The sequence below is a fragment of the Eleutherodactylus coqui genome, chromosome 2 (genome assembly GCF_035609145.1).
Source record: "Eleutherodactylus coqui strain aEleCoq1 chromosome 2, aEleCoq1.hap1, whole genome shotgun sequence".
NCBI lineage: Eukaryota > Metazoa > Chordata > Amphibia > Anura > Eleutherodactylidae > Eleutherodactylus > Eleutherodactylus coqui.
In genome coordinates, this window is record NC_089838.1 from 312458006 (window position 1) to 312530094 (window position 72089).

The window sequence follows — 72089 nt, forward strand, 5'->3', positions numbered from 1 at the left end:
CTCATGTTCAGTCTATGATCTATTAGTATACCCAAGTCTTTTTCACATTTGCTGCTGATTAGCCCAATTTCTCCCATTCTGTATGTTCTTTTTTTTCCCATTTTTCTTGCCCAGATGTAGGACATTCACCTACCAAAAGTATTACCCTAAATATCTAATCCTTCCAGTTGAGCCCTGCACCCTTGTAAATTGGGGTCGATTATGAAAGCATAAGTAAATGGCCAATTCCAGGAAAGACCTCTGCTTCTGTTCTTAGGATTTAGCTATCAGAGAAGTGAGAGTCTTTGAAATGAGACTTAAGTTATTTTTACACAGAACAACCGGTCAGGTGCAGATGCCCAACACGTCACCCCAGCGCTAATCGTTCCTGTACTTTTACACAGGACTGACCATTGCTCAGTAAACAGGCAGTTGTTCATAAATGAGCGACTGCCTGTTTACACGGCCGATCTGACGTTCAGTTTTATGCAGGCAGAAAATGAACAAAACGAAAAGCAAACAAATTGCTGTTCAGTCGGGGGAAGGAATTAACTCTAAACCATTGTTCAGAGTCCCATTGGCTGCGGGAATCTTATGATTTAGCGTCCCGAGTAAAATAGCACAATAGATCTGTTCCATTGATTCAAGAGTTCCTGCTTTAAGAGGATGGGCAGGAATCCGCACCCATCAGAAAGGCTGCAGTCAACAGAGGCAATATGAATGCTGTGGATTGACATTACCAGCTGGTTAAGCAGAGGGTACTGACTGGACTCGCTTCTTCCTCTAAGTGACTTTTGCTCCTTGGAATCCAGAAAGATGCCTAAAAATATCTGAACTTGAGAAGGGATCAGAGAAGATTTCTCAAGATTTATGATCCATCCTCAACCTCATGGAATTTTTAACATAAGGGATACCTGAAGAGAGAACATATCCACATAGGCCCCGGGCAGGAGCAAATCAGGACAAGGGATGAAGAGTCTCTGCTTTGGTCGGACATTTCTGCTACGACCCTTATGAAAAGATAGGGGGGGGGGGGGGGGCTGGGATAATGGCTTTCCCAAATAGCAGGTACAAAACTGCAGGCGAGTTAACGGATATAAAGATATCCTGGAAAACGTTTAACCCTTTGCAATCCAATTTTGGATTCAGGGTTTCCTAGAGGGCTTTCTCTTTCTGCCATTATACAATGGTGCCATCTGCTGGCTAGAACCAGTACTACGGTATAGGACATGCTGGAAACGCCACCAACAACAAAGCGGACAGTAATATACAGTAAGAATACCCTGTCGGACGTCTTCTGACAACGGAGCTTTACACCCTTCAATAAGAATGTCTTTAGACGTCAGACAGTGCATTGGAAAGGGTTAAGAAATACAGACCATGGTTAGTGGCTTCCAGTTAAGAATGGTCCCGTAGGACCGGTTTTGTCCCGTCAAGATTTTGCCGTGACAAAATCACGTCTTTGTTCCTGCGATTCTTGAGCGGCAGCGTTTATTTTATTGTTTTAGAATAATCTCACATCGCTGCTGGCGATAAAAGCGCACAATTTTTTATTGCGAAAGTTAATAGGACTTTCTAATGTTAAAAATCGCATCACAACGCAAGTTTGTGCATTGCAATAAAAAGGAGGTTCTATAGGGCAACATAGTAACAGAATAGGTTTGCCTTCTTTCAGCCTATGTCCATCTAGTTCAGCCTGTTTCTACCTCCGTTGTTGATCCAGAGGAAGGATGGGAGATTTAAAAAAAAAAAAAAAAAAAAAAAAACACACACACACACACGCACACGCACACGCACACACACACACGCACGCACACGCACGCACACACACGCACATCGCAGAAAGATAGAGCCCGCCGTGATTTTTTGTTCTCGGAACATCGCATCAGTGAAAACCTCGCTAATGGGAAGGAAACCGTTGACATTCATTGGTTTCATACATCTTTTTTTACTAATTTCGCACAATTTTATCGCCCGTGCAATACCACCCCTAGGATTTACGCACATGAGCAGTTTTTATATCTGCGGGCTGCCCATATTTACAGCTGGCTGCACACCGCCCCACAGGGCTCAACGGACAGGAGTTTGTGTAAAAAAATTAAAAAATATACAGTGCATCTAAACCCTTAGATGATAGAGTGACTGCGATCACCACTAGGGGGAGCTTCTTGCATACAGTTTTACTGTATATCGTTAGTATTGACTTCAAATCGGCACTGTATATACCCATGTACAATAAGTGGAGATTGTAGCACAGCTTAAAACAATCACCAAGATCGGTGGTAATCAACTACTGGCCCCGGCAGCCAGAGGCGGAGGGGTGTTCCGTTCCTAGTTTTCCCATCTCAACTCTGAAAACCAAGAAGTTCTGTTCCGACCAGAATGGGGTGAGCAATTAGCGCAGCTGTCATTGAGGGGAATTTGAGATATGAAAACCGCATAGCACAGCGCCCTACGCCGGTTCCATAACTCCCAGTCACCTCAATGAGGGCTATGGCACCGGTGGCCCGCAGCCTTAGCAGCAGTTTCCCATCTCCGCTATGACAGGCCATGATGGTAATACCGCCCTTTACAACTGTTCTATATGACAGACTACCCTTACAACACATTCTGGGTACCCCTTCTCCCAACAAAGTCAGTCTGGCAGGCTCCACTTTAGCAGTTTAATCGTTTACATCTGAATAGGGGCGTTAAACCCCCTAATAAGCAAATCTTGAGAATGTAAGTTCACTTGCTATACAGTATAGGGGCCCAACATCGGGACATACCCCCCCAGCCCCCTGCATCGAGCAGGCACAGATTAAACACTAGACACGTATTTCACATATTTTAAGGCTTCTTATGGAAAGGATAGGCAAGATTAGCCAACCTGAGGTGCTCCGGCTACTGCAGAACTACAAGTCCAAGCATGCCCTGACAGCAGGCTAGGAGCTGCACATTACCCGGGGTGAGGGGACTACACAGATATCCAGGAAATACGGCAATATTGCACCAGCTTTTTGCATACATTTTGCATCTCACATGTAACATGCAACACGGGAATATCCCTCCCTCACAAGTCATGAAAGCACTTCATGAGATTCCAAGGACTTCACAGCTAAAACACGGGGACTGTAGTCCAGTCAGTCCGTTCCCCGATGGGACCGAGCCCACCATCATGTCCATCATTACATCTCAAGTGGTTAACACTGCTCCAGTGACTCAAAGACCATCCACTTCCAAGACATGAGCCTGCACGATCATCATCATCATCCCGCGTGGGGGTAAGTGGCGCTGCCAGAATCCGTCCGTGGTATAAGTAGCAGGTCATGTAGCGGCTGGTGGCTCAGTAATTCCATGCTCCTCAGCGTCAAAGCTTTGGCCTAAAAGAAAAATACATGCATTTCATAGCACTGCCAGCATAACAGACTAAAACATACTTGTCTCTCGGCAGCCCAGCCCAGAAATAGAGCATGCCGCGTGAGTTTTCATGTTATCTAATGCAATCCTATGCAGGCGGGCACAAGCGGAAATTCTGCGGGAAGCGAGGTATGCGACACTTATAGGCCACAAGAAAAATAAAGTCTACAAACGTAAGGGATGTGAAATGTAATCACTTTTGAAGGACATCTGACCAATTATAGTCTATGGGTATGTCAAGCAGTGTACAGTGCTGCCCCCAACTGGAGCTCTGCAGGTATTACAATTGCGATTCACTTTAATAAGGCAGAGTTGCATTTGTCTGTATAACTCCTGGTAGGGGCAAGTTTTAGTAGGGAAAATGGAATGCACAGTAGTTTGCATAATTCTCTTTTACGCTCACTAGGGGGTGCTGTTATGTTAAAGACGATGATGAATGACCCCTTACTCTTAAAGGGACAGTACCACCTCCCATTTTCAGATACGTGAAAGTGTGGTTCATGTCAACCTGTAACTCCTGGAGAAAAGTCTCAGAACTTCTCACCATTATATTAGCACACACTGAACACGGACGGTGCCTGCGTGCTGTAGGTATTGTAGAAGGCTTTCAGGATAGGGATGAGGGTTGGAAATGATGGCCGGAAACTCGCCTCCGTCTCCCAGCAGTTCTTCATCAGTTTGTAGATCTGGTAACAGAAGACACCAAGTCAGGACTTGGAAAACGTACAAATGAGAGTCGGAATCACTACGCTTAACCTCATAGAAAGGGTTAGGTGAAATGTTAGGTGAAAGGTTGTAAAATGATGACTGAATCACAACTTACCTGTTTTCCCTGCAGATCCAGAGCAAATGACTAAGCATGTGACTGCTGCAGCCAATCAGTGGCCACACTGATCAAATGCCGTACTCCTGGCATCACCACGCAGATGTTAGGCACCATGATGGGAAGAGTACGGCACGTGACAGCGGTTGCCACCGATTGGCTGCAGCAGTTAGACGGTAGCCCTTTGTAACAGATTGGCAGCATCGTGGGATCTGCTGTGCTGGATCACCAGGGACAAGAACAGCTAGATAGCGAGTATGTGGTTTCTTGGGCATTTTATTAGGCACTATTTGGGTACATATGGTGTATTGCATCACTTATTTGTTGGGGGAGAAGGGGTGGGGCATAGGGGTGAAAAAATGAGCAATTTCACTATAGTCTTTCTGGTTGTGCCTGTACGGTGAAACAGGAGATTCTGTACTCGCCGTAAATTCGTCCTCGGCATGTTCATTGGGGGACACAGTAAAGACTGTGGCAGTAGCTATACCCAAGGTCTTTGCTGTGTTCCCCCCATGACACGAATGGGAAAAGATAGTCTAGAGTTGTTTTAGGGGTTTTTTTGCATTCTTTGGCCGCCTGCAGATGGGCGGGTCGGATCCGGCGCCGCGGGACCCGACCCGAGCGCCTGCAGGGACCAGCGCGTACTCACCCACGCCCGCCGGCTCCTTGATGTGCCGGAGCTGGCGGCGGATGAGTGACATTTCTGTGCGGGGGGTCGCAGAGGCCCGCACAGAAATAGCGCATGCTGCGATGTTTGCCGCGCGATATTTCGCGCAGCCAAATTGCGTCCGTCTGCATAGGATTGCGTTTGTTAACGCAATCCTATGCAGGCTTCCAGTGGCGAAAATTCCGCAGGAAATCCCGCCGCGGAATTTCTGCTCGTGTGCTGGCCTTTAACAGCAAAAATCTTGAAAGCTTTATACCCTGTATCTGTGCCGCTTACCTCCATAGGACATTCACTTGGACAAGGAAGCCTCTGTCCCCGATCCAGCAGATCAATCAGCCGCACCACCGTCATCTGTCCTTGGGTAACTCCAATCATCTCTATGAATTTCTAGTAAGAAAGACAGCGTTCTACTAAGTATTTCCAATGTCGGAGTTTAGAAGACTTTTGTAATCGAAAACACCTCTGCATACACAGACATCCCCGTACAGAGGCCAATCTACACCGCAGCTCTGCATACACAGACATCCCCGTACAGAGGCCAATCTACACCGCAGCTCTGCATACACAGACATCCCCATACAGAGGCCAATCTACACCGCAGCTCTGCATACACAGACATCCCCATACAGAGGCCAATCTACATAGCAGCTCTGCATACAGACATCCCCGTACAGAGGCCAATCTACACCGCAGCTCTGCATACAGACATCCCCGTACAGAGGCCAATCTACACCGCAGCTCTGCATACAGACATCCCCGTACAGAGGCCAATCTACACCGCAGCTCTGCATACACAGACATCCCCATACAGAGGCCAATCTACACCGCAGCTCTGCATACACAGACATCCCCATACAGAGGCCAATCTACACCGCAGCTCTGCATACACAGACATCCCCATACAGAGGCCAATCTACACCGCAGCTCTGCATACACAGACATCCCCATACAGAGGCCAATCTACACCGCAGCTCTGCATACACAGACATCCCCATACAGAGGCCAATCTACATAGCAGCTCTGCTGGTTAAGGGGCAGAGCAGTAGCCTCTCATGAGTCAGGAGGTGTTTAAAACTCCTGACTTTTTTCTCCCCTCCCCCGTATTATTGTAAATATGCCAAAAGGGTTAGTTTTGGTTTATTTATTTTTTTTACATTTATTTATTTATTTTAAACAATTAGTAAAACTTTATTGTTTTTATTTTTACAATTTCTTTTAGTCCCCAGGGGGGACCACAACTAGCAATGCTTTGATCGCTCCTTCAGTATAATGTAATGCTATACATTACATCATCCTGCATTCTGACAGGCAGTCTATCAAGCCACCCAACAAGGATGGCTTGATAGGAATACTGCCAAGACAGCTCTGTACGTTGTGCAGTGGCCCTGCCTGGTATTGCAAGCTGAGTCTCATTCACTTAGCATGTAATACCAGCTGGAACCACTGCACAATATTTGGAGCTGTCTGCTTCTGACACAAATCCAGCTCCATACACACATGTACCCCCCTAGCCATCTTCTTAGCACTAAGGGACCAGGATCTCAACTGGAAAATCCTATATACTGAATATAAAGTAATGGAAGGACCACACAACAATATAGTCAAAGAAATAAGGACTTACAGTTGGGGGGCTAAGATAGGAGTCACATCGAGTCAAAAGTTCATACAGGGTTACCCCAAATGACCACACATCAGAGGCATAGAAGAACTTGCATTCCTTCAGACACTCGGTGGCGTACCTAGAAGGAAGAAAATTTAAATTCTATAAGATAAAAACCTCACAAAAATTAAAATAGTCTTTTTTCGGTGGCTCCAGCTTCAAGCCTGTCTACCATAGTCTTTATAGAGCATGTACACTTATGTCCGTAGTGGGTGCTCTCGCCCTGCAGACTGACGCTCCCCTGTTCTGATGAGTCCTCCACTCAGCAGGCTTCAATAACTAGTTTTCCTATTTTAGAGAATTCATGAAATTGGGGCAAGTAAGTGGGCGGACAGCAGTGAAGATGGATCCCGCTTCTGTTGTGCCTCAGCTATTTTCATGACCCTCATAGAAGTGAATGGAGAGAGCTGCACTCGTGCACCGCTACCTCTGCTACCGTCTGGATGTAGAGCCGATGGCTACCTCTCCAGGCACGACAGGGGTTGAGGACGCGCCTGTTCTGGGGACAGATGTGAGTGCCAGAAAGGGACCCACATCTGACATATCCTTCAAGGACGATGCCTATTGTATGCAGATTTGAGTGATCTTATTTGCTGCACATTGGGTTATTTGCTGCACAAGCAATAACCCAAGACCTTCCTGATGAGATACCGGCCCCATATGCCCAAAATGGTCATCTCCTCTTCATACACACAGTTCCAGGCTCTTACCAGAACACCGGGCTGTCACCATCCTCTCTTACTCGGTAGTACTCGTGCCCTTCTGGCACAGCTTTAGCAAGTCCAAAGTCGCCGATCTTCACCACGTTCTCGTTCTCCACCAGGACGTTCCGAGCAGCGAGGTCCCGGTGAATGTAATGCTGCGAGTGCAGGTACGCCATTCCCTGTGTCAACAGAAGGATCAGTGTAAGCTAACCATCCTACCATCTTCATCACAAGACACAGAGGTCAGAGAGCGCACCTCACAGATCTGCTGTGCAAAGAGTAATATCCGAGCCAGGCTCACGCTGTGTTTGGGAAGGTAATCCCGCAGGCTCCCCAGAGGCACGTACTCCATGATGAGCTGCACAATCTTATCTCCTGTGGATACAGATGACAAAAAGGGTGAATACGGGAGACGCAGCAAGTAAAGACGACTCCGGGGAAGTGGGGCTGACCTTGCTCGCTGCAGCAGCCTTTATACTTCACAATGTTCTCATGGTAGAGGGTCTTCAATATCCTGATCTCTCCTTTCCAGCTGGTCTCCAGCTGCTGACTGCAGCCCGACTTCAGGGACTTCACGGCCACCATCTCCCCGGTCCCATCGTTATTTGGGTCATAGCAATACAGACTCACTTTCCCAAAGTGACCCTGAGAAGGAGACAAGAAAATCAGTGACCATCAAAATGCAGTCTGCGTTGGCAATTTATATATTTTTTGTGGCATAGATGTAGAAATAAGCTGTTTTCATACAGTTATATACCATTCACCTCTTGAATCAATTCTTCAGATTATTAAGAATTAGAGATGAGCGAGCGTACTCGGCCACGCCCCTTTTTCGCCCAAGCACCGCGATTTTCGAGTACTTCCGTACTCGGGCAAAAAAATTCGGGGGGCGCCGTGGGTGAGTGGGGGGTTGCAGCGGGGGGGGGGGGGGGGGGGGGGGAGAGAAAGAGCTTCCCCCGTTCCCCGCTGCTACCCCCCCGCTCCGCCACGCCTCCCCCGGCGCCCCCCGAATCTTTTCACCCGAGTACGGAAGTACTTGAAAATCGCGGTGCTCGTTCGAGTAATTACTCGAAATGAGTAGGTTCGCTCATCTCTATTAAGAATGCATGGATAGTTGTAAGTCGTTTTTTCTTACTTTAATATAAATGCAAGAATTTTTTTTTCCCATAAAATTGTTTTGGGAAATTCTATATTTTTTGCAAACTTATAAAACTTTTTATTGCATGTTCTTAATTATCTTACATCTTTATTTAAAAGCTTATAATGTATAAGTATAGTCCTGCATTAAAGTTTAATGGTCATTTAACTTTTTTTTTAAATAAATATACGGAATGGGAGAGTCTAAGCATTTTGCAATATGTTTTATTAGTCTATTCTGCACATTTTTCCTTCAAAACCCCTCTTCTGCTATGCAGCTACGTTCGGCAAATATGTATTTCCCTAGCAGCAACTTAACTGCATAGCAGAAGAGGGCGCCCTAGCTGTGCCTGCACTGTTCTCTCCAGTGCAGGCACAACTGTTCCCATATGCTATAGTATTAATAAAAGGTCTCCAGTCTCCATTTTATTTCATTTTCAGTGTTCCTGTGTCCACAATCTGCAATGTTCCACAGGCTACTTTTATTGATGCGCTTCCTCACTCCTGTCTAGAATGCTCCATCCCTCAGTGCTGCATAAGAAGCAGCCGTTCTGTGCACTAGACAGCTTCTCCCATTCACAGTACTACCCCCCCCCCCCCCCCCCCATCAGACCCGATGATGCATTGTTAGGGCCTCGGTGCATCGGGTGGTGACATACAGCACTGTACAACCAATGTACAAACCCTGACAGTGCATTGGAGAGCGGACGCTGTGAAGGGGAGAAGAGAAAGTCCTCTCCTTATACAGCGAGCTAACAAGAGAAGAAGAGTGAAGACAGAAGAGAAATAACAGCAGGACAGATAAGAGCACAGAAGAAAATGGTGTGCATGTAAGACTGAAAATGTATAACGTAGGCTTTACTAATAAAATATTCAAATGGGTACAGCTGTGTCTGCAGCTGCACTACAGCTAATAGTGCAGGCACAGCTGGAGCTCCCCGTTCTGCTATGGAGTTAGGGGAATATGGATTTCTCTAGCAATGTCTTCACCTAGCTGCATAACATAAGAGGGTTTAAGGAAAAAAAATAGTTTTGACATTTACATTCTGGGTTAATCGAATTTTTTTTTTTTTACTATAGGATTGTGACTAAAAGTTGAAAAAAAAGTTTCTGTTCTAACAAATAATTAGGAGCCATTATTCCCAGTTGTGTTTAAAAGAAAACTAATTGGGCTTCTAAATAGAACTTTTATAGGGTTCTGGAGCGGTTCACAGTGATGCCATGAAGTTAGAGCACTGGAACACACCAGGGTAGGGCAGACTTTCCAGTGTCTCCTATATTAGGCTACATACCAGCCAGTTTGTGGTGAACACAAGTTAATCCCAATAAACAGAGAATCTGGACTTAACAAGAATGAATCAAATAGGACATACCTCTCCCAACTCCCGGATCTTCTTCAAGTATCGCTTCTGGAAAACTGTTGGGTCCGTGATGGAGAAATCAGGACTAATAGAGCCAATGTCCGAAAGATCTGTGGTTGAGAAGAACACATTAGTAATACAACATAGAAGGAAGGCTTTGCAGAAAGAACAATGGCAATATCATCAATCATCGGATATATATATATATATATATATATATATATATATATATATATATATATATATATATATCTATCAAAAGGACAATTTAAGCTGGATTTCCCCTTTAACACGTCATTCTTCCCATGGCATGTAGTGTTGGATGAGGCTTCTGGGAAGCATCACTGCAGAAAAGCAGGTACCACATGAGGTCCTGACCATTGCTCACCATGGGGCTGCAGCTGGGTCAGGTCTCGGAGGATGGTCCGGAAAGAGGGTCTCCCTGAGGGGTTGTAATTATGGCACAGACCAATGAGGTCAGCAAGCTCCTTGCAGGACGGCTCAGGGAGGCCCAGCTCCTTCTCGTAAAACCTCTCTTTCTGTACAGAAGAGGAGAAGACGACACAAGATTAACACAAGACAAAAAAAAAAAAAGTTAAAACTATACATATTGGACATAAGACAGTTTCCTGGTATACAAGAATCTCAAACTATGGCGCATGCCAAAATCTGCAACTTTTTACACCGGCTTCTGCCACTTTTCTCAGAGTGGGCAGGGTGAAAGGAGGCAACATGTAACACGTCAGATTTACTGTAATGCACGCCAGATTCTGGCATACGTTCTAGCAGAAACCCATTGAAGTTCGTAGCTGACATAAGCTTCCTTATGGCACAAGTAGGCGCTGCCAGGTGTATTAAGAGGCTCTTAGACCGGCGATAAAACCCCACAGACCAAATCCAGTCCCGTCTCCTCACCTCCGACGCTGTTCTCTCCTTTAAAGGCACTTCCCCATTAAAGCATATTTCCAGCAAGGTCGTCCCAAAGCTCCACTTGTCAGCAGCTGTGCTTAGAGAAGAGACATTGCGGACACACTCGGGGGCAATCCAGGGGATCCTGTCCACCCGTTCTGCAGGAACAACATTATATTGATACGTGGGACTTTTATAAGGAGGATAATAAACGGTTTGAGGTCACTATATGAGCCAGTACCTTCTCGAGACAGCACTGAGAAAGTCACTCCTGGGTCACTCAGCTTGATGAAAGGAGAAGATCCGTCATCCAGACCTTTCCTGGCCAGAAGAATATTCTTTGCACAGACATTTCCATGGACCAAACGTTTATCTTCCTGCAGAAATACAAAGAACCCACTTAGGTTTTTAGCACCCCAAAACTGTATTTATCTTTTAGGGAACTGCATTGTCTGTATATACCCAATGTGGTTTAAGAAGCAACAGATTAAAGGGCGTTTTTGTACCTCTGCTGCATTGATACTCTACAGATGGCCACAAGTAGCAAGTCTATTAGTTTGCTGGTTCCAAAGAAGAAGAGCAATAAGCTAAAAGATTAATTCATTGTATATAACATTAAAGGGGTTGTCTTACAACAGAAGCTTCTGTGATGTGCCAAGTGGCACATATCCATTGAGATGCATCTAGATGATCTTGCGATACATCCTGTATAATACCCCAGAGCTGCACTCACTATTCTGCTGGTGGAGTCACTGTGTACATACATTACTTATCCTATACTCATCCTGGGTTATCCTGTATTATACTCCAGAGCTGCACTCACTATTCTGCTGGTGGAGTCACTGTGTACATACATTACTTATCCTGTACTGATCCGGAGTTACATCCTGTATTATACTCCAGAGCTGCACTCACTATTCTGCTGGCAGAGTCACTGTGTACATACATTACTTATCCTGTACTGATCCTGAGTTACATCCTGTATTATACTCCAGAGCTGCACTCACTATTCTGCTGCTGGAGTCACTGTGTACATACATTACTTATCCTCTACTGATCCTGAGTTACATCCTGTATTATACTCCAGAGCTGCACTCACTATTCTGCTGGTGGAGTCAGTGTGTACATTACATTACTTATCCTGTACTGATCCTGAGTTACATCCTGTATTATACTCCAGAGCTGCACTCACTATTCTGCTGGTGGAGTCACTGCGTACATATATTACTTATCCTGTACTGATCCTGAGTTACATCCTGTATTATACTCCAGAGCTGCACTCACTATTCTGTAAGCTTCAGAGGCAACATATCTCATCACTCCTGGCTGGCTTAATGTCTGTACATAGAGTGCATTGTAGACAATATGTCTAATTAGTTAAACATCTCGTAACTAGACAGGTTGTCAATAACAGACAACTACTTTCGTCGTCCTCTTCCGCCACACAAGCGCCTTCTACTGGACATCGGGTGAACCAACACCATCACATACCAGATAACTGAGGGCGCTCGCCAGCTGCCTGGCCACAGTGAATTTCCACCCAGCGGAGATCAGAGCTTTATCCTTGCGCAAGCAAACGTCCAACGGGCCGTGCTCTACAAACTCCTCCACCATAATATCTGTAACGAGAGACAAAACAGAGACATCAGTACAAGTAATCATGCGGCGGTGTAGCGTAACCTAATTGCACTGCGGGTTTCCCACCAATACTCACTCTCTGATTCTCGCACACATACTCCATGGACAAACACTAGGTGGATGTGAGAGACCTGACTCATCAGACTTGCAGTCTCGAAAAAAGCCTGGGACGCAAGAACAAAAAAAGAAAAAAAAAAGCCAGTTAGCAGCAATAAAGCTGGAGATAAAGGTCATGGTTGTGGGCGTCATTAAATGTAAGAACATTTGTTACCTGTTTGAGGACCGAGGGATAGATTTGTTTCATAGTTTTAAAATGCAATTGGACAGATATGTCCCTTGGTCCTCAAAGGGTTAAGGGTTACAGACAGAGAAGGACATGGTGGTGGTGGCACAGAGCAGATACATGGCTGTGGCTGAAATGCAACATGCCCAATCCTCTGACCACCAACAATCTGCCGTCAGGGAAGGCAGGACACCCGGTACACATTGTGTGTCCGGTCCTGCTGAAACTGCTATTTGAGTTCACATCGAATGTGTATGAGAGGCTTAAAGGGATTGCCTGGGACTAAGATATAGCGTTCCAGATAGCAGGAGAAACAGTAGCCCATGTTCCTTTTGGAAATGGCAATAGGATTCTTCAATATTGTCGCCATTTGCAACTTGCCCTGCTGCCTGAATATAAAAGTGGTTTCTTCAGAAACTAGCACACATGTTTGCTGGACAGCTGGATGGCTCGCTCCCTAACCTTAACGCTGCCGGTCAGGAGCTGAAATGGCAACATAAGCGCCGCTTCCAGGTCCTGGGACATTTCTTTGGTACCGGCTGCCCAGCTGCATGACGCTACCACTGCCCGCCAGGAGCTGATGGGGTAACATTCACAGCACTTCTTCCTAGTGCCAGCTGCCAACATAACACAAGCATCATACTCGTGGACGGGACCAGGGGAAGAGACTAGCAGTTCGTATATACACATGGGGGGGGGGGGGGGGGGGGGGGGACAGCTTGTCATTGTACCGCTTCTATATGGATGCGGAAAGGGGGCATGACCGTACGCAATTATATTGTGTGGGAATTTCTGCAATAATATAGTGGGGGGACAGCTGTACGCAAGTATATTATCGGGTATGCAATCATACTTTGGGTGATGCGGGGCACTTCACACAGTAAAGGCTCATCTACACTAAAGATATGGCAAACTATGCCCGACATTCTTCCCCGCATGTACTCGCTGCCATGCTGATACACAGGAGCGACTATTGCTGGCTCGCTCACAGAGCGTCCAGCAGTGGGTAGGGGCGGCTGGAGGAGATTTCTCTCCCCGCTCTACCCTGTCCCTCTATTCATTTTAAGCAGCTTCAAATCCTGAATGATGATCCTTCAGTATAAACAGCTGTTCAGTATTGAACGGCCGCTGCTTAAAGGGAATAGAGAAGGGTGGGGGGAGAGCGAGGAGTGAAATCTCCTCCAGCCGTTCTGTCAGAGAGCCTGCGATACGCACTGCTGTGTAACAGCACGGGGGCGAGGTGATGCGGGGACGAGTGTCGGGCATCGTTTGCCCGACCTTCGTCCAGTGTAAATGGGCCTTTAGTCTTAGTAAATATAAATTATATAATAAATAACATATATATGATTTTAATTAATTTTTTTGAAGCTTTGCAACTAAAACTTTTATTTGGCTCCTAGATTTTTTAGCCGAGGAGCCAATTCTTCCTAAGTAATTTTTTTTAGTCTTGAGCCCCAAGATATTTATAACATACCGTATTTTTCGCTCTATAAGACGCACTTTTTTCCCTCCAAAGTTGGGTGAAAAAGTCAGTGCATCTTATAGAGCGAACGTGCCGAGATCAGACCCGGCCGGAGCTGAAGAGGATTGCAAATCCTTCTCACTGTGCGGCCGGCCGTTTGCATACAAAGCCGGCACAGCAGTAGAGCAGAGCGGCCGCACAACAGCTGATTGCTGGGGGCAGGTGAGGAGCAGGGAGCAGAGCGCCCGCACAACAGCTGATTGCTGGGGGCGGGTGAGGAGCAGGGAGCAGAGCGCCCGCACAACAGCTGTTTGCTGGGGGCGGGGGAGGAGCAGGGAGCAGAGCGGCCGCACAACAGCTGATTGCTGGGGGTGGGGGAGGAGCAGGGAGCAGAGCAGCCCGGCCCGTACAACAGCTGATTGCTGGGGGCGGGGGAGGAGCAGGGAGCAGAGCAGCCCGGCCCCGTACAACAGCTGATTGCTGGGGGCGGGGGAGGAGCAGGGAGCAGAGCGGCTGGTAGGGCGGGGGAGGAGCAGGGAGCAGAGCGGCAGCGCAACAGCTGATTGCTGGGGGCGGGGGAGGAGCAGAGCAGCCCGGCCCGTACAACAGCTGATTGCTGGGGGCGGGGGAGGAGCAGGGAGCAGAGCAGCCCGGCCAGTACAACAGCTGATTGCTGGGGGCGGGGGTGGAGCAAGAAGCAGAGCAGCCCGTACAACAGCTGATTGCTGAGGGCTGGAGGAGCAGGAAGCTATTGTACAGACAGGCGGCTCCTGCTATATTGCTGACAGTGTGATAAAGATAGCAGGTCCGCTCCACACCAGCACCCATACAACAGCTGATTAGTGAGAGGGAACTGCTGCTCCCCCCTGCCTCAGCAGTCAGCTGTATGTACAGACACTCTCACACCTGCCAGCTACATAGGAGAGGGAGGGGCAGAGGGAGAGCTGCCTGCATTGTGTATATATTTGTGCCTAGTTATGCATAACCATAATGATACATGCCATGCAGGGTTCCTGGAAACTTGGGTGACAACTAATGGAATCATTACCTTGTCACTCAGCTCTTCCAGGATCCTGAATGCCAACTGCAGAGTTATGCAAGCATGCATACCACATGCATTGCCACAACTATTCAACGTGGGATTTAGGGCTCCTGGAAAGCTGGATGACAAGTGTAATGAGATCACCATTACATTTATACTCAGCTTTCCTGGATCCTGAATGACAGGTTGACCTAGTGGTATATACTTCATTCCGAGGCGGTACTACTGCTGTTTATTTCTCCTGTAATACCTCCCTCACTGCCTGGTCTGGGGGAGTTCAAAATATTTTTCCCCTATTTTTCTCCTCTAAAACCCAAGTGCGTCTTATCATCCAATGCGTCTTATAAAGCGAAAAATACGGTATCTTCAGGATAGGTCGCCTGTATCAGATCTGTGAGGGTCCGCCGCTCAGTTATCCTGCCAATGAGCTAACTGAAGATATCACAGCGCTCACCTCTCCAGTGATGACAGGCTCATCAGTCACCTTGCCCAAAAAGCAGCTCAGTCTCATTCATGCAAATGCAATTAAACTGCTTTCCCAGGTACAGCCACTGTGAAATTTACGGCGCTGTGCCTGGTAGGCAGTGAAAAGGTCGTGGCACTCAAACTAGGACCCCAGCCACTTCAGACAGCAGATTGGCGGAGGTCCCAAGTGGCAGACCCAAACAATCAGATACAGATGATCCATCCTGTGGATAGATCATCTATCAATGTCTTAGGGTCTGTTTACAAAAAAAATACATCGTTTGAACGAGCGAACGGTGTCAGAGTTAGCTCATTCGCTCAGGCAGCCTGTTTGTACAGATACATCGTTGGCTTATTCAGTCGTTCCCATTCACTGTATAAAAGTGAATGAGAACGACTGAACGATCGGTATTTAAACCAAATGATTAGTAAAAGAGCCAATGATTTTTATGGCCGCATAAAATGGATGAAAAGTGACCGATTTATCGTTTAGTGTTGTCTGTGTTTAGACTGAGTGATAGTTGTTCACTTTCACTCGTTTAAACGATAATCATCTGTAGGACAAAGCACAAGATATAACCTGGTCAGACGGTTGGAGATGGGAGATAAACGACAGACGCACAGATACTCACCAGCGCTATATCTTGGTGACTGGGATCCAGCACCTTCATGACAACACGTAGATCGCGGGAGTTATTGTTCAGTTCACGGTAATCATAATCCAAGTCGTGCTCACCGCCGCCACTCACTTGGAGAACGCCTTCGTAGATATTTGTGCGGGTCCCCTGACCCAAGTGCGATTTCTGCAGAAAGACGTAAAATATACACATAAGTGTGTCAGGAAGTCATGTGATGTCAGGGTCGCTGGAACATAAAGCAGCCTATACAGAATGGAAGGCCCTGGATGGGAATCACAGGTAGGACAGACTTTTAAAAAAAACACAAGTATTTTACAAACTTGCAGTAACTGGACACTTAAGATGAAACTCTGGGACATGAAATCCCCCCGGGCTGTACTTACAGGTCTACGGTCCCAGGCACTAAGACTGGTCATGATTAGCTCCTTTTCAGGGTGACCAAAATAATATAATTGGTCAGTATTAATGAAGATCATCAATGCTAAACAAAATATTTACCATTGATCTTAAATCGACTGTCGTACCATCAAATCATCAGTACTGGAGATCTAATCAGTAAGTGTAAATATCTCAGACAGTAACGGAATACTTTGACATCAGCCAACTATCTGCTGAGAAATCACCCAAACAAGCAATTTTGACTGATAGTAGTCCCATGTAAATGAGGGACCCAACAGCGTACCGAGCGGGAAATCACTCATTAGTCCCTTTGTTTCAGCTCAATTAAACAAAACGGTTACTGAGCTAATTCTCAATCAGTGTAAACAGGCAGTGGTTCATCTGTGAGCGACTGCCTGTTCAGTGAATGGAGGAAGGTGGCTGGAAGAGATCTCTGCAACATACATGCCCCTCACATACCCATCACCAAATAGCGCCATGCAAAGGGTAATCAGCAGTAAATAAGCATCATATGCATAGTGCCCCACAGCAGATCACCCCATAAACATGTTCCCCAAGTGCCGCATATAAAAGTCCTTATAAATTTGCACATATACAGTGCCTGTTAAAGGAAACCTGTCACCAGGTTCAAGGGTAGAGGTGTAGGTTCTATTCTAAAACAGTGAGCTGTTCCAGAAAAAAAAAAGGACTTTTAAAATCTGCCATTAACGAGTTGTCGAGTCTTGGGTGGGAACTTGCTGACCTCTTCCCGCTCAGATTGCCTAAGCGGACAGGTCTCTCCCAGTCTAAGTATGTGGGTGGAAAGAGGCTGGTCGAACCCTGCCTCCACTTTCATTACTCTGAGCCCTGCTCCCAACAGATCAGACTACATTTTTTCCTAAAACTGGTACCTTAACCTGTGTACAGACCAGGGCGGGTGGCGAGGGTGACTTGGCAGCACTTCTAACTTCCTCATTGGCGCCACTCTCTCCCCCCATCGAAAGGAGCCGCCCTAGGCACCGAATCTCCCTTACCTAGCCCATATAACAATAGTTCCATTTCCCCCGTGTCACTTGCTTTTTATAGGATACTCTAGCTTATCTCTCTTCCATTTAGATAGAATTCACTGGAGGCTATAGCTATATATTTAGTCATGGGAAAGAATCAGCAGGCCTGGCTACATGGCTCTACAGTTGCAGCCCCACCAACAATTCCCAATATTTTTCCTTCTTACTACTTAACCCTCTTCCTTCGTCCAGAAAGGTTCTTCTTAGGTCCGGGTCCTAGGACTCACAGTGCGTCAAGTGCGCAGAATCCATCACTCAATGTCAATCCAGTTTGACATCACCCATTAAGAGTGAGTGATGGGGACCACCTACATGATACACCGACAGTGCAAGGAGCTGGACCCGGGAAGGAGATAGTATGGCCACAGCTACAAAACCATGCAGCCAGCGCCCGCTGATCCATGACCGGTCCTCCTGTAAAGGAACCCATCATGAAGTCCACCCACCATAAACTAAGTTAGCGTGCTTATAGTTTAGGTGAAGTCCAGGGGGGCCTCTTTTTATACACTCCCGGTCAGATCCTGCGGCGTCCCCAGAGTGACTTTTCAGGAGGCTGTACACACTCCCATTCATCTCCATGAGAACACGTGTGCAGTCTTCAGAAGAGTCACGCTTGGTGCGTGTACTCGGACTTCTAGAACACTTCAGAAACGGGGAACCAGTCGAATAGGAGACAGCTAGAACTTAGTTTAGTAGAGGACAGGTTCCTTTTAAATCGCTACAAGTGATGGCAGCGCCATCAGATCTGATCAGAGGTGACAATTCACAAGGGAGACTGTGGTTTTCACAAGAGTTTCACTTTAGGTGATGAACCCTTTAATTACGGACTTCCCCTTTCGCACAGACCTGTGTGATCTCATTTTTGCGGATCTGGTGGAAGCTGAGCTGACTCAAGTTAAGATTCCGAGACAACGCGTTCTCCTTGCTGTTCTTCCCTTTCCGACAGATGGTTAAGTTTGAAACTTCTGAAAGGAGAAGAAAAACAAATTATGTAAATGAAGCGTTAATATGGGAAACTCATTATAGATTGTGTACAAGAGCAGTGCTTAACCAGCACCGGTGATTATAAGGGGAGCTACACATTATAATGAATGCTAGGCAGTCACATTCTATTATTCTCCCACCCTGGAAACCAGCGCTGAATTAAGACTTTCTGGATCAGTAGATGCCATATTAACGGAATACGCTTTTACAATCGTTTTTTCACATAGCTGTGCTACCACCAACCACCACTAGAGGGCACATGTAGTAATTTTGTTAACCCCTTCTCGCTTTCTCATTTTCCTTTTTTCCTCTCCACTTTCACCATAGTATTGCATTATATGGACCGGCAATCTACCAAGGCGTGCCTGACACTGCTTTCCCGTCTGTGCGCAGGCACTGCAAGCAACGCATCGGACAAGGAGCCAAGTACGGTGTATACAATAAACCACCACCCCGGACTCTGACGCTCCTCCTATGAGCCCATAAACTTAGGTTATGTTCACAGTAACAGATTTGGACATGGAGCCGCACCCAAATTAACCCTTTCAACTGAAGTAGGTGAAGTCTGGAGCAAATTTGCATCAAAATAAGGAAGCAGGAACAATACCTCTGCAGCGCCACCTATTGGATGGCAGCATTCCTGCAAATTCATGTCAGACCCTTTATACAGGTCTTCAGAACAATGATTGGGTATAGGAAACCAAGCCAGAAAACCGCACACAGACCGCTTTCCGAGGCGCTTGCCCTTCAGTGTGCAGTAGGCGAAATCCGTGCGCAATTCCACTACTTGTGAACATACCCGTTTGGTGATCATAGGACATGACGGGCTCCCTTTAACGCTTTCCTGACATGCACCATATATGTACGGCGCATGTCGAGCATCTGTGTATGCATGAGGCTATGGAACCATACAGGGAGGGCGGCCGTCATCTATGACAGCTGACTTCCATCCGCCACAGCCATGAGCGGAGAAGACTTGTAGCTGTTACCCCTTTCAACGCTCCGATTGTGGTGCTGAATGTGACCCCTCCAAAATGTTATCGTGTCCAGTCGTCCTGATGGCCTGCCCATCGATGCTTAATATTGCACAGTGTGCATCATATAGTCAGCAAAGCAGCGCATCCACCTATGTTTATCCAGGACCAGAAGGTTACTATAGTAAAATCGATCCACCACCTAGGAACCTAGCCAATCAGCTGTTTGCTGGCCGCCTGTCATCCTGCACAGAGCAGGAAGCAGGTAGCTCCGCACATTGTACAGAGGTCCAGAGCGGTACTGCAGGCTGAATGCCACTGAAATCAATGGGAGTGGTGCCTGTAATACACTGCAAGCTGTCCGGAGCCACCCGCTCCCTGCTCTGTACAGGGTGACAGAGGTCCGGTGCAGATGATCCGCAGACCCACAATTAGCTGTTGATGTTCTATCCTATGGAAACCTTTCTATGCTTCGAAATGGAAAAACTGAAGTAAATAGGCAGGATACTATGAGTCCTCTAATTCTAGTTACCCCCATCTGCTCCTGATATTTCTAGTTCATACAATAGCGGCTAGTACAGCACCTAATCGTGACCCTTGTAGGCGGGGCATCTTGAAGCAATGGGCGGGCTCTCACCGCCATTATTGGCGTTCTTTAATTAAACAAATACCATGACGGCGCTTGTACCTCCAGATTTTGGCAAGACGCAGTGCTTCACATGGAAGACCTCCAGGCCAGACTTCAGCGTGCAGCCCCGCAGGCTGTCTGTTAACTCCTTAACGCTGGAGAAGCCGCGGTCCCACTGCTCCAGTGTGTATATATCATCCACCTTATCTATCCGGAACTGTCTGTAGGTGAGCCCTTTATTCTGAGGACGAAAACAATGAAATAGAATAAAATGTTAGCAGGTAAAAAAGGTAATGGGGTTGACGACAGATAAAGTCTACCAAGAGCGCCATTCTTATCCATAGGCTGTGTTTGGTACTGCAACTTTAGTAAATAGGAGAGAGATTTAATATCAGACAAAACCCACAGACGAGAATGGTTTTGTTTTTAATCTCAGACAACCCTAAGGTCTCACAGCTCACAATGTAGAGAGACCCCCTATTTTATTACTTGCTGAGCCATTTAAAAAGGTTTTTGATTCATTACGTTTTTTTAATTTTTCGCAAACAGCTGCAAGTTTGTAAATTTGGCAAATAAACTTAATTTGCAACGAGGGTTGAATGATTTTGATTGCAGCTGTTTGCTTGCTACCGGATATCCATTGGACAGCAAGCAGTGATCTCAAAACTCATGAAAGACTAAAGCAGTATTACAGCATGCAGAACTAGTCGTTATACAGGTAATCAACTTATTAGCATAAACTTGCAGATTAGTGTGCCACCTTTGCCAGTCCCGTGCCCAGCCTTGTATGGTTCATACCACTCATGCGCCCCTTTACTGACCTGGTTGGCACCTTTCACAGTCATAATGAGCCGGTTATAGTTGAAGGCGCTCCAGCGGACGATGTAGAGGCCGTCCTCCTGCTCCTCGCGTCTCAGCTTCTGACAGACATACTGCTCTCTGCGACACCAACAAACAACAGTGGGTGGTAGCACAAGGTGGCATAACACGCTATGGTGGCATCTGTCTACATCCATATTGGTGCAGCCAAATTTGTTTAATCCGGAATTTGTTCTATCCCTCTACCCTTACAAATCAGCTTATAATCTAAACACCGTATACAATGAATGATCACTGCATTAAGAACACCTACTCAATGGGTTGATCCACCTTTTTTGGGTGATCACAGCTTTCATGTCAGAAAACAGATCCCACAAGCTGGAGAACATCCTCCATACTGAGATCGCCTCATGCCCGCTGCAGCGGCTCCGTCAGTCGGTGTACATTTCGCAGATTAGTAGGAGCAAATCTCACCTCCCTCTCCAGTATATCCCAAACATGTACAATGGGGGTCACAGTCCGGGGAGGTTAGGGACCGAGGCCGTGTGGAGGATTCATTGTGGTGTTCCTCCAACCACTCCCTAGTGATCCGAGCTCAATGACCTGGCGGGTTGTCCTGCGGAAAGATGGCACTGTGGTCGGGGGAAGACTTCCTGAAGATATGGGGGCAGTCAGCCAGCTAACAGGACCCTGTAGTGTTCACCATTCAAGGATTGTGGTGTGGCAAGTAATATCCTAGGCCATACAAACCCCCCCCTAAAAACTCTCCAGCAACGCCGCCACCAGCTTGTTGACCCCCAATGGTGCACCCTTAGGATACGGCTTCATGCCGTTTACTCCAGATGTGGACATCCGTACGCCCTTCTACCATAAGGTTCATGGACGTTTGCCTTGGGCCCACGTGAGGAGTTGTCTGTAACGATGTGGAGTCATTAGGGTAACCCTTGTCGTTCTTTGGCTATTAAACCCCAGTCAGAAGCAATTGTGGCAATGCAGTCAGCATGGCGATTGTGGAAATTTGTCCAATGTCCCTGCTGTTGTACTACTGGGTCAGATGGTCCACTGTGGCATTTCATAATCCTCGTGTGGCTTAAGAGTGTTGAGGCAGCAATATGCAGTCGTAAGCTCTCGCTCACGACCTGAAGGTTGTGGGTTCAATCCCTGCTTGGTTAAGGTAGCCAGCTCAAGGTTGACTCAGCCTTCCATCCTTCCGAGGTCGGTAAAATGAGAACCCAGCTCAATTACCTGAAAGTGCTGCAGAATAAGTTGGCGCTATACAAATAAGATTTATTTTTATTGCTGTGATACTAGACTCGCCACCCAACGTTCACTCTAGGATCAAGCACACGTGGCCTGCCGCCATGTGATCTTCTGTCAGTTATCGGTCCGTGGTTCAGACAGACAGACTGTGCAACTGTTCAGAAATACTGGCACGGCACCTCCAGGCCAATAACAATCTGCCCAGGGTCAAAGTCACTTCAGTCCCCACATTAACCCATGACTTTTGCTGTGCAGAGAGGTCAGCAAGTTAGCTAAGAGCCGATCGTGACGTGCCCATCACGTGGTACCGCATTACTGGACCCAAGATGCCACATGCCAGCTGTTCCTAATGCAGTGATCATTCACTGTATATTAGTGACAAGAGCCCCGCATACAGAATATAAAGAGCACCTGTCATTCAGGAGGACTTTTGACATATCCGTGACACCAGAAGCTTTGACAGGCAGGAGTCTAGGTGCAGACAACCCGCTAATTGCTCAAACAAGGGACAGACGAGCTTGGCCGAATGCTGCGCCACCTCGCTGCGATCCACCAATCCTTGTGCCAAATTAGTGGTGTACGGGCTCAAAGGGTGCCGGTCACAGCTGAAGGGTCAAAGTGCCCAACAGGTACCCTTTAAAAAGGGATATTGCAGCCATGCACATCACAGAAAGCAACGCAGATAAGACTGAAGGACGTCTGAAAGCTTGGATCTCAGAAGTCCAAAAACGAGTGTTGTAAAGCCGCCACACAACTTAGCTGAAGTCAACTGAACCCGCTAGTTTCAGTGGGATCGGCCGGCCAGCTACCGTTTATGGGGGTTCTCCGACTCTCCCCAACGGCAGATGTCAGGGTCAAACTTGTTGGATTTCAATATGACAGTCTTGGGTCTCCCAGGAAATCAGCCACTCTTAAAGGAGTTTTGTGGAAAGTTGAGCGTGTATGAGGGATAGGACTAAGGATTTTGTACGAAACATGTACGTCACTATGGACTATAGCATGTGTACTGGTTATACCCGAATCACATGAAGAATGTAATATAAAGAAACATGTATGCAGAGAAATGGCAGACATAGCTAGAGATAGAGGAAAGCTGAGCTCAACCGCCCCTCTGTATGTCATGACACCACTGCCCCTTTATATAGGCACGTACTGTAGGGGGCCGTGAATCCCATTGACGATACTCATCGCCAAGCGCGGAGGGGCCACTTCATGACACAAGTAGTGGTTGGAGTCCGTGGTGAGTCTGAAGTATCCGTCCACCAGCGAGACAAAAGACAGCGCTTCTTCATACGAAGGCAAAACTATTTCCTGGAGAGAAAAAGATAGGAGGAAGAATACATTACTTACTACAAGACCAGATGGAGGGGCGAGATAAGGAAGGCAATGAGATACGGTAAAGGTGGGCTGCATGGGGAAGTGAAATCGCAGAGGGGAGTGGGGATGACAAGATTGGAAGAGGAAGGAGATTACGAGAAGGATGTTAGGAGGATCGGACATCTGGAGTGCAAGCTAAGAGTCAAGAAGAAGGAAGCAGGGGAAGGAATACAGCAAGGGAATATAAGTCTACAGTGTTCATATTTGGGGGCATGATCATTGATAGAAGTAAGTCTGGGTGTGCCAGTGTATTCTCCAGCGGAGTACAATTCCAATAAAAGCACACCACCTCATTATCGCCCATAAGGTTATACAGAGACATTTCCCACAGACTTGTGGTCCCTGTGAAAAAACTCACAATATGTCCTATTTATCCGCATCTACCAGACAAGAAACATGACATACCAAAGCATGCGAGTGTGGCGTGTCTGTGTATATCAGAGCGCACACGGACAATCGGTCCGTCTGCTGTGTGATGCACACTGTGCCCAAGTCTCTCAGGCACAACTCGCAGTTATAGCTAGCTTAGTGCGCACCTAGCCCAGGGGCTCATTCACACAGGTGTCACCGTTTTAAGGTTTTGCGTGTGTTATGTCCATGTTGCATGCATTTTTGCTGCGTATGCACATTTTTTTTTTTGACTGTTTAGCATACACATCGTGTGTTTTTCACGAACACAAAAGACGTAAACGTCCAACTGATGTCTGTTTTGTCACAACCCACTGAAAACTGCTCAAAAAAAAAAAAAAAGCTGTTCACTACATTTTTTGGGTGACTTTAGTAGGAAAATAAAAAAATTAAATTAAATTAAAAAAAAAAATAAATAAATAAATAAAAAAACCACGCCACTTAAATCCAATTGGGTTGTGTGCAGCTCGTATTCAGTCAGTAAAATATATGGACCGAATACGGACAGAAAATATGCCTGCTTGAATGGGTCCATAGGGTGTTCACCCACTGGGGATTTATTGTGGATTTCTCGCAGCTCACAACCCACCCCAAGTGCTGTGGATTTTGGCGCAGATTTCACCCCCCTCATTTGAACAGGTGAAATCCAAACTTAAAATCTGCTTCTATAATTGGCGTGCTGCACACTTCAAATCTGCACCAAAGGTCACTTTCCACACCAATTCAGGCCTCATGTCCACGGGCAGGTCAGATTCCGCTTGCATGATCCTGCCCGTGGCCATGGGCATTTTCTTAGGTGTCCGGTTCTTCTTCGTCCCAGCCAGATCTTCTTTGTTCTGCAAGGAGGATGCGTGTCGGTGCGCCATACTTTTTTTTTTGTTTGTTTTAAACCTCTTGCTTTCTCACGGATCCGCGGCACGATCCACAGACACGAGGAGACGCTGCTGTATGGCTTCCGTTGAATTCAATGGAAGCAGTCAGTGCGGGATCCACAGAAAAATGGACCATGCTGCGATTTGTCCGTAAAACAAATCTGCATGCTTTAATTAATTTGCGGATGCCAGTGTATCCCTATGGGCGGCTTGATTTGCTAATCAAAGCCGCCCGTGGACACGAGGCCTCAGTGTGGGTTATTTCTACAGCGTGTGGATGAAATTTTGTAAGTTTCGCCCACATTACTGCTACTGTAAATGCTGTGGATTTTCCATACAAAAACTCTGCAGCAATTCCACCCCGTGTGAACATATCCATAAGCTGATGGATCCCATTTCATCTCCTTCTATTCCCAGAGAATAGCCAGCAGGTTTGGACGGACGATAGTCTCCCTCACATGTCTATGGTGCGATGTGACACTGGCAATACAGCCACTAGCCACGTGGTCATTTGTCTACCAACAGCTTGGCTAGAGGAGCGCAGGACGTGGGGCTGGGAGTCCTCACCAGGCAGCGGTTGTCCTGGCAGTTGATGCTGACTCTACTCTTGCTGATGACGATGTGCGTGATATCCTGGAAGTCACAGAACTGCTCCCACTTGGGTTCACTTGACTCCGTCACTGGTTTTCCCACCTTCTGTCCTTTGTTGCGGCTTCTCTTGCTGAAGTAATTTCTATGATGGCCGCTTTCTGTCGGCTCCTGCACAATAAAGAGCATAAATATATTAAAACATGCACAAATAACTCCTCATCCGCTACTGGCGGGTCACAACAGATATGAACAGGCTATGTGACTAGTTTCCATTGTACAGTGAAAAGCTCTACAAGTGTCCCTTGGCCTCAATCTTCAGATCTGGTCTTGTTACACAAAGCAACCAATCAGAGCTCAGCTTGTATTTCTTAACCTGCTCTGGAAAAATGAAAGCAGCAATATGATTGGCTGCAATGGGTGACAAGGTCTATTTTTCTGTAAAGAGTTTTGATAAACAAGTAGCCCTTTGCGCTGCGGAATAGGTTGGCGCTATACAAATAAAGATTATTATTATATTATTACTATTTTGTTTCAATTCCTCTCCATTTACAAGATCATAAAGCTTTGGGTGCATTACAAGAAAGGGTGTAATTAGGGTGGGTTTACATGTGACAACTGTTTGAAATAGTTGCTACAGCGAGTTGTCAGTATAAGGGCTCCCACCCACTGGCGATATTTTTTCCACTGCGATGCGAGACTAAAGTTAAAGTCTCACATTGCAGTGCGAGGGAGAAAAAAAAAAAAAAAACAAAAAAAAAAAAAAACGCATGACGACGGGATATCACCAGTCTTTTCAATGGGGCCAGCGGCAGCAGCGCTAGCCCCATTGAAAAGAGATGGAGAATGCCGGGGACTTCTGCCACAGCTGTAACAGGAGTTTCCTTCATCCACGCGGGGACCGCAGGGATGAAGGAATCCTCTGCCACAGCTGTCACAGAAGTCCCCGGCATTCTAGCCCATTTCTTTCAATGGGATCGGCAGCAGCGCTAGCCCCATTAAAAAGAGAAGATGAATGCCGGGGACTTCTGCCACAGCTGTGGCCGGAGTTTCCTTCATCCCCGCGGAGACCGATCCCATTGAAAGCACTGCTTTCTGCCAAGCCCCGCGGAATGATTATCGGGAAAGGGCTTGAACTATAAGCCCTTCCCCGACAATCTGCCAAAAGTGTGTAAGAAAAAAAAATTTATTAAAAAAAAAAAAAAAAAAAAAAATTATATATATATATATATATATATATATATATATATATATATATATATATATATATATATATATATATATATATATATATATATATATATATATATATATATATATATATATATATATATATATATATACACACATACACACACCTCTCCTGCGCTCAGCCGCGTCCTCTTGCTGGCAAGCTCTTTCAGCAGTCGGGGATTTAAAAATCCTCGCCTCCTGCAAGGGCTGTGCAGATTGGCTGAGGGCTCAGCCAATAGCAGCTACTGCTTAGCTATTGGCTGAGCGCTCAGCCAATCACACATAGCCCTTAGCTATTCATTCATGCCGCGGACTTCTGCCACAGCTGTGACAGAGGATTCCTTCATCCCCGCTGTGGCAGAAGTCCGCGGCATTCTCCCTATGCTTTCAATGGGGCTAGCACTGCTGTCGCTTGCCCCATTGAAACCACTTGCGATATGCCGGTTCTATACCGGCCTCTTTCTTGCGCTGCGAGAGTTTTCTCGTGCTCTTGCAGTGCAAGAAAGAAAATATCGCCAGTGGGTGGGAGCCCTAAGAGCGATTGCATGCTTTTACACATAGTAATTGTTCACGTGATACTGTAGAATGTCAGCTCCTCCACAGACACGAGGAGACGCTGCTGTAGCTATACCGTATAATGTCTGCTCCTCCACAGACACGAGGAGACGCTGCTGTAGCTATATCATATAATGTCTGCTCCTCCACAGACACGAGGAGACGCTGCTGTAGCGGTCCCTTATAATGTCTGCTCCTCCAGACAAAAGGAGACGCTGCTGTAGCTATACCGTATAATGTCTGCTCCTCCACAGACACGAGGAGACGCTGATGTAGCTATACCGTATAATGTCTGCTCCTTCATAGACACGAGGAGACTCTGCTGTAGCGATACCGTATAATGTCAGCTCCTCCATAGACACGAGGAGACGCTGCTGTAGCGACACTGTATAATGTCTGCTCCTCCACAGACGAGGAGACGCTGCTGTAGTGATACTGTACAATTTCTGCTCCTCCACAGACACGAGGAGACGCTGATGTAGCTATACCGTAGAATGTCTGCTCCTTCATAGACACGAGGAGACTCTGCTGTAGCTATACCGTATAATGTCGGCTCCTCCACAGACACGAGGAGACGCTGCTGTAGTGACACTGTATAATATCTGCTCCTTCATAGACACGAGGAGACGCTGCTGTAGTGAAACTGTATTATGTCGGCTCCCCCACAGACACAAGGAGACACTGCTGTAGTGACACTGTATAATGTCAGCTCCTCCACCGACACGAGGAGACGCTTCTGTAGTGATGCTATCTGATGTCTGCTCCTCTATAAACACTGACCGACATGGGGAGACGCTGCTGTAGCAATACTTTGCAAGTTCTGCTCTTAAATCTACTATTCACCTTTTAGATGCCTGATAAGTGTCATTTAAATACTAGGGGGAAGGAGGAGGGGGGGGGGGGGGGTCACATGAGTGCTAGACATTACTACAGACTACATGGTACCCCATGAGGAAGCTTGGGGCAAACGGTGTGTCGGGGTGCAGGTGGTAAGGTGGGCTTTACACATTATGTACTGCTGCTTATATGCATAGATGCAATGCTTTGTATGCTTGATGTGTCGTTTTATAGGATTAAATGTTTGTTGACGTATACATTTTGCATACATGCACTTTTTGAGCATATATTTAATTCTAAGAACTGGATATTTTGTATGCCTTCCTTCTGCCTATCTGCTGCACATTGGAGACTCCTCTCTATTGTACTGTAACATCTTTTTAATTGTAATGAATAAAATATAGAAACTTTTTTTATGGAAGCTTTGCGTGCTGACCTATTATTTTTGGATTACTACAGACCAGTGCCATTTTATTGTGAAAATAGACGCCACTAACGTGCTATAAGAAAGTTATGCTAGTAGAAATTTAAATCTATGCATATCAGAAATGGTTTCTTAAGGCCCATTTACACCAGCCGATGATCAAAAAAAAACCCCAAAAAAACACACACGCTAACTGGCGATTGTTTTAGGGATAATCAGTGATTGTAAATGTGTGCCCATCGTGCGCTTTTCTGACACTGCTAGCTGATCTTTAAATTCAATGTAACCTAAAAATCGAGGTTCACTCTTATCAGCAGTTCTCCAGGGGGGGGGGGGGGGGGGGGGGGGGGGAGTGCTGATAGCATTGTTTCCCACTGGAGAACAAAGAATCTGAGCACAGATAACAGCCCTCGGGCGATTAGTGGTGTTCAGTGAAGGCTTCGTTTGCACACCTAATTGGTACTTAAAGGGGTTGTCCCGCGCCGAAACTGTTTTTTTTTTTTTTTTTTCAATAGCCCCCCCCCGTTCAGCGCGAGACAAACCCGATGCAGGGGTAAAAAAGATAGTACTTACCCGAATCCCCGCGCTGCGGCGACTTCTTACTTACCTTGCTAAGATGGCCGCCGGGATCTTCACCCACGGTGGACCGCAGGTCTTCTCCCATGGTGCACCGTGGGCTCTGTGCGTTCCATTGCCGATTCCAGCCTCCTGACTGGCATCGGCACACGTGACGGGGCGGAGCTACGAGGAGCAGCTCTCCGGCACGAGCGGCCCCATTCAGAAGGGAGAAGACCGGACTGCGCAAGCGCGTCTAATCGGGAGATTAGACGCTGAAATTAGACGGCACCATGGAGACGGGGACGCTAGCAACGGAGCAGGTAAGTGAATAACTTCTGTATGGCTCATAATTAATGCACGATGTATATTACAAAGTGCATTAATATGGCCATACAGAAGTGTATACCCCCACTTGCTTTCGCGGGACAACCCCTTCAAGTAGCTACTTAGTGCTTTATGCAAAATGATCGCTCAAAGCTGTCACTTAAACTGTCATTTGAGCGATCTTTGAGTGATCATCTGCTGGTGTAAATGGGCCTTTATTCTATACTTAAATTAAAAAGAAAAAAAAAAAACACGCAGAGGGTGGACAACCCCTCTACGCTGCTGGGTGTACATTTACGTCCTTCAGCATCGGGGCATGTATGAAGAGAGATCGCATGGCGATCTCCCTCCATACATCACGGCTGCCAGCTATTTCTTACAAGAAAAAAAATGTAATAAAAAAGCAATCAAAAGGTCGTATGTATTAAAAAAATTGTACTAACGTAAACTACAGGACATCCCGCAAAAATGAGCCCCCGCACATCTAAATAAAGTTATTGCGCTCAGGAGATGGCAGTAGAAAATGAATGAAAATGGGCTATCTAAACTGAACCCCCCCCCCCCCCCCCCCCCTCGTTAAGGTTCAGGGGTTCTTGTTCTATGTTTTACACATATTCACTTTGTGAGTCACATATCTACTCCATTTACATCTAAACAGTAAAAACCCTGCTGCGTGGCACAAGGCTGTGAAGCAGTCCGTGTAAACAGCTCCACATTGCCTTCTCCTACAAACCCAGAACTTGCCCATACATGAAGAGTATCTGCAGTCATACAACACCCTCACCTCTTTTTTCTTCTGCCTCCACTGGATTCCCTCCATCCCGCTGACCAGGACTTCCTGTGTGGGCGTGGCCTCCCTGCTGACGGACTCGCCGTGATCCACGTAGCCCCCATTGATATAGAAGGGAAGCTTCTCTCCCTCTGTCGGTAGCTCCAGGCTCAGAGTCCTAAATACCTCACAGCCAAATCTAGCGGCCAGGTTTTCCAGGGTGGACAGGTACTTGTACATGACGTCCTCCTCGCTCAGCTTCCCGGCACTCACTGTGTGCAGGTGGAAGTGACGGACGAACTTCTTAAAGACACTCCTCATGCGAAACTTTGTCAGGTAGTTGTTCTGCTGGATCTGCCGGCAGAAGGACTTGGGGATGCATTCCTTAAAACTGGAAAATAGTGAGAAGATGGTTTCATTGGGGTCCATGTACACAAAACCAGTAGACCCCAAATTCAGAATCACAAAGGTTCAGAAGGGGCCACAATTAAGCTTGTTCTAAGACAGGTTTCCCAAAAAGGCAGAGAGCACACAATTCCCCCATCCATCTCCCTTCACAAGATTAGAAAAACACGTTTTTTCCCCCCAAAAAAAACAGCGCAATATTTCTCTACAGGTTGTGTGTGGTATTGCAACTCAGCCCCATTCATTTTAATAGTCGAGCTGCAATACAAGAGGCAACCTCTGAACAGGAGTGGAGTTGTTTCTGAAAGAAAGTTGCCATGTTTTTCTAATCCTGGACAACTCCTTTAATTAAAATCTATGTTGTATGCCCACAGAATCCTCTGGTCTATTGCGGCACACATAGCTGGAGTATACGCTAACCTAGCGTGTACAAGGCTCATACAGCCACTGGGAGGGGCTCAGGCTGCAGTTCTTACTGTGTCCCAAAGCTTTACACTGCAGCTCCGCTTCAGACTGAATGCGGTGTATGCGCAAAAGTGCAGTGAGATTTTGACAAATCTCGGCTACATGGCTGGCTAACTCAGGGCTCAGTGGCCGCAGGCGGATTTGCCGCAGCGAAATTCCAGACGAAATTTCCGCGCAAATCGGCCCTGTGTGAACCCAGCCTTAGGTCTCCCAAAATTGAACCAATAGTGACTACAGGTTGTCCCACAAAAAAAAAAATAAGTTATTGGGGGTCAAAAGATTGCAACAATTAAAAAAAATACACAAAACAAAAATCTATAAATTTGATATCACCATAATCGTACTGACCCACAGAATAAGGGTGGATTCAGACGACCGTATATCGGCTCGGTTTTCACGCCGAGCCGATATACGGTGTCCTCATCTGCAGGGGGGGGGGGCAGGAGCAGGAACTGAGCTTCCGCCCCCTCTCTGCCTCCTCTCCACCCCTCTGCACTATTTGCAATGAAAGGAGAGGAATTAGCCCCGCCCCCATCCTGCCTCTCACCATTGCAAATAGTGCAGAGGGGCAGAGAGGGGGCGGGAGCTTAGAGCACTGCTCCTGGCTCTTCCGGGCTCCCCCCCCTGCAGAGAGAGAGAGACGCCGTATATCGGCCGGCGTGAAAACCCAGCTGATATACGTTCATCTGAATCCAGCCTAAAGATGACATGTTTACAGCAATATGAACACTGTAAAAGCAAACACACCCTAAAAATGGCAATATGTCCCTGCCTCATTTAGTATTTTTTTGTTAAGATTCCCAAGCATTATGGGGTATATAAAATGCTACCATTAGAAAGAAAACCAGCCCCGTAAAAAAGCAAGACCCCGTGTGGCCGGCCGGCCATGTCACCGGAACAAAAGTTAGGATTTTCTGAATGTAGCAAGCGAAAAAGTAAAAACACAGACATGTGAAAAAAAAAAAGGTTACAGCGCGAAGGAGTTAAAGTGATTGTACAGGATAAGGAAAACATGGCTTCCGTTTACCAAAAACAGCGCCACACCCGTCCACGGGTTATGTGTTATGCCAGCTCAGCCCCATTCACTTCAATAGAGCTGAGCTGTAATACCCGACAGCCTGCGGACAGACGAGGCTCTGTTATCTGCCAACAGCAGTTTGTTTTTCCAAATTTGGACCTTTAAAAAGAAATAGGACGAGATCTCTTTAAATAGTTTGGAGCTGTAGCTTCTCATTTTCATACAAATTACTGAGACGTTATTTCCACTTCTACAAAGCAAGTGATTGGCAAGATAAGAAAACGGCTTCCTTAGAATAAAGACAATGCCAATTTACATAAAATCTAGAGAGTGAGCCCGATGGCACCAATTACGACAATACTGAAACACACAGCGTGTGTAGCCTGGTCTAAAGGCCCATTTAGACACGATTATTCATCTTTTGAGCGATAATCACTGCGTGTAAATGTGCCCATCTTTCACTTTTCTGCCGAACAATGAATTTCAGTTTGGTATGAAATCCATCGTTCATCAGAACAGCTGATAAGACGGACCGTGCTGTGCTCTGCCCAGGGAGAGCTGATAACAGCTGATTACATTGTCTCAGCTGTCAGCCCTATGGCAGAACAAAGGCAATTCATTCAGGAAACAGTGGGTGGTCTCTTCTCTAAATACAACTCCCGGCGGCTCACATGCTACTAGTAAGCATTAGTACCAAGTAGTAATTTATGCAAAATGATCGCTCAAAAGCCATCTTTTGAGCGATCATCTTTGTGTCTAAATGCGCCTTAAGAGACCAGAACTGCAGGCAACATACACCGCCATTAGCCCCGTAACACACAATTTCACCCAGCTAGGATGGTGCAGTCCAGGGAACACTGGGCACTGGTCTGGAGAGCAGCACTGTCCCTGGCAGGAAACCCACCTAATTTGTTTAGCCACTTCTTCCAATGATACTTTCTTCTTGATGGCAATGTGTGAGAGGTGCAGGACCGCCATGCCCAAGCTCTCGTTCTTAAACTTGTGGACGTCCTGCTCAGTGTGGAAGTCCTTCAGTGATACCACATCATTCACAAAGTCAAATTTGCCCTGCAAGAAATACAATAAAGTTAGCCGCCGAGATAGCAAAGTGCTGTACTACTTCATAGAAGTGAATGGAGTGATGAACGCACAAGCTCACTACAGCTCCATTCATGGAGTGGAATTGCTGACTCCCACCGCCGCTCTAGCGAATACCCTGTGGTTATGAGTGATCATACAGTTATTACCAATCCCATGTATAGGCAATAGAGGTTTCTATGGTGAAAGCCCTTTAATTAAATATTTCTTACCGTTTTGTTATTGCAGCTCCTATCCAGAGCGATGCATCACTATGGTAACAGACAGCAAACGTGTAGTCTGATGCTACAGTCATACTTCCTTCAATCTGGCTTTCACTTCTTAAATAGGTTTGGCAGGAAAATACTATTGATGTATCCTCAGGATAGGTCAATCAATCGTTGATCGTCTGGGGTCTACTGCTCAGGACGCCAGCTGGCAGTGCCGCAATACACAGGGGTTGGAGCAGAAGCTGCCGCTCTAACCCTTGTGTAGTGGCCAGCGCAGGGCTCATTAAAATCAATGGAAGGTGCGTCTGTAGTTGCAAGCGCCAGCCACTAAACCAGGGTCAGAGCAGCAGCTTCTGCTCTGACCACTGTATATAGCGGCGCTGATAGTAGGCGCCCAATCAGCTGATCTGCCGGGGCCCTGAGTGGTGGACCCCAGCCTGATGACAAACTCAGAATGTGTCAGTGTTTTTTTTTTTCTCTCTGAAAACCCCCTTTAAAGGGGTTGTACCAAAATGACGAGTTATTCCCCATCCACAGGATAGAGAATAACTTGCTGATCAGTGGAGGTCTCACTGCTGAGACCCCCGCTGATCTCAAGAATAGGAGTCTCGTGCCCAGTTCTGCCTGTCACTGCAGGGCTCATCAATTCAACATGAAGGAAGCACTGGTTGAGCATTTCAATGGGGCTGATCAACGACAAACTAAAGGCCTATTTAGACGTAAAGACAATCTTTCAAAGGATTGAAAGATTAACTGCTTAAGTGATCGTTTTGCATAAAGTGTCAATGGAGACTAATATCTATAAACACTTTATCAGCTTCATTTGCATGTAAAAGGGGCTCCGGCAGCTGTTTGCGGTGCACCGCATGCGGTCTGAGCTCTGCACACAACTCCATTGTTCTCGCATGGGCTGTCAGCGGAATACAATGTAATCTCTGACTCCCATGCAGAACACAGCATGCGTTCCCAGTTACCCCTCTCTGTCTGAATGATGGATTTTAAGCTCACCTTAAAATCATCGTTCAGCCAAAGAGTGAACGATTGGAGCGTTTACACGCAACGATTAGCACTCATATGCCATCGTTTAAACGAATTTTGAGCGATGATCGTTGCGTACAAACGGACAGCTGTAAAAGTTCTGTATGAGACTGCAGTTTGCTTGTTTCTGTGGAGACACACCGGCCCGCATACAAATTGTAGGTACAAAACAAAAGGAGGTTTATAATTACTGTTTATTGCAAAGTTTAAGACAACCCAACACTTGGGCATCTTATGGGTGTATGGGCATCAGACTCTAGTAGGTGCGCTGCAATAGTGTTATGTTCCCATTATGCAGGCAGTAGACACTAAACTGTACTTATATGATGGCTGCAATGTCAATATATCATCACTACCTACAAATCCTGTGTCACCATATCACTGCAGTCTACTGGTAGGAGGCCCACTGTGTATAAAGTTGACAGACAGTATCACATCCACTGTGGCAGGATGCCAGCATTTACACAGACGTCAGCGGGTAGACCGCCTCCGTGTACACAAGACCCATGGAGAAACCAGTCCCAGCCCTCTGACTGATGTTACCTGCTCAAACAGATACTCAAAAGATGCCAAGTCCAGGATGGCACTAGACTGCTCCGCCCGACTCTTGTCATCGCTGTCGCTGATCTTGGGGACATTGCGACAAACGACTGGTTCCTTCTCATTCATCCCATGCCAGTTCCTGAAATAGTACCTGAAACAGACAGAAGGAAGTCATATATAGCAGGGGTCCCCAACTCCAGTCCTCGGGGACCACCAACAGGTCATGTTTTCAGGATATCTTATGGTAAGAACACCTGTGGCAATGTCTGAGGGACCAACCATAATTACATCACCTGTGCTATACTGAGGACATCCTGAAAACATGACCTGTTTGGGGGCCCTGAGGACTGGAGTTGGGGGAACACTGATATATAGGATACAGGAGTCACAGGCAGAGATACGGGGGGGGGGGGGGCGGTATATGGAGTCACAGGCAGAGATACGGGGGGGCGGTATATGGAGTCACGGGCAGAGATACAGGAGGAAGGCATATATGGAGTCACGGGCAGAGATACAGGAGGAAGGCATATATGGAGTCACGGGCAGAGATACAGGGGGAAGGCATATATGGAGTCACGGGCAGAGATACAGGAGGAAGGCATATATGGAGTCACGGGCAGAGATACAGGAGGAAGGCATATATGGAGTCACGGGCAGAGATACAGGAGGAAGGCATATATGGAGTCACGGGCAGAGATACAGGGGGAAGGCATATATGGAGTCATAGGAGTAGAAACAGAGGATATATGGCGTTATAGGAGGTGTGACGAAATGATAGTCACCCATCTTTCCATGTCAATATGCCATCTTTCTTGTCTTGGGAAAGTTAAGTTGACCTAGACCAGTGGTGGCGAACCTGCGGCACGCAGAGCCCTCCCAACTGGCAGGGGCCGCGACCCCCCTGCCGGCATTAACTCAGCTGCGCTGCTAGCAGTGCTGATCTAGGCGCACGCTGTGACGTCAGTGTGCAGCCGGGATCCCCCTCCCCAGACATCTCATCTTAGGTTCGGTGAAAGCAGGGCAGGTGGTGTCGTCCAGCAGCACACTGACGTTACGGTGCGCACACGGGATCAGCGCCGAGCAGAGGAAGAGCGGCGCTTCCACGAGGAGGAGGGGGTAAGTATGTGGGTCTGGGGGGGTGGGGATGGGGGAGCCGCTGCGGGGTGTCACTATTACTACGGGGTTGGGGAGGGGAGGGGGAGAGTCACTATTACACTGGGGGCCACCCCTCACCATTGACTTAACATAGCGGCCGTTCAGTACTCAATGGCTGCTATTTACACTGAACGATCAGCTCATCGTCCATTGTTTATGCTGCACATCGTTGATCGCTCAATGTAAATAGCAGTTGTTCAGTAATGAACGCCTGCTATGTTAAGTCAATTGAGGGGGTGGGGGAGAGTGGGGAGAGAAATCTCCTGCAGCCGCCCCATCCCCCTGCTGCTCGCTCTGTGAGGAAGCCAACGATACTAGCCCCCGTGCAACAGCATGGCAGCGAGTATATGCGGTGACGAGTATTGGGCATATTTTGCCGGACATTCGTCACATCTAAATGGGCCTTTACGCCTGTCATGCTAGTGTGTTAGCGCATGCTAGGCCGGTCAGGGTGTGATTTGGGCTCCATCTTGCACGAGTGCAGAATCCGGGAAGCTGGAAGTAAGTTGACCATGTGGTCTACCCTGGATGACTATCAGACTCGTAAACCCCATTGCCCGCGACAGGAGGAGGAGACATAGGAAGAATGTATGGAGAGGTTATATGGAACAGGAGGAGATATAGGAGAGGTTCTAGAGAGTAACAGAAGCTATAAGTTACATGTGAAGAATTACACCGCTCACCTCATACGAAAGTGGAGAAGAAGTTTCATATCCTTGGTGATGATGAACTCATGGTTTGGGGGGTACCAGTATTTGGCTTGCACGTCATACAGAGCAAACAAGGTGTAGCAAAGAGGAGTAATGCCTGCAGTGTGGAGAGCAATATGGTAGATATTAGCACATGTTCTATACAACACAAGACCGTATACATGACACACGGCAATGGAGGTCACACCACTGCCACCACATGATTTACAGTCAGCACATACGCATTTCCAACAAGTGCGATCCATCTCTTACCGAGCCTCTGTGCCACGTGAATGCAGATCTCCTCGGCCGTGGCGACGTTCTGCGTGAAGCTGACATAGTGTTCCTTTCCATTGCTCCAATAGAGAAACACCCTGAGGCCAGCTCCGGTGAAGGTGCAGCCCTCCATGTCCGAGTCACTGTTTCTAACCGTGCACTGACACAAAGCCATCACTAGAGGGCGGAGCAGAGAACATGAAGTCAATGGGACAGATGAGGTGCGTAATTTTGTAGATAGGATACCTTTTAATGGCTAACAAAAAATACATGATGTTATAGCGAGCCTGCGAACCTCTTCGTCAGGCTAAATGGAATAGATCCGAAGAGGCATGCGTATATACACACACATATGACACGGCACAGACATGGATGGGATTGGTTTGCACTTAAAGAAATAAACAAACATTTTTAAGTAGACACTGATAAGGAAGTAAAAGTTTAAGGCTAGAGATGAGCGAGTATTGCCCTTAGCGAGTACTTGCCCACTCGGAAGAAAAGATTCGGCTGCCGGCAGGGGGTGGGGAGCGGCGGGGAGGAACGGAGGGGAGATCTCTCTCTCTCCCCCCTGCTCACTCCCGCAACTCACTGCTCCCTCGCGCCGAGCAGGCAGCTACTCGCTAAGGGCAATACTCGCTCGAGTAATTGTCCTTAGCGAGTATGCTCGCTCATCTCTATTTAAGGCCTCATGTTCACGGGGACAGATCCGGAGTGGGTCACCCGCACGCGTGATCCGCGCCCCATAGGGATGCATTGGACACCCGCAGGTAATTAAATGCCTGCGGATGTCATTTTCCCCTGAGGCGTGGATTGCGTGTGCGGGAATACACCCGCAGAGCATGCTCCATTTTAGTGCGGGTCTCCCACGGGGATGGCTCCCGCAGGCTTCTATTGAAGCCTATGGAAGCCGTCCGGATCTGCGGAACACCCGCAGCTGAATTCCTGCTCTCTGTCGCGGGAGAGCAGGAGTTAAAAAAAAAATAAAAAAAAGAGTGCACGGTGCACGCGCGCAGCACACTGCCAGTGTGCCGAGCACATCCGCCGAGCCGAAGAAAGAAGATCCAGACGCGACAGAGGGCAGATCTGCAGCGTCCGGACAGGTAAGTAATTCTTTTTAGGCCTTACGTCCGCGGGAAAAGAAGGACCCGCTGCAGGATTCTGCATGAAGAATCCGCGGGCGGGCCCGATTTTCCCCGTGGACATGAGGCCTAATGGTCCCTGAATTACTGTTGGTGGGGAAGGGGTCATCAGGCCAGGAATACTGCAACAGGTACGCAAACAAAAAAAGACAAACACGGCGTGTGCACAGCGGGGCCAGACAGACGCGGCGCGTACACAAGGGGACAGGATCCGCCTTCTGTACCACATTACATAACATTCAGCATCAGGAAATCCCCATACCCCATACATTGCAGAATGCGTGCCTCCAGGATGTCACAATAGCTTCTTTATAAGCTGCAGCCGGGACAATAATAACTTATCGCACATCATTACCCCCTTCACCAGGATGATTAGTAATTCCCAATAACACTCAAAAGAGCTGCAGGAAGTGGTGTTAACAAAACAATTGTTGTATGTGCCCCCTTGTCCCATTCATCCCTCCCAGACTGACGGCAAAAGAAGGGGGGGGGGCAGCAGCGACCGAGTGTCACATCGACTTCTTACATGACCATTTATTAAAATGCGCGCGGTGTACAGTCTGTATGGACAGCGTATTGTCCGCACGGAAGAACGCCTGCAAGCAGGGAGTGACGTCGTAGCATCACACAGTCAACCGCCCAGGCAATAATTCCTTCTGTCGCTTTCTCCATACGAAAGCCCCAAAATTCTAGCTTTTCTATCTGGTCTCCTAGCAAATTGCAAGCGAATCTTCACTAACTGCATCTTCACTGCAGAGCCATACAGATCAATGAAGCCCATACACGCAAAATCAGCACAATTATTTACTTCTGTGGTGGCGCTCACATGGACGTCTAATGCCAACACCACATACCGCATCAATGCCCGCTAGTCTGGAAAAGTGGGCCCTGGCATGGAGTTAGGGTGAAGTCACCCCGACATTAGAGCTATGATCAGGATTTATGTCCCTCTGCTCCGTTTATGGAGCAGAAACATGGAAAGGCTCCTTCATGTATTCGCAGCTGTGCGCACTTCAGCACAACTGCACCGCGAGAGATGCTTTTGCGCGCACACCAGCACAATTTACCGCACTTTTTTTGCACACGCAGGGTATGTTCACGCGGGTGATATAAAATGCCATGCAGCTTAACGAGGTCCAGATGTATTTTTTTTGTCCATTGAATTGCGCAGCGTTCCGTACATTCGCACGCACACTGAACGCCCATTTGCGCACCTTCTATAGATTTCTATGAATATGGGCCCCTGGTGCACAAAAATAGAGCAGGTCCTACTTGTTATCCACACAAGAAAGGTAAATGAGAAGGATCCCATCGAAATCAGCGGGTTGTATTCTGTGTATTGCAAACACAAATAGGTCAGTCTAAAAGGGGACCCTAAAGCACTAAGTTGGGGAGGGGGGGGGGGGGGGGAAATCAATTCCCCCTCCATGGATTTCAGCTTGCTGCCATTCTATTTTTTGCCCTTTCACAGTATAGACAACTTTTAAAACACAAATTTTATTCAATTATGTACCGTATATACTCGAGTATTAGTCGAGTCAATAAGTTTTACCACAAAAAACTGGGAAAACTTATTGACGAGTATAAGCCGAGCTATACACGACTATATACTAGGTAAAAAAAAACCTCCATACTCACCTCCCAGCCGGCGTCTGTGTGGCAAGCTGCGTGAATTCTCCCCACTGTCATCCCCGTCGTCCTCTGTGCTCAGCTCTGTCAGTGCTGTGTAAGTAAGCACTGTGATTGGATTGAGCGCCAGCCAATCACAACCGGCACTCGATCCAATCACAGCGCTTACTTACACAGGGCTGACAGTGGGGGAATTTGAAAGCCGAGCAGGGAGATGACAGCGGGGAAAATTCTATAGCAGCTTGCGATTGGCTGTGAATGATCGAGCTCTGGCTGTGATTGGCTGGCACTCGTTCCAATCACAGCGTTAACGGTGGGGGATGACAGAGCCGAGCAGAGAGGACGGCGGGGGATGACAGCGGGGAGATTTCCAGCAGCTTGCCGCATTGCCGCCGGGAACACAGGAATTCCAAGCAGTTTGCTGCACCACCGCTGGGGACACAGACACCGGCTGGGAGGCGAGTATGGAGGAGGTTTTTTCTTTAACCCTTCCCTGACTCGAGTATAAGCCGAGGGGGGCTTTTTCAGCACAAAAAAAAATGTGCTGAAAACTAGGCTTATACTCGAGTATATATGGTAATTCAAAAAAATATATAGGGCTTTTAAAACGTTTTGAAAGTTGCTTATACTGTGAAAGGGCTATACTGATAATAGACTCCTCTGCCCCAGTGACATTTTTGGACAGAAAAACAGCACAGGCTGCAGTCTTATTTTTCCATTAAAAGAAATATTTTTCTGCTCCAGAACCAGATACGTGAGGTGGAAACCGTGAACTGAGCCCCAAAGTAAGTGTGAATTCCTTCCTACAGCAACGTCAGGGACTCTAAGATTTAAGAGGTTGTGCCAAGTTCTGCTGTCAATGTGGCCGCTGCATGACAAGCGGCAGAAGTGCCTGCGTCACGCTGCTCTATTCATTTCTATGGGGGTGTCGGAAATTGTCGAATTCATGCACTCCAATTTTAGGATTTTTGGGATCAGTTGGGATTGAAGCACTCAGACCCCCACCAATCAGAAGGTTGTCCCGGCCCTGTGGATACAGGAGGACGTCCCCTCTCAGGACAATTCTTTTAACCCCTTAAACAGTCCAGTTTGGTACTTTTCATCTCCATTATTCGAAAGCCATAACGGTTTAATTTTGCCATCCATGGAGCTGTATGAGAGCTTGTTCGTTACGTGGCGAGCTGGAGGTTTTATTGGTACCATATTGGGGTACATATAATGAATTATATAACTTGGGGGGCTGCAGGAAAGCATACCTCAAGCCTGTACTTTTCCCTTTTTTTAAATCTTATACTGTGCGGCATCAGTGACACCATGAGTTTTTCTACAGGTCAGTACAATTACAACCATATCAAAATTATACATTTTCATTTAGGTTTTTACAAAATAAAAACCCTTTTTAAAAAAAATAAATAAATAATTTGTTTTTGGCATTGCTGTACTGCAAGACTAAGGCTGGCTGAACACGAACGGATTTGCATTACACAATCCGTGGTCGGCGTTCACACAGAGGATCTGCAGCAAAAAAAGAAAAAGGAAAAAAAACAAAAAACTTGTTACATGCTATGAAAAAAAAAAAAAAAAAAAAAAAAAAAAGAAAAAGCTTCATCCTGCACACTCATGGAACAGAATTGCAATATCCCCAAGCGGATGCGCAGTATTGGATTTGCACCAGATATACCTTTTGGAATTATGGCTAACAAGTGTCCCCTTGGTCTCAGACATAACACGTTCTCCACAGACTTGATGGAGGTTTTGGCAAGGTTCTTCCTTGCTAGAAGAGGCTTCCATCTTGCCCCCTCCCCCACAGCCCAGATACATGAAGAATACAGGAGATGGTTGTCACATGACTACACAACCCGTACTTGTCAGAAGCTCCTGCAGCTCCTTTAATGTTACTGTAGGCCTCTCGGGCCGATGTTCTTCTGGTCGTTTCATCCATTTTTGAAGGACATCCAGTTCTTGATGATGTCAAAATGTAATCCCCTTCTTGCTGCCCGTCTGCACTGTGTCCCACGGTATATGTAATGTCTTAGGAGATGTTTTGGCCCCCTTCTCCTGACTGATCCCTTCCAACAATCAGATCCCCTTGATGTTCTGTAAGATCTTTATGGACCAACTAAGAAAATGTCAGAAAAATCCTCCTAGAAGAGCCGAACTTTATATGGGGTAAACAAGAATCCCTGTACATAATGGCAGCGGAGTGCGGACTACTGCTTATCAGGGGATTAAATGTGATTGGCTGATTCTAAACACAACCATAACCCCAAATATAAGAGGGTGTGAACACTTATGCAACCACATTGTGATTTTTATTTTTCCACCCTAGATTTCAGTTTGTTTCCAATGGAATTGTACAGATCGGGGCACGCTGAAGATGGAAATAAATCTGAAAGGATTCTTCTGTGTCACATTTTTATAACCTGACATTTTACCAGGGGTGTGCAGACTTTGTATATCCACCGTACACCATGTGATGGAAAGGGGTCACAAAGGCACAGTACTTCCCCACAGCGAGGAGGGGATGGTGGGCTTCCCCTTCTTGGTCCTCGCTATTCTGCCAGCCTCCTGCGATTATTTGTTGCACCATGACAACTGTCTCATACATTGTTCTTTGTGCTTATAAATCAAGAAAAAAAAACCAAAATATATATATAGTACTTCTAGCACTATTCCTGTGAACTAGGAAGCTCAGGATGAACAAACAGGGCTATTCAGGACTAGACACGTGTGCACGCTCTCTTCCAGAAATGGTGACACTCTGGTACACGGGTTGTCTGGTAAAGTAACTCACACCTAATTCTAGTGAGTGGGAATGCAATACCAGACACAGCCTGTGGACAAGAGTGGCGCTGTTTCTGAAAAAAAAAAAAAACAGCTTTAAAAAAATAAAAATTCTATAGCCTCTGTTAAAGGTCCAGCAGCTGAGGGTGCTTTTAGACGGAACAATTAGCGTTCAAAATTTTTTTCAAACGAGCGAAAGTGAACGACATCGTTCAGTCTAAGGGCTCCTTCCCACGGACGGATTTCCGCCATCCGCTGCGTTGCCGGCAGCTATTAGGTTCTATTGAACCTAATAGCACAAAGCTTACGGTGCGGAATTTCACAGCGTAATTCTGCACCATAAAATCACCCGTCCTCACCCGCGGCATGCTCTATTTGCCGCGGGTGTACGCACGGACAGCTTCCATTGCAGTCAATGGAAGCCGTCTGTCACGGTATCTTTCGCATTGCTATTGCGCATGCGGGCCGAAGCGTCATGCGGGACCTAGGACGCCGGATCCACAGGTAAGTATTGGGGTCTCTGGGGGGCGGGGGGGGGGGGGGGATTGCGCAGCGGAATCCAGCTCCGACAGCAGTCCGCAACACTGTGTACCTGTTAAATTCTGCATTGCGGATGAACACGGATGCTCAGCGTCAGTCATGCTGTGTGTGTGCGTGCGTGCGTGCGTGCGTGCGTGTGCATGTGCAATTTATTTTTTGAAATCTGTGTTTTTCCCATGCCGTCGCTAGGTGATGCTGCGGATAGGTCGCTGGTACTAGCGTTATCCATTGCGGATGGGCCGCGGGTCGGACGGCTTTCTATTGACTTTAATAGAAGCTGCCCGTGCGGAGCCCACAGAAATACAGAACACGCATTTGTCCTCCGCTTCCGGAAATTTGTACTTGGATTCCACGAATGTGCAGGAAAAAGCGATTTTGCATAGCATGCTCCGAACTGTATTTGTTGCGGATCCTTCATGCGGACGCTGACCGTGGATTCCAGTTTGTGCGCCGCCGGCCTAATACAGCAAATGTGAACGAATCTTAAGATTCTCGTTTGACCAAACCAACGATGCATTTGTCCCTTTAAACAGGTTGCACGTCACTGGCTCGGTCAAACAAGATTCGGCTCATCTAGAGGGACACTTCCTTAGGCTCGTAGGACCCTTCCTCAGGCTCTCAAGTCATCTTCTATATTCCTGGTGCTAAACGAGCTAGAAACAACACGAGGGCCAAACAGGTCAACATCAAGGGGCGGAAAAAGGTCACCATGTCCAACCAAACATACGAAGGATGGAGCAGTAAGCAGAACTGTCAAGAAGGACTACAGACATGATCTCTTGGGTCTTCCACCCTCTAGTCATGGAACCAGAGGAGGAAGCCATGGGAAGTCCCAGAGACGCATCTGTAAGCCCACGACACAGGAGGTGGTGGTAGCTAGAAGTAGTGAGGAGCGCGTGTAAGTGGGTCACCCCTTCATACGTGCGTGGAAGCACTTCCTCTAGGCGTACAGAATACAAGTGACACTTTTGTTCTTTCGGTCGCTGTTGGTTTTTGCTCACCACAAGCATCTCAAGGAGCCCATTCTTCTAGCAGCAGCGACCTTCAGAGGACTCTTCAAAAACAAGAACACACAATGAGTCTTGTGTTACCGGCACCCGAGCCCGGAGGAAAAAGGTCCAACCGCCCAGCCGACCAAACCCGTCCTTCAGTAAACACTAAGAGCTGACAGCGCCAAAATTATTGTTAAGGTGATGATGGAAGGTATTCGTGGCAAAAGAAGGCTAAGAAACAACTACCTCCCAACTAACGCCCCCTACTGACATGGCAATTCTAGCAGTTGACACCTCTGGACAATTCTCTAACCCAGGGGTGTCAGACTCACTTTCACCGAGGGCCACATCAGCCTTATGGCACATTTAAAGAGCCGATTGTAAGAGTATAATACAGGATTGTTCACACGAGCGTATTCACACAACATATTACGCAAACACACGCCAGTGTCCCCCCATAGGTGCATAAGTAGAAAGCGCCACAAGAGTAGTAGTAGTGTCCCCTCTATCGGCCCCCAGCGGTAACAAGCCGCCCCTCTATCGGCCCCCAGCGGTAACAAGCCGCCCCTCTATCGGCCCCCAGCGGTAACAAGCCGCCCCTCTATCGGCCCCCAGCGGTAACAAGCCGCCCCTCTATCGGCCCCCAGCGGTAACAAGCCGCCCCTCTATCGGCCCCCAGCGGTAACAAGCCGCCCCTCTATCGTTCCAACTGTGCGGCAGAGCGGTGAATGGCGGCTGTCAGCGAGCGGTGTGCTGCGGCGCAGCGCTGAGCGCAGGTGTTGCGATCACGGCACTGCTGTGGCCCGCAGCGCTCAACGGCGGCGCTTGGCACTTTGGACATACGGATCGCTCAGCGCTGCACAGCAGCAGCAGGAAGGGGGCGGGATTTATAGTCACCTATGAAATTTCAGTGTTCGCCATGGGCAGCAAGAGTCAGCCAGGAGCAGGAGGTGCTTTGGCTGAAGAAGGCTCCACAGGGAGAGCAGCAGCGGCCCGCTACAAGCCAGCTGAGGTGAACGCCAGGGACAAGGAGACCGGGGATGCTGGGACGGCGGGTACAGTGAACGGCGCCCCAGAAGTGGGACAATAACATGCAGCCAATCACAAAGAGGGGGCGGCAACCACCTGTCAAACGCCTTGTATCTTGACTCCACCACTACTTCCAGTGGCGTCAAGGTATACTAATACCGGCCCATTTATTTCTATGGGGCCAGTGACACCCCACCCCGAACTCCATGGGAACAATGCCCAACTGATGCCAACATTATAAAATCGCAGGATTTCCCCAAAAATTATTTACACATAACTTTTTTGGGAAATCCTGCGATTTTATAAGAGTTCTGAAGAAAGCGCTTAATGCTCGAAGCTCTAGAAGCCGTATTTACAAAGTTCTTGCTGATTTTAGTAATATTTTTTGCAGCTGGCACCCAGAGAGACATTTGCTGATTTTTTTGCTTAATTCGCTGGAATCATTTTTAATATTAATCGGGATCTCCAAAAGTCTTTGGGGGGCTGACCTCAGAGGTGAACCCCCTGCAGCCGGGCGCTGCTCCAGTCACCGACACAACATAGAGGATATGAGGGTTATGATACTGAAAGGCAAGTTCAGATCCTAGCGGCACAGAAGCCTGAGGAAGGACCCTGAGGAAGGACCCTGAGGAAGGACCCTGAGGAAGGACCCTGAGGAAGGACCCTGAGGAAGGACCCTGAGGAAGGACCCTGAGGAAGGACCCTGAGGAAGGACCCTGAGGAAGGACCCTGAGGAAGGACCCTGAGGAAGGACCCTGAGGAAGGACCCTGAGGAAGGACCCTGAGGAAGGACCCTGCGAGGTCCAGAAGCTCGCTGTAACATCAGGTATTTATGTCAGCCGTCACAAAGGTCTCATCTACAAGACCACTTGGCTTCTCTGACTGAGGACAGTCACATCTTGCAGGATGGCGGCCATTCATTATATGGGGACAACTCTAACATATGGTCTGTTACTGCAGTTCTATGGAAAACCACAATCACCCTGAGCTCAGAGACAACAAGCACAGCTACAGCAGACTCCGCTGACAAACTCAGCCCAACTACATTCATTTACTCCAAATCTCTCACAATCACAACTCTGGCTATGTTCACATTTGTTGTGAAAGCTCCGTACAGCGCCTCCAGCAGATCAGCCGTGCAACTACGCAGCACACTGACCTGTACTGTCCGAGAAACTAGCTGGCCTGCTCCTGACAACCCCGGCTCGCCTGCCCCCCCCCCCCCCCTCCCCACGACCACCTCTGCTACAGCGCTGCGGAATAAGTTGGCGCTATACAAATAAAGATTATTATTATTATCCCACAACCCCGACTCGCCTGCCCCCCAACCAACTCTGCTTCACACGACAACCCCGACTCGCCTGCCCCCCGACCAACTCTGCTACACCCCCCAACCCCGACTCGCCTGCCCCCCCCCCCCCCGACCAACTCTGCTAACCCCATAACCCCGACTCGCCTGCCCCCCCAACCAACTCTGCTTCACACGACAACCCCGACTCGCCTGCCCCCCGACCAACTCTGCTACACCCCCCAACCCCGACTCGCCTGCCCCCCCCCCCGACCAACTCTGCTACACCCCACAACCCCGACTCACCTGCCCCCCCAACCAACTCTGCTTCACCCCACAACCCCGACTCGCCTGCCCCCCAACCAACTCTGCTACACCCCATAACCCCGACTCGCCTGCCCCCCAACCAACTCTGCTTCACACGACAACCCCGACTCGCCTGCCCCCCGACCAACTCTGCTACACCCCCCAACCCCGACTCGCCTGCCCCCCAACCAACTCTGCTACACCCCATAACCCCGACTCGCCTGCCCCCCAACCAACTCTGCTTCACACGACAACCCCGACTCGCCTGCCCCCCGACCAACTCTGCTACACCCCCCAACCCCGACTCGCCTGCCCCCCCCCCCCGACCAACTCTGCTAACCCCACAACCCCGACTCGCCTGCCCCCCAACCAACTCTGCTTCACACGACAACCCCGACTCACCTGCCCCCCGACCAACTCTGCTACACCCCCCGACCAACTCTGCTAACCCATAACCCCGACTCGCCTGCCCCCCCAACCAACTCTGCTTCACACGACAACCCCGACTCGCCTGCCCCCCGACCAACTCTGCTACACCCCCCAACCCCGACGCGCCTGCCCCCCCCCGACCAACTCTGCTACACCCCATAACCCCGACTCGCCTGCCCCCCAACCAACTCTGCTTCACACGACAACCCCGACTCGCCTGCCCCCCGACCAACTCTGCTACACCCCCCAACCCCGACTCGCCTGCCCCCCCCGACCAACTCTGCTACACCCGACAACCCCGACTCGCCTGCCCCCCGACCAACTCTGCTACACCCGACAACCCCGACTCGCCTGCCCCCCAACCAACTCTGCTACACCCCATAACCCCGACTCGCCTGCCCCCCGACCAACTCTGCTACACCCGACAACCCCGACTCGCCTGCCCCCCAACCAACTCTGCTACACCTGACAACCCCGACTCGCCTGCCCCCCAACCAACTCTGCTACACCCCATAACCCCGACTCGCCTGCCCCCCGACCAACTCTGCTACACCCGACAACCCCGACTCGCCTGCCCCCCAACCAACTCTGCTACACCCCATAACCCCGACTCGCCTGCCCCCCCAACCAACTCTGCTTCACCCGACAACCCCGACTCGCCTGCCCCCCGACCAACTCTGCTACACCCCACAACCCCGACTCACCTGCCCCCCCAACCAACTCTGCTTCACCCCACAACCCCGACTCGCCTGCCCCCCAACCAACTCTGCTACACCCCATAACCCCGACTCGCCTGCCCCCCGACCAACTCTGCTACACCCGACAACCCCGACTCGCCTGCCCCCCAACCAACTCTGCTACACCCCATAACCCCGACTCGCCTGCCCCCCCAACCAACTCTGCTTCACCCGACAACCCCGACTCGCCTGCCCCCCGACCAACTCTGCTACACCCCACAACCCCGACTCGCCTGCCCCCCGACCAACTCTGCTACACCCGACAACCCCGACTCGCCTGCCCCCCAACCAACTCTGCTACACCCCATAACCCCGACTCGCCTGCCCCCCCAACCAACTCTGCTTCACCCGACAACCCCGACTCGCCTGCCCCCCGACCAACTCTGCTACACCCCACAACCCCGACTCGCCTGCCCCCCGACCAACTCTGCTACACCCCACAACCCCGACTCACCTGCCCCCCCAACCAACTCTGCTTCACCCGACAACCCCGACTCGCCTGCCCCCCGACCAACTCTGCTTCACCCCACAACCCCGACTCGCCTGCCCCCCGACCAACTCTGCTACACCCCACAACCCCGACTCGCCTGCCCCCCGACCAACTCTGCTACACCCCCCAACCCCGACTCGCCTGCCCCCCCCCGACCAACTCTGCTACACCCCATAACCCCGACTCGCCTGCCCCCCCAACCAACTCTGCTTCACCCTACAACCCCGACTCGCCTGCCCCCCGACCAACTCTGCTACACCCCACAACCCCGACTCGCCTGCCCCCCACCAACTCTGCTACACCTGACAACCCCGACTCGCCTGCCCCCCACCAACTCTGCTTCACCCGACAACCCCGGCTCGCCTGCCCCCCAACCAACTCTGCTACACCGACAACCCCGACTCGCCTGCCCCCAACCAGCGCAGCTACATCTGACAGACGGGGAAACTGCAAGCAGCAGCGCAGCTCCATCAGCACAGACAGCGCGCCGCACGCAGACATCTACAGGAGGGGGCGCCCTCACAGCACGACCATCGCAGAGCTAGGCCGAGCAGAAAGAGTTAAGCAGCGTTATGTAATATCACGTACCGGCCGCAGCAGCCCCTGTCCAGCAGGTCACATGACCTCCGCCCGGCGCTCCGGCAGCGCAAGACAAAACTGACGTCACCACCGTCAACAGGGCAGAGGGAGCCGAGGCCGCCACGCCCACTTCCGCCTTGTGCGCCGCTGGGATTGGCTAGAGCATCAGCGTCCGGCTCTCTATCATTGGATGGAGCGTGTGAACCATGTGACGAGGGGTGGGTGGAGCTGTGACTCCTGTTTATTTGTCTGCGGAGTTTATGGCCCGCGGGGTGTTTACTGTGTGATGAGGCGGGGGCGGCGGGCTGTAGGCGTGTGTATAGACATGCGGGGGCGCGCTGTGTCATCACAACCTGGAGGAAGAAAGTTTGTGTTTGAAAATAAGAAAATAACCAAAAATATTTTCACTTTATAACTTTTTATGCCTTTATACAATCCCGCATTTGTGTCAGTGAGCACAGAGGCTGATCACAGGGTGATGATAGCTGTCCTGTGATCCTCGAATTATTCGCATTGGTCACACCAGCGGATGCAGGTTTTGGTCGCATTTCCTCCTGCTGCTGCGGATATATATAATATACCCTGTGTTACGCACAAGTGTGCATCGCTATGCTGCATGAGGTTCCTGTGTATTGGCGCTGGCCCATTCACTTTAATTGCAGTGTGTAATACGCACCAAAGTAGGGCAGGCCATGGAGTTTTTCATGCAATTGAATATCATGTGAAAAACTATGTACATATGTGAACGAACCCATGTGGTCAATGGATTCTGTTCTCCACCTTGTGGGATCTGTTCCCCGACGTTTGATAGCCGTGATCGCTCTATAAGGTGCATCAACCCAATATTGAGTAGCTGTTCCTAAAGCAGCGATCAGTCAGTGTAGATAACAAAAGATCCACCATTCACAGTAGCCAATTCACAGCTCACCTCCTGCCCTGCGCAGTGACGTCAACTCTCCCGTAGAAGTCAATGGCCCTCCTCCTGTCCACTGGGTCATTTAACCCTTTGGGTACCAAAATAAAATTTTAGAAAAAATTTTAAAGTTTTTTTACATGAAATCCGATATTAATACGAGACTATTTAAATTATTTTAACTCTTTGTTTACTTGATTATAATTGTATTAATTTCTAGTTAGAAGTATTGATATGATATGCAATGTGAACAAACAGTACTGTGATGTATGTAACGGTCATTCGTATACGGCTATTATCATCAAGTGGTTTTTATAAATTCATTCATATATCATAGACGATGAATGATGGTAGATAAAGAGGTTTTTACTTTTATTTAACCCTTTCCAATTTGTATCCTGGTTTTCCTAGGGGGCTTACTCTTTTTTTGCCGTTATACAGCAGTGCTATCTGCTGGCTAAAGCCAGTACTGCATGAGGTGACACGTTGGATAGGCTCAGACAGCAGAGAGGCTGGCAATATACAGTAAGAGAACCCCGACGGACGTCTTCCAACATCAAAGCTGTACAGCCTTAAATCATGTCTTCAGCGGTCAGACAGTGGATTGGAAAGGGTTAAATTTGATAGATTAATGGGTTTATATATATACTAATCCCCCAGGCACGATAGACTGCGGATACTTTGTCCTCTTAGACAAAGTATAATAAAGCTTGTTCAAAATTTGGAACGCTACGATCTCGTAACATTTCTCCCAGCGGGATTCCCCTCCCTCTGTGACGTCAGAGAACCGCTCACAGCGCCCTCTAGCAGCACAACCACATAGCGTGTAAGATATATATCTGTGTTGTTTTAATGTATGTATCTTGAGCTTGAAGAAGGCTTCACCAGCCGAAACGCGTCACTCAGAGCTCCTAATAAAAAGGCTGCGAACCACAAAGATATACTGAAGAGACTCAGTACTGCGATCTCACCCACACGAGCGCAGAAGACTTGTTTCCGACTTGCTTAACCACGTTTCTTCAAGCTCCACACCGGAATGCTTGAGTCTTCCTGCGTCTCTCCGCTCTGACGGATCGCGGATTAAAGATCCCGGACAGCAGGTGCCAGTGGGGTTCTCCCATCCAGGGGTATCCCACTGAGCACCGGGTGAGTCGTGACTCATTACTAGCCAATTGGCATATATATCACTTTAATACACCTGGAGCACACCGGGCACATATCTGGTATCGCCGCGTCCGTAAACGTCCGATCTATCAAAGTAGCGCATTATTTACCCCGCACGGTGAACGTCGTCCGAAAAAAAAAAGCGCCAGAAACGCACTTTTTCAGTCACCCTGTCTACCAGAAGGAATGCATTAAAAAGCGATCAAAAAGTCGTATGTATTCCGAATCGGCACTAACGGAAACTACAGGACATCCCGCAAAAAATGAGCCCTCACTCAACTACATCGACGGAAAAATAAAAAAGTTATTGCGCGCACAAGATGGCGGCAGAAAATAATTGAAAAAAATTAAATGTCTTTGAAAAAGAAAGAGTAGTATAGTAAAAAAAAAAAAAAACTACAAGTTTGGTATCGCAGTAATCGTACCGACCCATAGAATAAAGTTATTATGTCACTTTCGTTGCAGTTTGTGCGCCGTAGAAACAAGACGCACCGAAAGATGGCGAAATGTCGGGTTTTTTAAATTTTACTCCACAATTTTTAAAAAGTTTTTCAGTACATTATATGGTCCATTAAATAGCACCATTCAAAACTACAACTCGCCCCGCAAAAAACAAGCCCTCATACAGCAACGTAGATGGATAAATAAAGGAGTTATGATTTTTTTAAAGGGGGGGAGGAAAAAACAAAAATGGGGGAAAAAAGGGGCCGTGTCATTAAGGGGTTAATGGAATAACGCCCAGCATTTTCTCCTTCCACGTTAACAGCAGTCGCTCCATAGAGAAGCGCGCAGTCGTTCCTACGCTGACAACTCGCCGGGGTAACATGGGTGTAAGCGCAGTTGCGCCTTGGGCGTTGCCTATTTCCTTACCCATGTGCGTGCTTTATTCTACTTTTTGCGTGCATAAAAACAAACTCCTGGTTGGCTCGTTCACTAATCGCTCGGTTTAGGACTGCTTCACACGGGATCGGGGCTACAAATGGGTTGCAGACACAACAAAAATCTAAATCCTCCAATATCTCGGGAATTCCTCCCATAAAGAGCTGTCCGTATACTTCCCCTCCCGGCTCTGGGCACCGCTGCACTGCGTCAGCCACCCTTCAGCATCACGGCGTAGTGTGTGGAGGTGCAGACAACATCCTGCTGCTACCCAGTGCAATGGTGCCCACAGCTGGCAGGAAGAAGGGGGGGATGTATAGTCGGGCATCAGGGCTGAGTTTATATAGAGGGTCTGATATAAATATAGGGGGGGGCTGGGATCTGAAATTAATTCGGGGTTAAAGGCCCATTTACACGGAGCGATGATCGCTCAAACGACAGTGTGAGTGACAGCTGTGAGTGATCATTTTGCATAAACTATTAAGTAGCTACTCAGCTACTTAAGAGCAATTAGGTGTGCAAATGAAGCCTTTAGCTGAAAGCAGTTAATAGCCTGAGGGCTCTTATCAGCTTTCAGTTACTTTGTTCTCCAGCGGGAAACAATGCTATCAGCACTCCCCATGGAGAACTGCTGATAAGGCTGGACTGAATGTAATGATCAGCTAGCCGTGCAGGATGGGCGCGCGTTTAGATGCAACGATTATCGCTCAAACGATCGCTTTTTAGCGATGTTTGAGCGATCATCGCTCAGTGTAAATGGGCCCTAACAGTTTGTTAAGCTAATAAAAGACACCTGTCCATCCAGTTCAGCCTATTACCCCCCAATGTTAATCCAGAGGAAGGCAAAAAAAAACCAATGAGGTAGAAGCCAATTTTCTTCATTTTAGGTAAAAAAAATTCCTTCCCAACTCCAATCTGGCAATTAGAGTAATCCCCGGATCACCGACCCTTCTGAGTAATCAGTGACTATAATATGTAATATTGTAACACTCAGGAAAGGTGTCCGGGCCCCTCTTGTACTCTTAGTGAGTTCGCCATCACCACGTCCTCAGGCAGAGAGTTCCATAGTCTCACTGCTCTTACAGTAAAAAACCCCTTCTATGCTGTGTAGAAACCTTCTTTCCTCTAGACATAGAGGGCGCCCCCTTGTTACAGGCCTGGGTATAATAGATGATGGGAGTGATCCTTGTATTGTCCCCCAATATATTTATACATAGCGGGTTTCCCTGAAAAGAAAACCCTGCCTTTTATTTTTTGCCCCAAAAGAGGCACATGGTCTTATTTTCGGGGAGTGTCTTATACTCACATAGCAGGCGCCATTTGGGTCCCTTCAGCTAGTCCCCGGCTTCTGTGTAGTCTTCAACGTCGACGGAGTATCTCTTGCTGGTAACAGGGCTTGAATACCCGGCCTCTAGCAAGCAATTGCTCTGATTGAATGGCAATGGCGCTCGTGAACCAGTCGGCTGGGATCGAATCATCAAGCGCCGGCTCTGATTGCCTGAGGCGGCGCTCATGAACCAATTAGACCAATCGCTTACTAGAGGCAGGGTATTCAAGGCCAGTCACCAACAAGAGATTCTCCGTCGGCATTGAGGCGGAGACCTAGACGGCGCCTGCTAAGTGAGTATTGCTTTTTTTTCCCCATGTAGTGTATCTAGGGCTTATTTTTGGGGTAGGGATTATATTTTTTGAAGCCACCCACCACCTTCCCTCCCAAAATTAGGGTAGGGCCTATTCTCAGGGTAGGTCTTATTTTCGGGGGGGGGGGGGCACGGTAGTTATTAGGGGGTCCTCAGACGTCTTTTTTCTAAACTAAATGGCCCCAATTTTGATAGCCTCTCTGGGTATTGTAGTCCGCCCATTCCATTTATTACTTTAGTTGCCATCTTTGTACCCGCTCAAGCTCTGATATGTCCCTCTTGAGTACCGGTGGCCAAAACTGTCCACAATATTCCATGTGTGGTCTGACCAGTGACTTGTAAAGAGGAAGAGCAATGTTCTCGTCATGTACTCCTAGACCTCTTTTGATGCACCCCTTGATCCTATCTGCCTTGGCAGCAGCTGCCTGACACTGGTTGCTCCAGTTAACTAAAACCCCCAAGTCCTTCGCCATGTCGGTGTTCCCAGTGGTTTCCCAATTAGTGTGTAATGGTGACATGCATTTCCTTTGCCCCATGTGCAGAACCGCACATTTATCAGTGTTAAACCCTATTTGCCACTTTTTTGCCCCCAAATTATCCAGATCCATTTACACCCGCCTTGCGTCCTCTTGTTAATAACTTTACATAGTTTGTAATCCCTCCACAACGTCACCATCGTTAATAAATATATTAAAAATATGACCCAATACTGTCCCCTATGGTACCTCACTAGTAACCCCTCCATTACTGACCCCTTGTGGTACTCCACTAGTAACCTCTCCAATCAGAGGTGTAACTTGAAGCTTCTGGGCCCCAATGCAAAACCTGTAACAGGGCCCCCAACTATAATGCTTTATTCATACTACCAGGCTTACTATATGGAGAAGATGAGCCTTATGGGCCCCTAAGGGTCCTGGGCCCGGAAGCAACCGCTTCCTCTATAGTTACGCCCCTGCCTCCAATACTGAAGCACCGTGGTACCCCACTATTAACCCCTTCAATACTGGCCCCTGTTGTACCCCACTATTGACCCTTGCAATACTGCCACCTGTGGTACCCACTAGTAACGGTCACTCAATCGGTGTATGTACCATTAATAACCCCCCTCTGCTTTCTATCACTGACCAGTTACTTACCCACTTACACACATTCTCCCTCAGACCAAGCATTCTCATTTTATATACAACCTTTTATGCAAAACAATATCAGACGCTTAGGAAAAGTCCAGATACGCAAGATCCAATGACTCTCCCCAGTCCAGTCTACAACTTACTTCCTTGTAGAGGCTGATCAGGTTGGTGTGACAGGAGCGATCTCTCATAAATCCATACTGATACAGAGTTATACAGCTATTTTGTTTGTGGTACTCCAGAAACCTCTCAAACATTTTTCCCACAATCGAAGCCAGACTTACCGGCCTGTAGTCTCCAGATTCACTTTTTGACTCCTTTTTAAATATTGGCACCACATTTGCTATGTGCCAATCCAGTGAAACAGACCCAGTCTTTGTAGAGTTGTTAAATATGAGAAACAATGGTCTAGCTATCACATTAACATAGTACTTAAAGGGGTTGTCCCGAGGCAGCAAGTGGGTCTATACACTTCTGTATGGCCATAATAATGCACTTTGTAATATACATTGTGCATTAATTATGAGCCATACAGAAGTTATAAAAAGTTTTATACTTACCTGCTCCGTTGCTGGCGTCCTCGTCTCCATGGTGCCGACTAATTTTTGGCCTCCGATGGCCAAATTAGCCGCGCTTGCGCAGTCCGGGTCTTCAGCAGTCTTCTATGGAGCCGCTCGTGCCAGAGAGCAGCTCCGTGTAGCTCCGCCCCGTCACGTGCCGATTCCAGCCAATCAGGAGGCTGGAATCGGCAGTGGACCGCACAGAAGAGCTGCGGTCCACGAAGACAGAGGATCCCGGCGGCCATCTTCAGCGGTAAGTATTGAAGTCACCGGAGCGCGGGGATTAAGGTAAGCGCTCCGGTAAACTTTCTTTACTTCCCTGCATCGGGGTTGTCTCGCGCCGAACGGGGGGGGGGTTGGAAAAAAAAAAAACCCGTTTCGGCGCGGGACAACCCCTTTAATTCCCTTAGAACCCAGGGGTGTATGCCATCAGGACTCCGCAATATGTCTATTTGTATCTTTTTTATTATAGGACATCTGAATATATTTAGGGTCTGATCTGGGGTTTGATATTGGTATAGAGGGGGTCTAGAAATATTTAACCCCACCTATTTATGTAAGATACACCCCTTAGAAAAGTCACTACCTTATTGTCAAGACCTGCCACTCAAGTAGCGCCCTGTGAAGGGCTCTCCCAGGCTGACATCTCTGCAGATCAAGGGTTCTAGATTTTGATGTAGAATTTGTAAGGCTGCCTGCACATGAACGGATCGGATTCCGAATGTGGGAGAATGCAGCAGAACCCGACCCTGTGCCCGTCCGCACACACCTGTACTTATCTGTACTACGGATGGTCTGGACGGCTCCCCGTTGGGCATGTACGGTACAGACTTTATCCATTTTACTTTCACCCGCGCCGGCACTAGGCGATGACGCGGAATCCGCGACCTTTCCGCAATGTCAATTGTGGAAGGGTAACGGGTCGGACTGCTTCCATTGACTTCAATAGAAGCTGTCCGTGTGGAATCTGCGATTTTTCCTCCGCTCGCTGAAATCGTAATTCAATTCTGCGAGTGTGCAGGAAGAAGCGCTTTTCCTTAGCATGTAATGAATGGTATTTGCTGCAGATCCACAGTGCGGATTTGCAGGCGGCCTAATGTAGAGAAACCACCTGAGTGTAAGGTAGAAAAGTTCCGCCGTCTTAGGGCAAATAAATGTTTGTGTTATAGTTGTGCATATTCAGGAGGGCTGCCATACGGAGGTCCGAGGCAGTCTTCCCATTCATGGTTATAGTTAGTCATGCCAATGGCTGCCGAGTATATGGCCTTTATGCAGATGCGTATGAAAGGCTGCTTTCACACCTGCGTTAGGGTCAGTTCAGGGTTTCTGTGTCTCTGAAATAAGGTCAGCTTCAGTTTGCTTTCCGTTCCATTAGGTTTCCATTTTTTTAGACAGGAAACTAGTACTGTCTTGAGTGTTGCTTTTCTATAAAACAGGAACGGAATTGAAGCTTAACTCGTGTGCACAAAAAAATAGGGCCTATTCTGCTTTGTGCGCAGTTGTGCACCAAAAGTTCCCATAGAAGTCTATAGTTCCCATAGAAGTCTATGGGAGGTGCGCAAATGCATGTCTAATGAGTGCACAGATGCACAATACTCTGCTCAATTCCGTGACAAAAAAAGAACACATTTGAACCTCGCTAAATAGCCCTCATTCCGCATGCAAGCAAGGTCCTTCTAAAAATTATACAGGAAAGACTGAGATCACTAGTGGAAGTGGCGCTCCCTGATGAGCAGGCAGGACTCCGGCAAGGACGCGGCACCCGCGACAAAATTGCGAACCTGCGATGGACCGTGGAAAAAGCTCGAGAATACCAAAATAATATCTACATGGGCTTCATCAACTACATGAAGGCCTTCGACCATGACAAGCTATGGCAGACCCTACAAGAGCTGGACGTATTAGCACATTTAGTCAAGCTGATAACATCACTTTATATTAATCAAGAAAACACAGTATAGGGACACAGATTGGTTTGGGATCGGCAAAGGTGTCCGGCAGGGCGGCATTCTCTCACCCTTCCACATATAGGTTAAACCAGAAGTGATCATGCGGAAAATGGACCTAGACAGATTAGGGTGAAACTAGGTTGAAGAAACATCAACAATCTCCATTATGCGGATGACACAACTCTGCCTGCAGAAACAGAAGCCGGTCTGAAGTAGCTGATATGGAAGATTAAAGGGGTTGTCCCGCGCCGAAACTGGTTTTTGTTTTTTTTTAACCCCCCCCCCCCCCCCCCGTTCGGCGCGAGACAACCCCGATGCAGGGGTTAAAAAAACAAACCGGAGAGTGCTTACCTGAATCCCGGCGGTCCGGCGTCTTCATACTCACCTGCTGAAGATGGCCGCCGGGGTCTGCTCCCTCCGTGGACCGCAGCTCTTCTGTGCGGTCCATTGCCGATTCCAGCCTCCTGATTTGCTGGAATCGGCACGTGACGGGGCGGAGCTACACGGAGTCGGCATTCTGCACGAGCGGCTGCATTGAAGAGAGCAGAAGACCCGGACTGCGCAAGCGCGGCTAATTTGGCCATCGGAGGCCGAAAATTAGTCGGCACCATGGAGACGAGGACGCCAGCAACGGAACAGGTAAGTATAAAACTTTTGATAACTTCTGTATGGCTCATAATTAATGCACAATGTACATTACAAAGTGCATTATTATGGCCATACAGAAGTGTATAGACCCACTTGCTGCCGCGGGACAACCCCTTTAAAACTGAAAGTGAAGAAATGGGCCTCTACCTGAATGTGAAGAAGGCTAAAGTTATGACAACTGCAAAAAATGGCCAAATTCAAATCACAATCGATAACGAGGTCATAGAATGTGTGCGAGACTTCATCTTCCTTGGTTCAAAAATTGACCAGGCTGCAGAATCTAGGCCAGAGATAAAACGTAGGATAGCAATGGGGTGAAGCGTGATGATAAACATGGACAAAATCTGGCAAAGTAGGAGTATCGGCAACGCAACTTAACGCAGCATAGTGCAAACCATCATATTCCCCAGAGCCGTGTATGGATGTGAGAGCTGGACTGCGAGGGAAGCCGATAGGAGGAGGATTGATGCGTTTCAGCTGTGGTGCTGGTGGAAGCTGCAGCGTATGCCCGGGACGGCGGGAGTAACAAACAGAGAAATCCTGAATTGTATAAGACCCGATATATCACTGGAGGCCAAGATGACTGGACTCAGGCTCACGGATTTTGGCCATGTAATGCGAGCAGTCCCTAGAAAAATCTATAATGCTTGGACAGATCAGCGGCAAAAGACGACCCGGCGCCAAAGAACACGATGGCCGATACTGTCAGAGCTGATACTAGCATGGATATCACACAACTAAAAGAAGCAGCGCAAAACCGAAAAACATGGAGGGAGCTCGCCTTTAGGGTCGCTGAAGGTCGTGAACGACTAAACAGCTAACAACCACCAATAGCCTTTAAAATCAGCTCAGTGGTGCGTATTGTGTACGAATATGAACAGGCCTTGCATGCACAAAAAACTATAGTACAATGCATAGACACGCACGTAAAACAGCCTTGGTAGTAGCGCAGACACGTTGCGCTGAAGTGTGCACATACACTCGAGCCTTTAATGAAAGTAGCATAAATTAGTGACAGAAACGCTGATTTCAGTGGTCTGTCACTTAGCCCGAATTCAAACGACCGTATTTGTGAGCACAATACGCAGTAAACAGAACTCGTTGACTTCAATAGGTTCTTTCACAAGCGCGAATCTTGCGTGCACAATTCAGTCACACAAAAAATATGCAGCATGTTCTATTTAACTGTGCATTTGCCCTGGGAAATAGAACATATGTAACTAATTAGGCATTTCAATATACGTGCAAATGCATGTGCAAATACGCTCGTGTGAATCCGGCCTTATGGTGGACACTTCTGTAGTCTTTGTGAGTTTCTGCATGCATAAAAACTGAACGACGATCGACCCGTGTGAACAGGCAGTCTTTCATCTATGAACAACTGCCTGTTCACTTTGAACGGAGCGGACAGACGGAAGACATCCCCTGCTGCTCCGCCTTTATTCACTAAGCGAGGATCTTCCCTGCGTGAAAGCACAGGAGGTATTATTACTGGGAAGATTGGGCGCATCTACATCCGAACCGGTCGTTCCGTGTAAAAGAGCCTTAAGTCTTTGGATGCAAGAAAAAAATGAATAAATTCCCTGACGGTAGCAAAGATCTTAAAAAGTTTGAATAGACACACAATATATTAGAAAGTGGCAGAACAATTACGAAACCCGGCAAGCCCCTACTAGTTTCAGGAGATCACGGATGTACAGAGTAGATACAATGTAACGCTGCACACAATGTGGATTCCGGTACACTTCTAGGTGTTTTCCATCTGGGAAACGTTAATAATCCTTCGCTCACTGATGTCCTGAGGGCTTGAAATGAAACTTCCTATTGTTTGCACAATGCATCATGTTATTCTCCGTGCCAGCGATTACTTTCATAACATTCAGACATTGGCCTTCAAGAAAACTGAAAGGAGACACAATGGGTTAGAATTACTAATCCTGTCTGATAACTAGACAGTGCAAACATAGACTAGACAGTCTTAAAATGCGTGAATGTAACAAAGCGACAAATCGGGAATATTTTTAGACTATCTAGTCTAATGGCCCATTTACACGCAACGATTATTAATTAATAGACATCTTTTGAGCAATAATCGTTCTGTGCATTTACAACGCAAGATGATCACTTAAAATTCACTCAAACGGCAGTTTATGTGACAGTTTTGAGCGTTCACTTTGCATAAGTGTGTAAATGAAGGCTCACGCTGTATGCAGAAGACAAGCAGGACTGCCAGCTTCTGCATACAGCTGTTGTCTTCTCGGGGGACTCAGCTGGTATACAGCTGAGCGCTCTGAGCTGGGTATGCAGAAGACAATCGGGTCCGCTTGTCTTCTGTATACAGCTGTTTTCTTCTCAGAGCACCCAGCTGGTATACAGCTGAGCGCTCCGAGCGGGGTATACAGAAGGCAGCGGGATACCAGCTGAAACAATGCAAAGTCCTACAATGCCTTATCATAGCTGCTTTGGATCATGTCCCCATCAGGGACATAAACAGTGTAGAAAAAAAAAAAAAAAAAAAAAGAAATAGTGTAAAAATAAAAAAAACATTTAAAAGAAATAAACGAACATTTTTTTCACGTATTTGAATGAAAAAAATGTTAAAAATTTAATCCCACTAATTATCCTGCGCAGCAAAAACCATTAAAAAAATGGAGGCAAAATGCTAATTTTATTCATTGTACCTCCCAAAAAGCGCAATACAAGCAATCAAAAAGCCTTATGTACCCCAAAATGGTACAAATAAAAACTACAGCTCGTGACGCAAAAAACAAGCCCTCACAGAGCTCCGTCCACGGAAAAATAAAAAAGTTGTGCAACTTTGAATGCAACAACACAAAAATAATTAGTTTCCAAAAAAATGAAAATTATAATGTTTTTGGTATCGTTATAATCGTACCAACCTGCAGTAAAAATATGTTGTGTCATTAAGGGTGCGGGCAGACAAGCGCATAAACGGCGCGTTTTTGCGACCAAACGTATATACGTGACCATCTGAGGCAATGGTTTCGAATGTATTCGTTCACATGGGCGATTTTACGGTGCGTAAAAACGGCAATTCGAAAAAAAACGGAACATATGCGACCGAAATACGCGCCAACGCATATTCGATCGCCGAAAAGACCGTTTGCAAAGTAGGAACAAACGAAAATACGCTTTCTAGCTCTGGTCGTGATCGGTGAAAAACGATCGCTCGGGCGATTATACGTTGCGCTCGTGCGAACGTAAATACGCCTACGCTCGTCTGCCCGCACCCTTATGCTGTATGATTGACGCTTGAAAAAATAAATAAATAAAATTAAAAAAAATGGCAGAATTGATGCGTTTTCTCTCCCTGCTCTCAAAAGAAAAAACAAGCGCTTATATGGCCGTGTCGTAAAAGATTTTTGCAAATCGTGTCCACTTTGCTGCTTAGTCTCAGGCTTAAAAATGCACGTGGAATTACCATTTGGAAAGTCTGCACAGAAATTCTATGCCAATTCCGCCACGTGTGAACCCAGCCTAACCAAACTCTGCCAAGCTTATACCATAAATATAGCCCCAGAACCAAGCTCATAACATAAATGCAGCACCAGAATCAAGCTCATAACATAAATGCAGCACCAGAACCAAGCTCATAACATAAATGCAGCACCAGAACCAAGCTTATAACATAAATGCAGCACCAGAACCAAGCTCAGTACAGAGATTCAATACTAGAAACAAGCTCATAACAAAAAATATAGCCCTTGAAACAAGTTCATAACATAAATGCTGCCCCAGAACCAAGCTCATATAAATACAGTAGCAGACCTAGGTAGTTGTGGGGTGTGATGGCACCAATAGACTGACAGCAGTGCCTCAGAACATCATTTGGCTGGGCGGATCTAAGGGTGGTGTTCACCCCCTAGCCTACCTTACTACAAGCTGGTAGCAGGTCACACATGGCTGAGGCCAGTCATGCCTTATAAATATAGTTGTTTCAGTTATTTGCTATTTTCAAGATCTCTGCTTGCTGCCAATGAATTGAGACATTCTTGTTTGCATTCAAACACTGAGACCTTACACATCTTGCAGCTGAGGGTTCTTATGTACAGTTGCATCCAGTCTAAGAAATCCTAGATCTGTAGGCCAAGTAATGATGCCACTTCCTGTAGTTCAAGACCAGAGTGATTTCCGCAATATGGGCAGATTGCATCAGTGGTATCAGGTGCGGGTGGGGGCCAAAATGTAATTGTGATGCAAATGCTGTTTTCTTAAAGTTGTCAGTAAAAATAAATCGGAGTAGATGATGCCGGGTAGTGGGATGTTAAATGGTCACTGTTGTTTCAATAAACTTTAATATGATAGACAATGTGAGTGCTAGAAAAATAGTAATTTACTTTATTTACTGAAATATTGTCCAAAGAATTGCACCAATGTGCTGCCCACTAGTGGTCTCCCTTTCCTCTAACATACTGTCCACTGCCTGTTGTCTGGTAATGCCTGTCACTAGTAATAGATGGATTATAGAAAGTGGGTGGTGGGGCTTAGCAAGGGATCCCAGTGTAAGGGCGTGCTTGTCAGTGTATAGTACTGTACATTTTTGCCCACGCACGGCAAGTTCCCTCTGTTTGAATACAAAATAGCCAGTATACAGTACAGAGACCCCTCACTGTTACTTGTCTGTTTAGCCCCGTTTAGACAGAACAATTATAGTGGAAACGCATTGGGTCAGTAATTGCTATAAAACAGACTGTTTATATTCATGTTGTGTAGAACAATTTCTCCGGCAACGCAGATCTTGTCCTTTGGGGATTCCCCTCTTTAGGTGTTGTGGATGACAGCTATTCCAACGGAGCAAACTATTACTTCCTTCAGGTTTTGGAGACAAAGTCGTAGATCATTTGTTTTTAGTTGTTTTATAAATTCAATCAATTTCCCCTCTGCTGAAGGCCAAATAATAAAGAGGTAATCAATGAATCATATGCACAATAATAAATCTCGAGATCACTTCTCATATTTATCAAGGACTACAGTCTGCTCCCACTATCCAAGATACAGGTTTGCATAAGAAGGGGCACATGGCGTCCCCATAGCGGTCCCAAGTATCTGATGGAAGTATTTGTTCCCAAATGAGAAAACATTATGTTGTAAGATGAAACTCAAAAGATCTACCAGGAAGATGTTGTGTTCTTCCTCTATTTGTATGCTTCTAGATTTTAAATAATGTGCAACTGCCTTCTTTTCCCCACTGTGTGGTATTGAAGAGTACAAGGCTTCAACATCCAAACTTGCCAATAAATGTTCTTTGATCATAAAGCCCTAGAGATGGAGATGAGCGAGTATACTCGCTAAGGCACATTACTCGAGCGAGTAGTGCCTTAGCCGAGTATCTGCCCGCTCATCTCTAAAGATTCGGCTGCCGGCGCGGGTGACAGGTGAGTTGCGGCGGTGAGCAGGGAGTAGCGGGGGGGGGGAGAGAGATCTTCCCTCTGTTCCTCCCCGCTCTCCCCCGCCCCCCGCCAGCCCCCGAATCTTTACAGACAAGCTGGAGGATACTCTGCTAAGGCACTACGCGCTCAAGTAGTTAGCCTTAGCGAGTATACTCGCTCATCTCTACCTGGAGCCTTTTTATTACATCTGTGGTAGCCCTCACTTATGACAGGAGTGATTCCATGAAGGGTTTCAAGATAGTATCAATGTATATATTATCATTTTATGTGAGATTCTCTATATTCCATACTATGGGGTGGCATTTTAGCGGAGGGTATCCTTTATGAAGTTTTGATGGACTTTAAAATGAAGAGATTACTGAGTGGGAAGGTAATAGATTTGAATTCACTTTCATCAACGCATTTCTTTTCTTATGCTGCTATAAGTAACTGCTCCAGAATCTTCTGATGTGACAGCGTTGGGTTTGAGCTCAATTTCCTATAATATTTGTTGTCATTCAAAATGTTTAGTCTCATCATCTCATACATTTCTCGGGGCATCAACATAACCCATGTTCCTTCCAGTTCTCTTAGTTTCTCTTGTAATTACTTATTAGAGGTGTTTTAGTACTTTTCTGTGTCATATCTGTCCAAGACTGCTGAAGACACTATGGTGACCGGAGCAGTCCGGCAGGCGTGGCTACTTGATATTAAAGATAGCTAGATGCAGGAATAAACCAAACAAAGGGGTACGAATCTGAGCGAAACACCTTGATCTTCTCTCCAACAGGAACCGCCTTGAAATGGAGCAACTGTCCAGAAAGGAATGATCCCACTAATTAAACAAAGCAAGTTCCGAAGTCAGAGAGGAACTGTAGAACTGAACCTGGGACTATGGAAGGACTGAACATAAAAACACAGAATACCAACAAAACTGACAAACTGCAGACTATAGCCAAAAATGCAAATAAAAACAGACAGAAGTGTCCTCCAAACCCTTAGAACCAAAATTTAAACTATGAAAAGACTTAACAGAGTTTACATATTGCCCACTGATAATGAAAAATAATTAATTTTAAGGGGAGGGGAACGAGGGCCAATTTTAACTGCGGGGGTATTCACAGGAATTTGATCAGACAATGAGTACCAGAAATATTACCAGAAACCAAGTCGACTATCAGGTTATGAATTTTCAACCAGGGCAATCCTAGGATAACCTCAGCAAGCAGACTGTTACATCTGCAAAGGACGTGCTGGGCCAGCACCTGCAGGCATCTACAATAATTGCTCACAGTGCGGCGGCCAAAACAAACCAAAAAATAATAAATGGGAAGTCTTTCCCTTAATACATAACGAACGAGGGAAAGGGCCCTGCCTAACACGGCAGACTGAACGCGTTGCGTCGATAGATGAGGGCCTGCACTTGTTCCTGGGACCTAAGTAACCATACTTGGCCAAATTAATAAAGGACAAAACAAAATAAAGCACTTAGCTTTAGTAGAATAAGCCGCCGCACACAAAGCCATCTGGAGTAAGGAACAGAGGACACCACGCTGTCCACGGGAGCCACTAACTGCCAGCTCAGACAGCGAGCAACTGACAATTTACAGCACCTTAGCTTCCTCTCTTTTCCAGCTATATAGCCAACTAATCATCCACAGATGTGAGCACATTGCGTCATACCTACTGAGCTAGAAGGTGCAGAATCATGTCTAAGACCCGGACCGGACTCCATCAACCCGACAGCAATTCCAGCACTGCTGCAACACAGACCCTCACAAAGATATAGTTTTGTCATGAACATGCCCAACTCTTAATCGAGCCTCCGAAACTATGAGCATCGGGATCGCGCACACAAAGGGGGAGGCGCAGGGCATTGTGGGATTGCAGCACAACGGCGCCATCTTTGAATACTGCTTTCAACATCAGTTTACAGAGTAAGAAAACGACATTCCAGCTAATATTCCTGGCGTTTTGAACCCCTTTATGCTGTGCTTTAGAATGGTTTGTAAAAGGAAAGCAATATTATTATAAAAAAATGTCACCCTGCGTGGCCGGACAACCCCTTTAAGGTATAATGGGGGCGAATCTATAGTGGAAACAGAAACTGGATTGGTGAGTGTTTCCATCTTCAGGCTGGATTCACACAAACGTATATCGGCTCGGTTTTCATGCCGAGCCGATATACGTCCTCCTCATCTGCAGGGGGGGGGAGGATGGAAGAGCCAGGAGCAGGAACTGAGCTCCCGCCCCCTCTCTGCCTCCTCTCCGCCCCTCTGCACTATTTGCAATGGGGAGAGGCGGAACGGGGGCGGGGCTAATTCACGGAACTTAGCCCCACCCTGCCCCCTTTCATTCTGAGCTCAGTTCCTGCTCCTGGCTCTTCCATCCCCCCTGGTGTGACAACCGAGCCGATATACGTTCGTGTGAATGCACCCTCAAACCGGATTTCCGTGACGAATTGAAGAGTAATCAAATTAATGTCTAACCCGCTATCCAAACAAACAGCAGCAGATCTGAGGTTAGAATCTGTAATTAATTCAGCTGGGAAAGTTTACCTGGACTTTACCAACCAGGCAATCTGTGGCCCCTGCCAATAAACTGACTGCTTGTCTTTGGGTCCTACAGGACAGCTGTGAATGAAGTGGCCATCCTGACCAACAATAAAAGCACAAACCTATCTTCTGTCATCCATCCCTATGTGTTTCATTGATGGAAACTGTTCCCATATCCATAGACTCCTCGAAAACATCTTCAGTGAACGCAGGAGATGAGGAGGGAGACTCAAACACTGTTTCACGCACTCTTTCACATAGGCGGCGGTCAGCATGGAGAGTGCCATATATGGAACCATTCCATTTTTCACTTTTCTAGAGAGACTGTAACAAAACTGGCTTCTCAGGGCCGGAGCATTCCATCGAGTTCCATTCGCCCAGCATCAGAATTCCGAACTGTAGTCCTCAGTCAGACAATTTCCCTGCTGAAGAACACAGGGTTGATGAACTACTAGAGATTTCCGGCTGCTTTACTGGGCTTCTTCGGCAGCCCTACACAGATGAGCAGCAGCATGCATCCTCAACCACCGCTCATACAGCGGTGCAACTCCGTTCTCACAGTGTTTATAGTCTGTAACCATGGAGAGCTATAGGGTTGCATAAAAGCTGCATACACAAAACATTTTTGCGCACAGCCTTTGTGGGAGGGATTCAGTCTGATCAATGCACGATGTACGGAGGAGTAGGGACTTTGATGTGGTCCCGTCAACATCTCATGAGCAGCGAAGGAAACAGGAAGAAGGAAGCGGAGGAGTAACTTCTGATTCTCTTTTTTTGATAAGCAGTTGACGATCAGCATAAAATAAAATGCTTGCAGTCACAATTTCCCTTGTATGTGCATCTGGTCACTGATACGTTATAGTAAAATGTAGTAATATGAGTAAAGGCCCATGTAGACACAAAGTGATAATGCTGAGGACAGATAACGATGTCACCTGCAGTCCTATGTAACACCACAGATGACACATAGTGATAACGCAGAGGACAGATAACGATGCCACCTGCAGTCCTATGTAACACCACAGATGACACATAGTGATAACGCAGAGGACAGATAACGATGCCACCTGCAGTCCAATGTAACACCACAGATGACACATAGTGATAACGCAGAGGACAGATAACGATGCCACCTGCAGTCCTATGTAACACCACAGATGACACATAGTGATAACGCAGAGGACAGATAACGATGCCACCTGCAGTCCAATGTAACACCACAGATGACACACAGTGATAACGCCGAGGAAAGATAATGATGCCACCTGCAGTCCTTTATAGCAGCACAGCGAACACAGTGATAGCACTAAGGACAGATAATGTAATAGAGGTGACCTGCAGTCCTATCTAACACCAGAGAACACAGTGATAACGCTGAGGACAGATGATGTAGTAGATGTGACCTGCAGTCCTATGTAACAGCACAGATAAAACCCAGTAACATGTTTAATAACATGTTAAATGTTTATTTATTCTTTAGGCCTTAGTCAGACGGGCGTTTTTAGCCGCGATTTGCGCATGCGCATGGCGATTTTATAAAACCATTGCTTTGCAATGGTATCGGACACATGAGCGCTTTTTATGCGCTCGTCCGATAAATTATAGAACAGAAATCGCAGATCGCACCTATCTGCGATCTGCGATTCCTGTTCTCTTCTCTATATGCGCTCAATGGGGCCGGCGGCAGCAGCGCCGACCCCATTGAGAACATATAGAAGACAAATCATTCTTCTCTGCCACAGCTGTAACAGCTGTGACAGAGAAGAACGATGTTTGCCCATTGAATTCAATGGAGCCGGCAATACAGCCGCTCCATTGAAAGCAATGGGCTTCCGGCGTGCGCGGGGTGAATTGTCGGGAAGGGCTTAAATATATAAGCCCTTCCCTGCAATTCATCCTAAAATGTGTTAAAATAAAAAAAAATTGTATACTCACCTTTCCGCTGCAGCCGGAGTCCAGCCACGGCCGCTGTCAGTTCTCCTGAACTGCTTCTCGGCACTATTCAGCCGGTGGGGCTTTAAAATCCCCGCCTGCTGAATGATCTGCCTCTGATTGGTCACAGCCCTGACCAATCAGAGGCAGGTTTCACTCACACACCCATTCATGAATTCATGAATGGGTGAGTGACTGCTGCCTCTCAGCGCTGAGCCAATCAGGGGCAGGTCTGACTCACATCCATTCATGAATTCATGAATGGGTGTGAGTGAGACATGCCTCTGATTGGCTCAGCGCTGAGCCAATCAGGGGGCAGGTCTGACTCACACCCCCTTCACACCCACTGCAGGACGGACGCGCGGAGCTCCGGCTGCCGGGAGAAGGTGAGTATATATATATTTTTTATTTTTACACATTTTAGGATGAATTGCAGGGAAGGGCTTATATATTTAAGCCCTTCCCGACAATTCATCCCGGGCTCGCCCGCAGCGCATTGCTTTAAATGGAGCCGGCTCTATTGCCGTCTCCATTGAATGCAATGCGCTGGACAGCTCCGGCCCGTTTCTAATGAAACGCGGCTAGGAGCAGATTTTCGGGCGATTTGCGGGCGACTTGCGCGCACCGGTCACGCGATTTGCGGATGCGCATCCGTCATGCGATCCGCAAATCGCGTGAAAAAACGCCCGTGTGACTAAGGCCTTACAGTAGTCTTTTAGATTTATTTATTATTGTTTTTGGCATTAAAAACCATATTTATTCTCTAGTAATGGTGGTTTGGTGTGTTTTTTGGAATGTCTAGAACAAGTTAATTGGATTTACATTGATTCCTATGGAAATAATTGCCTCGCGTTTCATTGGTTTCAAGTTTGGCTGATTGCTTTCGGACGGATTACTAACGAAACTAGAGGTTTGACTGTACGTACTAGTGGGTATGATCATCACAGAGAGGCGTCCCCTATTCTGCTGATCGTCTATGGGGAGATAACCTTTTTAACTCATTCAATCCCAAGGACATGTGCAACACGCCAATACTTGAAAAGGAGAGCTGTGATGTTTGAGGGGCGGGTGGTTGTGTGTTCACATTGGGTGGGAAGGAGGGAAGCTGCAGAGGACGAGCACAGTCAGTTGTTCTGGTCAATTGTTTTATCCCTCAGCAGTATACGACAGATCGCAAAGTTGTGCTTTTGGCCGTTGTCCATGACATAGAAACACTGCATGCCATAGGTTTCAGTGCAACGTCACCGGGCACAGATCTGATTTCAGAGGAAACTATGGGATGGTGTCATTACTTTCTATCCAGTGTTTCTGCACTATGTCAGAAGCAATCATGAGAGCAGGGCCACATAAATATACACAGGGTGGTCCGAAGGTATGGAGAGACCCGGATAAATGGAGATGGGTGGTTGGGAATGTCATCCTGTGTGGGCCATGTTGTTAAGGGGGCAAATGATGGCCATTTTGAAAGCTGCCATCTTGGAACTAAGTTGATAGTTTCAAACGAGAAGCGGGGCATGTGATGTGTATCTGATTCAGAATTTGACGAGTAATCAAAATCTGTGCTTTAGGCTGCATTCCCACGAACGTATATCGGCTCGGTTTTCACGCCGAGCCGATATACGTCATCCTCATCTGCTGGGGGGGGGGGGGGGGGTGGAAGAGCCAGAAGCAGGAACTGAGCTCCCACCCCCTCTGCACTATTTGCAATGAAAGGAGGCGGGGCAGGGCTAAGTTCCGCGAATTAGCCCTGCCCCGTTCCGCCTCTCCCCATTGCAAATAGTGCAGAGGGGCGAAGAGGAGGCAGAGAGGGGGCGGGAGCTCAGTTCCTGCTCCTGGCTCTTCCATCCTCCCCCCTGCAGATGGGGACGACGTATATTGGCTTGGCGTGAAAACCGAGCCAATATACGTTCGTGGGAATGCAGCCTAAATGTTATGTATCTTTACTCCTGCCAAAGTTATACATTTTTCTGTGACATGAAACACAACAATGATCCACTGCAGGATATGCTTGATGTTCTCCCAGTTGTTTCGAATAGTCAAGACTATCCTCTTCTCCCATTCACGTGTCCGGGATCCACTATTACATGTGCATCACACTCTTGATTTTTACTGTGTAAACCCTGGACTTGACATCACCCTACACGTCCAAGAGGGTCAGATCCGGCAAGCATGGGGGCCACTCTAACAGCCCACAGTGCACAATCCACTTTCCCGGAAACTGCTGATCCATAACTCACGGACATCACATCCATAATGTGACGGGTCACCATTCTGCTGGAAGAACACTGGGGATGTACCATCTTCATTGCACAATGGTAGGAACACCTCATCACATAACAATCGCAGATACTTGATAACAGTAAGGTTTCTGTCTATGAAGACAGGCCCACTATCTTCGTACCCCACACACCGCACCACACAATGACTTTGTGTGCGCCAATAATCTATGAGGCATCTGTTCAGTGCAGGTTTGTGTCGGACCAGGAGCAAAGTCCACTCTCGTATAGATCTCCTAAAGTCTGTATGCCCCGACCTTCCCATCCATGGTAGTCTTGTAATTTGAGCATCTCTGGAAGTCCTGGCTTGCGCCACATAGGTGTATCTGCTATAATATCTGTGAATTGGCCAATGTTTTTTGCCCGCCAATGCCAATTTGTGTATTGGGAGCATTTTACCTGAGAGCACCAAGGGTGACTCCAATACGGGCTACAGCCTGGGGATTTTAGGTAGTGTGCCAGATGTGACCGAGTTGGGCAGTGGGCTCTCCCCCACCCAGCTTCTCAGATGGATCAGCTGGCCAGCAATATAGTATAAGAATAGGTCTGGAAGGAAGGCCCCACTGCATCTTTCTTTGGCCTTTGGAGTGTAGAGAGGAGCAGTTTTGGGTGTGAATTTCCCCATATGAAGGTAGACATCAAAGAGTTTAATGCTTTGAAAAAGCGGTTTGGGATCCATGTCGGGGTGTGTTGCATAATGTAAAGGCATTTGGATAGCACTGAGAGTGGCAGAGCGCTCCATAATTTAAATTTGGTCTTAAATAGGTCTATTAGGGAATGTACATTCAGCTCCAGGGACCTTTTGGAGATATTAGAGATCTGGGTGCCTAGATATTTAAACTTATCCATGATCTGAAGGTTGCAAATTAAGCCAGAGTGCCACAGTGGGCTCTTCAGAGAGAGACGCATCAAGGCAGACTTTGCCCAATTGATATGCAGGCCAGAAAACTCAACAAACCTTTTTGCAATGCCCATTGCATGCGGAAGCGTTGTTACAGGATTTGATAGGAAAAGCATTACGTCATCCGCATACAATGCCACATAGTCCTCCCTATCTCCTACAACAATACCCCGATACATCATGCTCTGCCGCAGCATAATTGCCAATGCAAACAGTATGGGAGATAAACAGCACCTCCACCGGGAGTCTGTCAGGGACTAGTGATTTAGATGGGACGAGTGTTGTGCAAACGGATGCCCGACACTAGTTCCTGCACATACTCGCTCTCGTGCTGCTGCACGTCAGTTAGTATCGCTGGCTCATAGCAGGGAGGCTGCAGATTTCTCTCCTCGCTCTCCCCCGACCCTCTCCATTGACTTAACATAGCAGCTGTTCAGTACTGAACGGCTGCTATTTACACTGAACGATCATTGTTCAGTCCATCGTTTATGCAGCATAAACGTTCCGACGATGAGCTGAACGCTGATCGTTCAGTGTAAATAGCAGCCTTCAGTACTGAACGGCCGCTATGTTAAGTTAATCGAGAGGGGTGGGGGGGAGAGCGAGGAGAGAAATCTCCTGCAGCCGCCCCATCCCCTTGCTGGCCGCTCTGTGAGCCAGCCAGCGATACTAGCTCCTGTGTAACAACACGGGAACGAGTGTGTAGTGGCCCAGCATATCATCCTGGTCACCTCCATAAATGCCATACATGTTTGTCTTATGTGGATGCACTGTGCAAGCCTTTCTTGTCATTTCCAGTGTGTGTTGCACAGCTGCGGCGCTTGAGAGGTTAACTTTAATAAAGTCAGTGCCTGCATATAAATATATCAAGTTGTCACATGGTATGAAAGAAGGTATAAAATAGGAGTGATCAAGAGCTGGAAAAGGGTTCCATTTTCTGGAGTAGTGGAGGTCAGAGTCTAAAGCAGAGCCACATTGAAGCTCCTTCAGCTTCCTTGTAGTGAAGATGGAAGCCGAGGAGAGATATCCCGCAGTGTCTGAATTCTGGATGTGAGTAGAGTGAGCCTCCATTAGTGAGAGAGCAATTGTAAG

The 72089-nt window shown here is 47.5% G+C and overlaps 1 protein-coding gene across 2 annotated transcripts; it reads right to left on the bottom strand.

The window, feature by feature from the left end:
• Positions 1-2628: 2628 nt before the first annotated feature.
• On the bottom strand, positions 2629-59753 carry TYK2 (tyrosine kinase 2). Of its 2 annotated transcripts, none has more exons than XM_066593574.1 (25): positions 59735-59753; positions 37116-37295; positions 36837-36960; positions 34999-35149; positions 33015-33178; positions 30238-30613; positions 25502-25693; positions 23431-23588; positions 21020-21137; positions 20259-20439; positions 18459-18577; positions 16162-16332; positions 12354-12441; positions 12131-12258; positions 10881-11016; positions 10646-10797; positions 10119-10269; positions 9743-9840; positions 7685-7877; positions 7489-7607; positions 7239-7411; positions 6490-6607; positions 5145-5255; positions 3923-4064; positions 2629-3341 (listed from the first exon to the last, which is right to left on the bottom strand). In XM_066593574.1, coding segments are annotated over exons 1-24 (3537 nt in total). In that variant the 5' UTR covers positions 59736-59753; the 3' UTR covers positions 2629-3341; positions 3923-3929. The 2 variants fall into 2 exon arrangements, with proteins under 2 accessions (XP_066449671.1, XP_066449672.1); XM_066593575.1 differs by lacking the exon at positions 59735-59753 and adding an exon at positions 49070-49183.
• Positions 59754-72089: the final 12336 nt, after the last annotated feature.

Excerpts from the sequence above, each read along its gene's own strand:
- TYK2 (XM_066593574.1), bottom strand. Across the intron at positions 35,150-36,836 it reads CTTCTCCACTTTCGTATGAG|GTACTATTTCAGGAACTGGC; the intron begins GTGAGCGGTGTA and ends TGTCTGTTTCAG. Across the intron at positions 21,138-23,430 it reads GGGATTCACGGCCCCCTACA|AGAGCAGTATGTCTGTCAGA; the intron begins GTACGTGCCTAT and ends TTGGTGTCGCAG.